This window comes from Arachis hypogaea, chromosome 8, assembly GCF_003086295.3.
Source record: "Arachis hypogaea cultivar Tifrunner chromosome 8, arahy.Tifrunner.gnm2.J5K5, whole genome shotgun sequence".
Lineage (NCBI taxonomy): Eukaryota > Viridiplantae > Streptophyta > Magnoliopsida > Fabales > Fabaceae > Arachis > Arachis hypogaea.
Window position 1 is genome coordinate 39,382,785 of NC_092043.1, and position 72,089 is coordinate 39,454,873.

The following is a 72,089-nucleotide window of genomic DNA, read 5'->3' on the forward strand; positions in this document are numbered from 1 at the left end:
AGTAAAGGTCTAGCAATTAATTTGAGGCGTTTAATAAATGATTCTGCTAACCCATTTTGTATGTGAACATGAGCTACTGGATGTTCAACACTTATTCCATTAGCCATACAATAAGCATCAAAGGCTTGGTAAGTAAATTCACCAGCATTATCAAGACGAATATCTTTGATTGGATTTTTTGAAAATTGTGCTTTTAATCGAATAATTTGAGCCAGTAATCTCGCAAACGCCAGGTTGCGAGAAGACAATAAGTACACATGTGACCATCTCGAAGATGCGTCTATTAGAACCATAAAATATCTAAAAGATCCACATGGTGGATGAATAGGTCCACATATATCACCTTGAATCCTTTCTAGGAATTCAGGGGACTCAAATCCAATCTTTACTGGTGATGGCCTTAAAATTAACTTCCCTTGAGAACATGCAGCACAACAAAATTCACTAGATTTAAGAATCTTCTAGTTCTTTAGTGAATGTCCATGGGAGCTTTCAATAATTTTCCGCATCATGGTTGTTCTCGAATGACCCAATCAGTCGTGCCAAGTTATGAATTCATTTGAGCTAGTAAACTTCTGGTTTACAGTGGCATGTGATTCAATTGCACTAATCTTGGTATAATATAACCCAGATGAAAGTGAGGGCAGCTTTTCTAATATAACATTTTTATTTGAATTATGGGTTGTGATACATAAATATTCATGATTTTCCTCATTCATGGTCTCAATATGATATTCATTTCGGTGAATATCTTTAAAGCTCAACAAGTTTCTTAGAGATTTGGTAGACAATAGTGCATTATTTATTATGAATTTTGTTCATTCGGAAAACAAAATTATAACTCTTCCGGAGCCTTCAATTACATTGCCTGAGCCAATAATAGTATTAACATATTCTTCTTTTTGCACAAGATGGGTAAAATATATATCACTTTTGAGAATGGTGTGCAAACTTGCACTATCCGCAAGACATACATCTTCATTATATATCCTTGTCATTTTCTTCAAAGACAAATAATAATAATAAAATGAGTAGTATGCACAGTTAAATTGAATACTTGATCGGGATTATTTTTCTAAGAAACACTGTACATAAAAATAATGTCATATACTAAAATTTTATTTTAAAATTCGACATTTAATGATTTCAAAATTCATAAACATTAATATTTCATTATTTATATACATTACATTTGAAACTTAAATACATAGAAAATAAAACTTAACAATAAGTTCTTTACATTATTTATTTACATGGATACTTAACAATTCTACATATTAAACTATTCCATCATTGATCAAATGACTAATATTTCCTTCAGGGTCCTCAAAGAAATCAGATACATCATAATGAGTGGTGGAGTTTTCAGCAACATCATTTGAAACAAAATTCGTCTCCTTCCCTTTGTCGTCTTTTTTCAAAGATGCTTGATAAAGATCGACTAGGTGTCTTGGGGTACGACAGGTACGCGATCAATGACTCTTTCCACCACAACGGAAATACTTATCCTCTATTGATTTATTTTGCCCAATAATTCTTTTTTTATCCCACTTCTGGTGAGATCCTCTCTTTTGAATATAATTCCGTTTCCTTCCATAATTTTTCTTGTTATTAAAACCTTGTCATTTACCTCTTCTAGGGTAATTTGCTACATTTACTTCAGGAAATAGGGCGGCGCCAGCTGGGCGTGCTTCGTTATTCTTTAATAGCAACTCATTGTTGCGTTCAACAACAAGAAGGCAAGAAATTAGCTCAGAATCTTTTTTAAATCTTTTTTTTCGATACTGCTGCTGCAGGAGCACATTCGAAGCATGGAAGGTTGAGAAAGTTTTCTCTAACATCATTATCAGATATCTTTTCCCCACATAATTTCATTCGTGAGGTGATTCAAAACATTGTCAAATTATATTCATTTATGAATTTAAAATCCTGTTGACGCAAGTGTGTCCATTCATATTGGGCTTGAGGAAGTATCACCATTTTTTTATGATTGTACCTTTCTTCAAGGTCTTTCCAAAGATTTGCAGGATCTTTTAATGTGAGATATTCATTTTTCAATCCTTCGTCAAGATGACGACGAAGAAAAATAATGGCTTTGGCTTTATCCTTCTAGGATGCATTATTTTCAGCCTTAATGGTATTTCTAAAATCCATTGAATCAAGATGGATTTCAGCATCTAGTATCTATGATAAGTAGTTGTTTCCAAATATATTAAGAACATCAAGAACATTAAATTTAAGATGAGAGTTTCGACATAATAAAAATTTGTTACCTAAGTCTTCCTAAAATTTGATCAGATTCTCGTGCTGATAACGTGTTGTAAAATAAATAAGGAAGAGGTAGTAAATATAAAATAAAGAAGTATAATTAAATAATTCTAGTAGTAATATTCACCACAATTACTATCTCAATATAATATAAATTATTAATTTATTTACTAATATTATATATACTTAAAACCCACAGAGAGATAGAGAAAGAGAGAATTTATTGTAATGTATAGAGAGAGAAGAATGTTTTGTTATTGTTGTGTCTGACGATCTATTTATACAGGTAAGATGCCTTTATTTTTAACTCTTATTAATTTAAATTCATCTTTAAAAAGGTGATTCTTTCAATTAACCCCCAAGTCATAAATGAGCATCTATGTATTTGTTCTTATCATAATTATAATCGTTTTAGACATATCCGTAATTTTGTACACATTTAATCAGTCAACAAGTCTATTCCACTAAACAAAGACTACGATCCAATAGGGTTTTAAATTCTTTAGCTGAACAAAATAAGTCTATATGTGCCATGAAGATTCTTTGTCACGTTGCAGGGTAGAGATGTCAATGGGGGTGGGGCCCAGGTGTCTCTCTCTCTCGCCGTCCTTGAATCCTAAACTCTCATGTTCAATCACCAATCTCCTCTATGGGAGAATATCGTGTCGAGTAAATCCCCAAAATGGTCCCCCAGATTGGGCCCGTGCACCAATGTTGCCCATCAGTTTCTAATTGCTCTAAATGTATCCTTCAATTTGAATTTCGTGCAAAATTCTGGTCCTTCTACCCAATTCTGGCATGACTCAGCAGCCGGAGTGCTGAGCTGGCGGTGCCATCACCACGTAGGACGCCCGAACGACGTCGTTTTGCTTGTATGGAGTGAATGAATTAGAACGGTGTCATATTGTGATGGAGGGGAAGTGAAAGGTTTCTTGGCGAAGGGTTGATCATTCGTTAGTCTTTCTTCTACTTCTCTTCAAACGTTTCTTCTCCCTTTCGCCCGGAGAATGCGGTCACAGTAGGGCATGTCGTCGTTAGCAATTTTTTGAGTTCATTGGCAGCAGAAGGAAGGATGCCAACTGAGGAAGTTGGTGAACCAGAGGGTTTCATCATCGTGAGCATCAACAAGGTTAGCAATATAGTGAGGAGTTGAAGTTTAAATTTTTTTGTTTGGGTTTTCATTGATAGCTCTTCACTTGAGTTGTTGATTGAGGTGATTTCATCTTTGTTTGGTGTCTTATTGAGATTTCTATGTTGTTAGGTTTTTTGTGGTTACGATGTTAGCATGGGGTTTAGATTGCTTTGTTTTTTTATGTATCAAATAGGGGATCTTTTCTCTAATGATATAGTTGTTTAGTTATGATCAGAAGTTAGTGTTGCATGTGTTTAATTTGTTTGTTTATGTATCTTGCAGATGGATGAAGTAATAGACATTATGTTTCATCATGGAGGAACTTTCGAAAAGGGTGTTGATGGAAAGATTGGGTACTATACTAACAATAGAAAATTCTTGGGTGATGTTGAGGTGGATATGCTAGATGTATTTTACCTGAGAAACTATTATAAGGAGCTAAGTTATGACAGAATGAAGGAAGTTTGGTGGCTTGTACCTGGAAAGAGCATAGGGGAGGGATTGAGAAAGTTAAACAGTGATGCAGACCTAAGAGAGATGTGTCAGATGGGTTCACAGAATCAGGGGCTTGTTGATATCTACATTGAACATGAGGTTTCGTCACCTGAACTGATACAAGGGAAGGAGGTTATGGTCTACGTTGATGATCAAGTAAGGGACCTTGGAACGCAAGCAAAGGAAAATGCTGCAGCTATCCCACATGATGGTGCCAGCCCAAATGATGAAAAGAATCCTACTGTTAATGTTACTCGACTTAGGGAGCAAGGGGTTAAAGCCTCAGTTAAGGTGCCCATTGAACCAAAACTAAAAAAGAAGGCCAAGAACACCCCGAAACCAAATCAAACAAAAGTGAACAGGAGGTATTGCCTGAGGTTTGCTACTGGATAGGAGGCACAAAGGGTCAGAAAAGGGGGTAGGGTAGTAAGATGCCAGTAATGTTGCTGTCCTCTGATGAGGACTCCTCTAATTCTGATGAGAGTTCAGAAGATGAGTCCTATAAACCAGTAAGGGAAGACAACTCACCGGATTCATGTGCTGCAGATCTTGTTCCTTCACGTAAGGTGAAAGGTAAGAAGAGAACAACAAATAAGAGGGATTCATAAGATAAGGGTAAGGGCAAGAATAAGGGCAAGAATAAGGGCAAGGAGAAGATTTGTGTTGATGATGACGCTTTTGTGGAGGATGTTTTTGATGTTGAAGTGGATCTTGGATTTGTAGGAGCTGGCAGGAATGATGATTATGATGCATACGATCCTAGGACCGATTCTGATGGTGCCAAATCGTGGCATTCGTTAGAGATGAAGATCCCACCAAATTCTGAAGACGAATTAAAAGAGGAGACTAAATCTGATGAGGTGTTTCCCATTTTTAGGGAGGGGGCTAGGTTCGAGGAGCTTCACTTAGAGGTTGGAATGAAGTTTAATACGAAGTGGGATTTTAAAGAGGCTGTTAGGGAGTTCACCATCTAGGAGGGAAGGCGTATTCGATTCAATAAGAATGATAGGAAGAGGCTAGGGGCAGTTTGCAAGGTGTAGGAATGCAGCTGGATTTTTTTGCTTCCAAGGACCGAGACGATACTTGCTGGCAAGTAAGGACTTTCAGAGATGACCATACATGTGCAAAGGATGATAAGAACAGAGCAGCCAATTGGAACTGGGTTGCTAGTAAGCTGGTCAAGAAAGAGAGAAAGTATACCAACTTTAGACACTGTGATGCAAGCACCTTCTTCAAGACCAAGTATGATCTATCATTGAATAGGAATTCGATCTCAAGGGCACTATCTGATGCTAGAAACCTTGTATATGGTGATGAAAAGGCATAGTATGCAATGGTGAGGGACTATGGGGAGACACTGTTGAAGACCAACCCGGATTCGACTGTTCAAATTTGCACCATTCCGCAGTCAAACGGTGAGGTGATATTTGAGAAGATGTATGTGTGTTTAAGTGGCTGCAAGAATGAATTTAGGGCAGGATGTCATCCACTCATTGGACTTGATGGTGCTTTCCTGAAAACTGTATTTGGAGGCCAGATTCTATCAGCTGTTGCGCAGAATGCAAACCATCACATATACGTCATTGCATGGGCAATTGTGGAAGTTGAAAATACTGCCAACTTGAGATGGTTCCTTGAACTCTTGCATGCAGACTTGGGAGATTACAAGACACATGGTTGGTGTTTTATTTCTAATATGCAAAAGTATGTGATTGTTAATCCCTCTTGATTTCATTTCCTTTTTTCATTGGGTGCACTGTATTATATAATTTGCTACTATAACATGCTATTTAGGCGTGACAAGGACTAGTTTAGTTGCACGATAACAAAAGTTAGGGACTTTTATGGTGCTGGGAGGTCAAATGCAAGGGCTGTTATGGGGAGGAAAACACAAAGCAAGGGGCAATTATGGGTCACAATACTAGTTTAGTGTATTCTAAATTGTTGTCTCTGTCGTAGCTGAATTCATTATTATTTCCATTGACTCTGTGATGCAGGGCCTGATTAATGTTGTACATGAGGTGATGCCCAATGTGCATCACCGTTTTTGTGTATGGCATTTGTGGAGAAATTTTAATAAGCAATGGAAAGATTTGGAGCTAAGAGGCTTGTTGTGGGACTGTGCACGAGCCACTACTTTTGAGGAATTCAGGGAACATAGGGAAAGGCTGAGGCAGCTTAATCCGGATGCATGGGCATACCTCGAAAAATGGCCAACACATTCTTGGGCAAGATCTTAGTTCAGTCACAGGCCAAAGTTAGATTCAATATGTAATAATGCGTGTGAAGTATTCAACGCAAAGATTAAGGAAGCTAGGAGGAAGCCAATAGTCACACTACTGGAAGAGGTTAGGATGTTCGTAATGAGAAGAGGCAGCTACGACCATTCACTTGCAAGTATTGTTTGCAGAAAGGTCATACAAAAATAAGGTGTCAGAAGAAGAGGGTTGTTGATGCTGCAGAAGCTGCTGCTGCTGCCGCCAAAGCTACAGAGGCTGTTGCTAAGGACTCTAAGGCTGCTGCTCAGAATGTCACTGCAACTGCCTCTGCATTTGCTACAACAACTACTTTTAATGCAACTCATGCTGCAAGCGCCTCTGCTACTGCAACAGGATCTGGAATTGCAATAGCGTTTGCTACTGCTACTATATCTGCACCTGATCATACCCCTCTTGTGGAAGTGGATGTCCATCAGGCTGGGATTGATCTATCTCAGCCCTCATACTCTGAAACAGAAGACTCTCAGAAGGTTTCCTACATTAATGCTTCATATTATGTGTTTTTTTTATTTGGCATTCTCTTATTTTCTAGGCTTTATTACTATTTGCACTGCAGGAGCATCATCTTAAGCGGAAGACACCGACAAGACATGGAAAACTACCACTTAAAAGAAGGTCACCTCCTTCAGTTGGCTCTGCATCATTAAATCTAATGCAGGGAGCTAGTGATGCAACTGCAGCACGGGTGGCCAACTTCCTCAAGTTTGTGTCCACTCCAGGATTCAAACCGCCAAGAAAGAAGTGATTATATCCATAGCTTTAGGTTGAAACTCCGAAAGTTTGTGTGTTTTGTGAAACATTTATCTTTGTTTTTTGTTTGGTCAGGGTGATTCATAGACACCTCTGCAGCTTTTGAATGCTAATTAGGTTATTGGAAAATAGCTAAAACAATGCTCAGTGTCTTTTTTATTGTTCTTGTGGTCACTGCATTATTGCAGAAGCTTATGTAAACTAGTGTTATTGTCATTCAGTTATGAATGATGCCTTATGTTAGCTTTCGTTATTGTTGCTTATCCATAACATAATTGGGTGTTTAATTACGTTTACAAAACAAAACCATAGGAACAACCCACCAAAGAGCACAATCATTCAATATATCAAAATCAAACTAATATCAATTACAATGTTTATAAAATGGATTACACTAACATCATGGTTCTGTGCTGCAGTTCTGAGCCTAATCAAACCTTCAATAGTAACATTAACACAAACACAAATAACAGGAATACCCCTAAACCAAGCACTTGGACCATCACTTTTATATTTTTTACATCTGCATCCAATTTACCCACCTTCCATGCAATGTTCATCTTCATCTCACCATGCTCATCTTCATCGGCACCTCATCCTGTACAAAATCTGCCCAGACAAATAACCCACACCAATTCTTTCCACTAGTCTGTAAATATGCATCAACCTTAGCAAACAACTACCTCAAATAACCAATGCTTGAAATTTCAGATAGTTAGTGCACTCAGATTATAATTGGGACATCCGAAGAACAGCTTATTAGGATGCGTCTTCGTCCTTGACCACCGAAGGATAGGCCTGCACCCACAACCGCACCACTCTGAAACTGCTAAACGCTGGCTATGCACATTGTTCTTTTTCCAATTTCTGGTCGCAGAGGAGCGATTCGACCTTCCAGAAGCGTAATTGTCACTCATGGTGGGAGATGAGGAAGAAGAAGAATAACAGGACAAAATCGAACAAGAATCAAAGCAAGAAGAGGGTAGAAGCCAAAGAGCTTTAGCTGGACGACGAAGACATTCATAGAGGAAGAAGGAAGAACTACGTTAGGGTTTATAATTGGTGCCATGGACTAATTTGGGAATTTTTTTATCATATTCCACATCAGCTCTCCATTTCAGGCATCCTACGTGGAGGTGGCACCACCAACTCAGCGCTCCGGTGCTGAGTCATGCCGGAATTGGGTAAAAAGGCCAGGATTTCGCACGGAACTCAAACTAAAAGGTGCATTTAGAGAAATTGAAAACTGAGGGACAACATTGGTGCACTGGCCCAATCTAAATGACCATTTTGAGAATTTACTCTATCGTGTCACATTCTTATTTTCTGCCTCTTATAGTTTTCACGAGAATTCCTATTTAGGTAGAAAAGGTGAAACATAGTTATTTTTATTGATATGACCTTATATAATTAAATACACGTATAAAATTACTTTATATATACAAACTTAAATTATGAATTATAGTTAAGGATAATTTAAATTTTAAATATTTAACATATTTTGGAGAACAGGACAGGAATCTCTACGGGAGGGACAAGTTTGGTGCTGCATTGGCATTACATTTCTTAAATTAAACTCTATTTGACTTGCTTTTCATAATCTCCGTAATTTCATTACATGGTGCATTTTTTAGGAATATTTTAAGCAATGCTAACTTTTGCATTGAATATGTTCTTTTTGTTCCCAAAACATGATACTCTAGCACAATCTCGTTTGTCAAAAATTACAACTTGCTTAAACAGCTACTTGTAACTTGGGCACATACTAACATATACATATACACATACACGGGGAGAACAAAACTAAGGTGATAAAAATGAGCACCTTAGAATGATCCTAAATGTTGAAGCCCTGTTGAGAGTCATCACTGATAAAAATAAACCATGGGCCATATTTCATTGGGATCCTTGTGTAAGCCTTTGCGTCTCATTTTGGTTATTGTTGAGAGTTTCCATGAGAAGGGGTGGAGCATACTGTGCTGTTCCATTCTCTTCTGAATCCTGACAGTAAGAGAGAATGATGGTATCAATTGACATCTCAACGACTCCAAAGAAAAGCGTTGCGACAATGTACCCAATAATCCAGCAAACCTGCATACACAGAATCCAAATGAGGTTCCAATAAACACTGTTGAAAAGTTGAAATACTAATGATCCGTTTCCTTGGACTCGAAAACTATGGTGTTCATAACTGAAAGTTGAATCATCATATCTTATACTTAGTTTTAAATAATAATTCATCTCCGTGCCATACTCATTTTATTATATATCATAGGAAACATACCAGAACAGGCAAGAGTGGGGATGTGATCTTGTTATGTGCAGCTCTATACTTGTGTGTATCCAACATAAGGAATGCAAAAACAGCACTTGAGAGACTAACACATAGTTTTCCAAGGAACAAAATAACATCTCCAATCACATTGACACGTCCGATCCGCAGGATGTTATTCATAATCAATTCTGTTGCAATAGCAGAAGATCTGAAGAAACTTTCACCTGTTATAGCAATCTGCATTTGTCAAGCAAATACTATAGTTAAGTGCAGGGACAGGAAGAGAAAGACCTAAAAATAAAAAAAGGTAAAATAATATACTATGTATCAAGAAGTTCAACAAAGATCAAGATGTGACAGAGCCTCTCCAAACTTGAGGATAAAAAAGAGAGTACTAATGCATGCATAAAGATTTGCTTTATGGAAGAATAACAAGACTTACAATTATGTATGCATTTCGATTCACTGATTTGATGATCCATCCAATACACCTTAGAAAAAATTGAGAAGTACGGTATGCAGCCTTGCCAATCCAGTTATCGGGCTCATAACTGGAGACTTTTAGTTTGCGACGCATGGATTCAAGCAAAAGTCGGATCGACTCTACAAATGATACAGTCAGAGAGCCAAGAGCCACAGAACCCAGATTGTAACGCATAAGCCTCTTCATGGAGGAAATGACTGACAGAAGAGGGATTTCTTGCTGCACAGAGAAAGATGAACTATTTTAAATAACATACAAGATAGAATTTTGTAACTAGTAAGAAAATAAAAGTTGAAGTGTTTAACCAATTATTAATCCAATTCAAATCAGTCCAATAAACAAGTTCAGCATTTGGTAAGTATGATCTAAATTCGTTCTTTAACATTATGAGGCTGCAAAATTGTCTTTACTTGACTCAAGCAGGTTAACATTGTGGTTAGTTCCACTTTCACAGCAGCATTGTGATAGTCAATAAGATAAAAACAACTTATAATCATATACTAACACAGCTTGTTCTGATCAACAAGCATGAGCCAAATACTAAATCGATGCTAAGACTGGAACTACATATTGATGAATCTCATTTAAGTTTAAGTAGATTTGTTTGAACAAATTCTTGCAAGGTACTGTGACAGTGTGACTTACAGAATTTTCACCACGTGCCCAATAATAAGAAGCAACAGATCCAGCAATCACTGTTGATGAGCATGCTATGAAGAATTGTGTGGCCCAGTAACACCCAAATAGATGAAAAAGGATGGCGATTCCTATATGTGGTGTGTAATGAATGCTATATCCGCAACAACGATCACAGTTCACCTTTTTCTCAAGGAGATCATATGCACAGCAATTAGAATTGCAGTTGTTTTGAACAACCTGACCAGAGCTGAACAAATGGAGAGCAGCAGAAATCCAGAACATGTAGAACACTGCAAGAATACAATACGGTATGACCGGAAAAGTGATGAGTGCTCGAACTTCTCCTATCACTTTTGCAGCAACCTGTGAGAACAATTTACATTAAAATCAATTAGATTGATTTTGTAACATGGCATAAACAATGCCACATCATCATTATTCATTTCACAGTTACTAATGACTTTAACATTGCTGTAATCACCACACTGTAACTTAGAAGTGTTGAATGAATTTATGCTTGCCTTAAGAACAGAAGTTCCTATAAGGATGCGTCGGACAATAGCAATTGATGTCAGAATTGCAACAATTGTTATAAATGTCATCATTATAGTGCCAATGCGTAGATGAGTCAGCTCCTGAAAATAAAATCTCTTTATAAGATTTACACGATAGAACCACCAATACAAAGATCATAAAATAACCGGGGAATGACTAGTGAGCCACAACAATACTTACCCTCCCAGATACATGAATGTAAGGATCGTGCTCGCCAATGATGGGGGAAATAGCATTATTTCCTATCCATCCAACTGCAAATAATGGGGTAAAAAAAACCATCAACTCGAGAAATATGGTAAGTTTGGTTAATAAAATAGCTCAACAGACAACAGAGATCCTAACCTTTCAGGTAGTAGAACATTGTGACTGATACCATTAGGAGATTAAAGAAAACCACTGTCACCCAAGGCATTGCAGTGACAAAATACCGAATCATCAGCAGCCAAATCACGGATAGAAACAGAGGTATAATCCCCCCACAAACAATCAGCACAGGCCATGACTTTCCTATGTCAGCCATGTATCTCTGGAAATAAAAGCAATTAGTAAACACAAAAATTCTACCATGATATGAAGCTAAATGACAGGACATACGAAAGGGTACAACTCATAGTTTCACACTTAAGATTTTTGATAACGTGAAAACAGGTAGAGTTTCAAGATTCTAAACAGAATGCATATCAACAGCTACTTCTAATTTATACTCAATTGCATTCTATTCCTGCATTTCATGCTGCCAAGGACACTTTTTGGCATATCAAGCAACTGTCAACTGAACATTTCAACACTATTTCTTTGCCATCCTACCGGTATATCTTTGTAGTGGCATGTTCAAGGGTGCTTGCAAGAAATGGAAGTATTCATGCATTTTAAGGAATATAGATGGTTGAAAGAAGTTAACCTTTAAGACGGCTGACCGAGAGTTGATATACTTGTGAATAGACTTATCAATAACAATGTCTTCATTGATGCTAACTCCACCCATCTGCTGCCAATGGTTTAATGACACATTTGATGCACGAGCAATGAATTGGCAAGTCCAGTAAACTAGACAAAAGTTGTTGATCTAAGAATCAGGTACTTCAAAAACTCGTAATATATATGTTATTGACAATGTCTTCCTTACCATTTACACTAGGAAATATGACAGGATAACAAGGGCCCTGAAGTTGAAGAGAGGAGTTTCTCATTTCCGGTGTAAGGTACTCATAATAATTATAGTTGCTATCAATCCAATCATCCATACTAAGACGAATGTCTCCTTCGGGATAATCACACACCCAATTAAGTGAATCTTCAGAAGGTACAGGGCAGTCCAACAAGCATATGCTGCGAGCGTCGACCAGTTTTAGCTTGCTATCCTTCAATCCACTTTGATATACCTGATTAGGATTTAGCCAGTACAATAGCTCAACTTCGTGAAGCCCTGCATGCTTGTCCCCACACACATTTCCTTTATAATCCAGCCCATAAGTAAGCCTATTAAGTCACAGTAGCAGTTATTACAGACTAGAGACTACAAAACAATGACAATGACAACAATAACAAGCACAACTGGCCTTGGTAGGTGTGTGATCACAAATTACACAACATTAACAACGAAAAAGAGAATGTATAATGACAGATCCAAAGAGCATTTCTATTATGAAAAAAGAAATCGATGATGTAACTAACACTTTTATTTGCTTAAATGAAAAGTTCGTTTATTTGAAGCATACCAATATTCATTTTCTAGAGAAAGGAACACATGCAACATATTTTTTAACAATTATATACCAATTTAATTCTAGAGAAAACTAAAACTAAAATAAGCATAAATTGATAAAATCTATGACCTCATGGAAGAAAACAACTACTCAACAAAATGCATAAATTAGCAACAATTAGTCATCCATTACAAAGGCTTAAATAAGTGAGGAATAAAAAAAAGCGCCAAAAAAGAATCCCATTTACAAAACCTCACACTTCAAAGAAAATGCAATTTTCCAACCACAGAAGCTCCATAAAAGAATTTAAAAGAATTTAAAAAAATGCAGAATAATACGAAGTTGGAAACTTTACCTCAAAGGGTTCCCTTGGTTGAAACCAAAGCTAGAGTTTACAATCATGGAAATCCAGAATGCTATTAAGATAACAAGAACAGCAATGTCGCTGCATTTTCTGTTGTGCCTTATGATCCCACCAACTGGGGTGGTTCCATCACTTGATGAGTATCTTCCTATGACTGCACCCAAAGGACCCCTCATTTTGTTCTTAACCTTTCTTCCAAGTAGCAAGCTTCTTTCTTCAGCTCAACATTCCAGAGAGAGAGAGAACAAAAAAGGTACAAAAGTGGAGTAGAAGCTTAGAGAGTGTGAAAGCTTCTTTGGTGAAGAAAAGGGTTTTAGATTTTTTTATTATTTACTAGTTGGTTTTAGATTTGGAATATTATATCAATTAATACAAATAGTTTATAAAATTTTCACTTAGGCAAAGATCTTCTGTGTTTTACATCATTACACTTCACTTTAGTATTCATTTTATAATTTTTAAAATTTTAATGTAATATGTATATCAATATTTAAACTTTTACTTTATGCTTCGGCTTATTTTAGATTAGATTACATCTCTAATTGACACACTTCTAAAAGTTTAAATGACACTTTTTTAGCGACAAGGACGGAGAATATTTTTTACTATTTTTAAGGGTCTTGTCTTGTTTAGTGGCTTAGTGGCTTCACAAACAAAACTAAGGGGTTCAGCCATCAAAAAAACACTTATAAGGGGTGCCCCTTTAGACTCGTTGTCTTGTGATTTGTGAAGGTAGGGGCGATGGAATAATAGTGTTTTTCCTTCAACCATCCCACTTTTCCAAGTCCTAATCATCTGATGGGTTGAAATATTTCATTAAAAAAATGCTAACAAATTAATATTTTTAGTGAAAGAAACGAACAATTGATTATTATTTATTTAAATGTAAAATAAATAAAAATATTGATATTCTAGTATTTCTTATATTTTATATCTTTGTGCTTATGCTTTAATAGTTTACAACATAATACAATGCCGTGTTAATTGTTATTCACTATTTTGTAAAAAATATTTTAAAAAATGTTTTTTTTAAATAGTTTACAACATAATACCCTGAAACCAGAAAAATAAATGGAAATCAAAAAATAAAAAATAAAATAAAAACTACATACGATACGAGTATGTCGTGAGAGTTGTATTTAATAACTCTTTCAAAAAAAACGAAAAATATTTAAAAATATCAGAATTATTATTTTTTGTTATTAGTTAATTATTAATATTTAAAATATATACTAAAAATATGTCGTTAAATTATTATATTAAAAAATTAAACTGATAACTAAAAATAATAAATTTAGATCTTCTAAATGTTATTTTTATTTGAAAAGATAAAATATAATCTCTCATCATATATTTTATAAATGAAATTAAAAAAATATAAAAAAATATTCAAGGATAATACACTATTTTCTCAAATAAAAAATAAAATTTAAAGAATCTAAATTTAAAAATAATATAAAAAATAATAAATTTAAATAATTTTTAAACATTTCTCTTAAAAAATATCGAATTGAAAAAAAATACTTTTATTTTTAAAGGGATGAAATACAGAAATAAAGAATGGGCATTCGGGCAATAACCGTGCACTATGACATGCTATATGTATATGCCTATATAAGCATTACTTTAAAAAAAGTTAATTAAGTACTGAAATACATATTAAAATTATTATTAGTAAATTTTTTTATTTTTTTAATAAATATATTAAAAATTTATTTAATTATATTTTTTATAAAAAATTTTTGCTAATTTATATCCTAAAAACATAGAGTAGGCATACCATAAAAAATATTTATTTTTATTATTATATTTTTAAAATATATCTTTTAAGACACAAGTTAATCAAATTCTTTATTATAATATGATTGGTGGCGCCGCTATGATGACCAGAACATAGTAATTTAATCAAACCTTAATTGTTATTAATAAAATAAATGTGGTCCCGCTATCGGTGCTGGCAAGCAAGAACTTCTGTTGGAAACATAAATAATTAAATATGGTCTTATCATAGTCAGCTGTGTGGAATGTATGAGGTCCATTTAAGATCGTTGGATGCACATGGGGACCATCACTCTTTCAACAAGACAACAACAATCTACGGTAAAAGAGTAATATTCTCCATCTTCCTCAAAATAATGAAAATATACATATATCTCCATTTCCCTTAAAACAAAATGCCAAAAATTCAGTTTGATATATGGTCGTTCAACTTTAGGGTTTAGGATATAGAAAAATATCTCATTTCTCATACGTTCAACCAAATTATACTTAGATCTACGGTTCAAGACAACATGATTTTTCCACCTTAACTTCATGCTAAAAAGCAGAACCTCTACAAAATTCTAGTATCTAAAATTCTAAATAGCAGTAAGCAAAAATGAGTCACAAACAGTGAGCCTTTAACAAAACTTTCGGAACAAATAAAATCCATCCCCACCTCCCAGGCATATCTCATACCTGATAACCATAACAATTCATAATCTACATTGATGTTTGTCATGAAGGCATGATCGCCATGAAACTGTCACCAAATTCTTTGATCAGAAAGCTCTTTTCTCGATATTTATTCATGGAAGCTATATCCAACTACAAAGCAGCATCAGGATCCAACCTTCTCTGGATAGCAGCAGCAGCCTATAGTGACAAAATTACAAATAAACAAGCAGAACCATTAAAACCAACCAAAGAAGTGTGATTTGGGATTCTCACCTCAAAGTTACCAAGCTTGTATTGGTATGCCATTTCCTCCCTCAGTTGAGCTTGCTCTTTCATTGCCTGTGCCTGTAAATGACAGCCCAGAAAGTGTGAGAAAAAAAGGACCTTGACATCAACAAAGTAATCTAAGAATAGGAGCCACATCAACATAAAAAAGCAATCTGGTAAAAACTAACCATTCCACTTTGCATAGAGTGCTTCAAAGCAATCACTTGCTCTTCCTTATGCTTTTCACGTGCTTGCAACAATTCTTGCCTGCAGTGGCAATGAAAAAATGATCATGCTATAATGAAAATAAAGGAATTTAATGTTAAATCATATAAACTACTATATGCCTGGATGGTGTAGATTTTCTGATTTTGTGCAAATGAAAAACAGTTGACAAAGTCAAACAAACAGATTGAGAAAATCCTATGCATAAAACAATGAGAGTAAAATTTTCCGCTTCATAAATCAAATAAAACCAGGTGCAGTGTAAGTTTAGAGGAAAAGCTTAGACAAATAGAATCAATTTAAAATGCCAATAACAAAATCCACATGTAGGATGACACATACCTGCGCTGTTCTTCATCGTTAAAAACAGTACGTTCTGATGCCCGGACCTTCTTAATACCTTTCTTCATATCCTTTTCCATTTGACGCCTGTAATAAGCATCGAGGTTGTAGTACCTGCCAATAAATATTGAACCAGTTGTCAATCCCAACAAGTATACAGAAAAATTCATTCAAATCCATGTCAACATTGCAGAACGAGGAGTTTAAGAAGATGACAATGTAACTGAAGGACAAAAACATCCCCAAATTTACAATTAGCAGACTCAAGAGCAAAGATTACTTCTTATCTACAAAAGCATGCAGAGGCCTGTTCAAATTTAAATGAGTTAAAAGTATAACTCTGCATGAGCTTACTTTTTGGAAGGGAAGGTAGCTGTGTTGTGATCCTCCATGAATCTGCACACCAGAATTTGAAAAATTGTCTTACATTAAATTAACAAAGAACCGAATGTAAACACTTGAACCAAACAATTCTATAACACAAAGCAAGTTTATGTGCTTTTTCCACTCCCCCCCCCCCTCCTTTTCTCTCTCTCTACCTACCCCCACCCCCTTCCAGAGTAGCAAGTATACGTGCTTACTGTTTGAACATCTGCTTTTCTTCCCAATTCGCCAGATTCTCAAGATTCACCTGTCAAGAAACAGCAAGGATTACAATATAGTGATAGTATGGTCCATATGACCATGCCTATGTGTAAATTAAGACAGCAGCCAAGTCCAATAGGCAGGCAAGAAAGATACGTAGTCTAAATAGTTATGAAAATTTTATCAATGTCACTGCTATAATGGAAACAAGATCAATATCTCATGAAGAAGAATTTGGAAAACATTTCCCAAGAAACCGAATAATTTTTGACATCATGAGAAAAACACAACATGACAACAAGATATCATATATGTTTTTAAGAATTAGGTTGCATAAAATGGAAAGTAGACTGAAATATTTACCTGCTTTACTTCTGCCAACCATGCAGTGAACTCTGGTCGTTTGGTCCTGTAATATTCATAACATCACTCACAGAAGAGAAGACGAGACCCTTTAATTCACAACATATACAAGCTAAATCAGGTGTAGTTATTAAATGCAGATTCAACTGAAAATGCAAGCATGTTACTTCAACAAAATCTACTTAACTTTAATAATCACTCCACAAACCAGAGACCTTCAACAAGTTTTCTCAAGGATGAAACTAACATTAATTCAACATGCTATCAGGCTTAATAGTGCTCCTAAACAATGCTCTCTGTTTCAAAGTAAATGTCTCTTTAAACAAATTGGTATATCCAAAGCAACATTTATTGAAACGAAGGAAGTAAACTACTGCCACATTTTAATCTTTCTTATGATTGCATAGGCAGCTTGCTCACCATGATCACATATGACAAACATATAGTATAGTTCACTGAAATTCTTTGGTGGAATTGTTTACTTTCAGTTCACTCCATAATCTCAGAATATTTTCTAGTCAATAGAACAACTATGAATGCTACTATTAGTTATACCGATTCTCCAATCTCACATTGTTGACAACTTCATATAGAAATTCTAATAGTCCAACTCCAACAATGATCAATGCTCGAATTCATCATTTTTCAATCTTCTACAACCTTATATAATTTCAACCCCAGTAACTACATATTCAATCCTATACATCCTAAGTAATTCATACATATCTTCGAATCAAATTAATCAACAAGGAAATACGAGATAGAAAAGAAAAAAAATGCCAAAAAATTTAATAAATCACTTACCACATATCAGTTTCTCTTATGACACCATATTTTCCCCACAAATTTGTGACTGCACCTTTCTTCCCTCTCTCCTTCTTCTCTTTCTTCTTCATCTTCCGCTTCTCCTTCTTCCTTCTCTCCTCCTCCTTCTCCTTCTTCCTTCTCTTCTTCTCTTTCTCCCTCTTCCTCTTCCTCCTCTCTCGCTCTTCCTCCTTCTCTCTCCTCCTTCGCTTCTCTCTCCTCTTCCTCTCCCTCCTCTCTCCTTCGCTCTCCGACTCCGAATCCGAATACTCCGAACCTGAACTCTCCGACTCTCCCTCCTCCGAATCCGAACCGGAATCGGAGCTCTCGTCGCTGCTGTACCTCCTCCGCGACTTCCTCTTCCTCCTACGCGATTTCTCATCCTCTGAATCCGAACTATCTCGTCGCGATTTCCTCCTCAAACTGCTCTTGTGCTTTCTCTCCGTTTCCGAGTCTGATTCCGAATCTTCCCGCGCTTTCTGGGAATCTCTCTTCGACGATGGTGGAGAATCGTCTTCTTCGCCTCTCTCTAAGCTTGCCAGCTTCTTCGTCGGCAGAGCGCCTCCGTTGGTGTCTCTCGACGACATTGTTTCCGTTTCTGTTCCTCCGAGCTTCTGGCGTCGCGGTGAGTCGAGTCAAGAACGAGTTTAGTGAGTTGATGACTCGGAATTAAAAAAACGGGGATTAGAGAAAAAGGTGCTATCTAGTGGATTCTTATTATATGGGCTTGATCTATGGCCCAATAATAGTTCCGTTCCTTCACTTTTAAGGTGTTTTTGGACGCAGCCGAGGCTTGGAGCTAGTGGTAGAATCTGCTGCCTCACAAGAAGCTGCACAAAGGTTCGAATCCTGACTAAGCCCAGAAGGTTATAGAACCCATAATAGTAGTGGTATGTGTGAGTGTGTATGGGTGTATGGTGTAAAATACCCAAAAAAAAAAGAGGTGTTTTTGGACGGATTTCTTCATTTTTCAGTAAACATTTATGGACTATGCTCCACTTCAGGCCCAAGTAGTGAACTCTTAGGTGAATTCAGTTCAAATATCTTCTCATGAGAATTTTATTATTATATTGAGATAATGCTAACAGAAGTTAATTTTGTAACTTTGTATTTCTCGGTCAAATAGAACTTGTAATCCTGATCCTGTACGCTCTCGGTTAGGCTATGGACCTATTCACTCAAATTTACGTCGTGCAAATCTATAAAATTAGTGGTCAACATGAAGATGGATGTGCGAAAATTACCGAGGAAGAATGATCCCGCTATTTTTTTGCGGTTCGGATACGGTCTGATACCAAATAATATCAGAATCCACAACGGATGCGATGGAAGCGTTCCTATTGTTCCTCGTTCGCTGAGACTTCTGTGCGCGACCTCAAAGTTATGTGTGTATAAATTTTAATACATTTAATGTAAATGTCAATATAAGTATAGATATAATAATATGCTATTAAATTCTATAAAAAGTCTACAAAACTACACAACGTTCAAACAAAAATAAAGTCCTAAAACATAAATGAAGTTAGTAAAAATTAAAAATAATTATTAAAATTAATAAAATTTGTAAAAATAATTATAAAAATTAAATGAAACTAGTTACTCTGAACTAGTTCAATAAACTCTAAATTGTAAATCTACATAATTAACTACTTAACATAAACCTAAAATCCTAATTAACTCTAAATTAACATACTTTACATAAATTTAACTCTAAATTACTTTAACTAATACTCTAAACTAAACCCAGCCTTATTTAATAAAAAAATTATATTAAAGTCGCTTGACTATGATTATGGAATAGATGGACAAGCACGCATTAATGATTTATATTCTAGTTCTTTGTTTTGCAATTTGCATGGAATGATGTGCTCTTATTGTAATTTTTTATAACAGCTGAAGTTAATTGGAGTTGGTACTTAATAAGAAGGAAGCGTGTGTATAAACTTCGTTTAGAGGAATATATATAACTTAATTTGATAAAGATATACCAGGATTTTTTTTAATTTAAAAACGATATAGCTGCGCTTTAAAAGCATATTCGTATCTTCGACTATTGCCACGCTTTAAAAGTATAGTTATATCTTCAGCTATTGGCACGTTTTAAAAGTATAGATGTATTTTTGGTTATTGGCATGCTTCAAAAACGTAGCTATAAGATTACACATATGGCTACGTTTAAAAGTGTGGCAATAAATAAAAGCGTGCCGACCATGATTCTAAAAATCAGATTGGACCGGTTGGTCGAACTAATTTAACCGAAAATCACCGATAAAAGCGATCCGGTCCGCTGTCTATAACCGTGGGTTAAGAGAACTGTTCAAAAACTGTTGAACCGGTCAAGAACAAGCCGGTTGGACTAGACTGGTAACCGGCCGGTTCTAAGTAAACGACCCCAATCATTCGTGCACCCCCCTCTGAAAGTACCAAACCAAAACAGTAAATCCCTAGCCCTAGCCTGACCGCCGCAAGCCACAAGAAGTAAGCCTCCACTGCTATCCGTCGCAATCAGGACCACATGTGAAGCACAGAAGCCTCTCCTCCCAACCCTAGAGCCCCTTCTCTGGTTTCTTTTATCTCCTTCCTTCTCCCCAAACAAAAACGGAAACTCTAGCATCATCGCTGCAAGGAGTGAGCCACCCACACCATCCGTCGTAGTCAAGGGCTCCTCTCTTCGTTCCGTCAGCGTTCTCCAAAAAAGAACCACTGTTAGCTCCTAGTCATTGTTCTCTACCATCGACGTTGTCTACTCCTGCCCTCTGCTCAGACCGCTCAGAACGAAGGCAATGGCTTTATTTTTTTTTAATTTTTTTCTCTTTTCTTCATTCTTTACTCATAACATTTTTTTTCTGGGATTCTGCTAATGCTACTCAGATTGAAAATTGAATCTAGCTATATTATGTTCTGTTTTCTTGTTTTGGATTGAATCATTGAATAATTAGTTGATTTATTTTGCTGGTTAATTTTTATTAAAACTGTGCTGAGTTAGTTGCTTTAGTTCACTGGTTAATCTTGTTAATTTGCTGTTTTTTATTGTGACTCAATTGTGTTTAGATTGTGACTGTCTTAATGACTTAATTATTCTTAGATTAAATGATTTAATTGATTATTGATTAGCTATGGCTGTTTTGCTGTGTTGTTTTGTTGTGTTTTCTTATTTTTTTTTATATATAGTGATATGCTGTTGTGTATGTTTTGTGAGTTAATTGTGCTTAAATTGAATGATTTATTGATTATTGATTAGGATGCGTGTTCTGCTATGTTGCTTGATAGAGAGAAGACCAAGTCAATAATTAAAATTGATCAAGATTTCAATTTAGCCGCTGAATTAGTTAGCATAGAATGCAGTTATATAAGCTAGTCTAGTATTATAGTTTTTCCTCTTGTATAAATACTGATTAAGCTTGTTTTGGAAACGGCTTCGATGATCATTCCTTCAATACAAACGCATACACAGTTTTATGATTCATTAGAAATAGAATTTCAAATCTTTCTTTACTTTTTTCTCATTGCTATTTTGTGTTGTGATTTTTATATAAGATAATTGTTCTGTCTTACTGTTATATTTTACGATGTTTATACTAGGACTAAGAAATACGAATAATGTTCTATAAATATCCTTTTATTTGGGTATCAAGACTGACCTTTGTGTGTAGCTTCACAAATTATGTTATATTATGCATTATGAATATCTTAATTTTCAGATTAATTTATTTGTCTTAGTTTGAGTTTGATATATGAGTTTTTAAATAGTGAATATGGAAAAAAGTTTTGTTTTTGATTTACTATCTTATTTTTTCATATAAATTATAAGTATTATGTTATTATGCAATAATAAAAATTAAACTTAGTCATCAAATGATATACCTAATGCCATTAAAGTTTGAATAATATTTTGATATTTGTATTTTTTTAGATTGTTTATTTATAATTTAAAAATTATTTTATTTTAAAACGATTTTTTCGGTTAAATTACGGTTAGACTAGTTGGACTAATAAATCAGTAAATCAATTACTAAAACGGTTTGATAATCGGTCTGATTTTTAGAATTTTGATACTGACAAAAAAAAGCGTGACAATAAAACAACTGGCACCCTTACAAATGTAACCCTTTCAAAAATGTGCAAGTAACTCAAAAAACATAGTAAAAAATTATCGCTATGCTTTTTTAACTTTTTGCCACTCTTCAAAAGCGTAGCAAAATCCTGATTTTTGCCATGCAATCTAAGATTCCTTTAACAAAATTGACAACGATATTTTGTTTAATTTCATGATCATGATTTATAATTAATAGAAATTTAATTCTAATATACATATATTATAAAATATTTTCTGTAATTATTCTTTTTTATTTTATAACTATATATGCATGCAGTAAATATAAAAAAAAAATTATTTTACTAATGTAATTAGATAACTTCTTTATACCGGCGACGTATGTACGTACTATCAAAATTAAACAGAATTAAATTCTTATAACAAGACTTATTTATTATTATTATTTGACATACATAAGAAGTACATAACTCATATCTGTTATGCACGAAGATCGAGTACATGCTCTTGCATATGTAAAGTAGCTAGCTAGGTGCATGCGTCTAACGCATCGTGGGGATCCAATATAATGCAAGCTAAGCATTTATTATTATTATTATTATTATGATTATTATTATATGGTGGTTTTAGAGGTTTGATGATGATGGAGTAGTCGTTTTAACAGTTTCTGTTGCACCAGCAGCGGAAATCGTCCCTGCAAACTCCGCTGAGCAAGTGCTCTATGTCCCTGCAGTGATGATCGCAGTTCTTTGTACCCAAACACGGTCCCTTGAATTTGTCACTTAGGTTCAAACACACCTTTCCCTCCACGCCATATTCCTCTGCATGCTTATCACAGTAAATACGTTACCATCTTATTAATATATAATTTAAACTTTTTTATGAGTTTAAATTTATATAATTTTATAAAATAAATTATAAATTCTACTATTAAAAGTTCAGAGCCTTTATTTGGTAATTTATTCATAAATAAACAAAATTAGTTTTGTACCATTAAATATATATATATATATATATATTATTCTATCAATTTTTTTAAATAATATCATAGTATGATATTAGAGTTTTTATGATTTAAAAATTTAGAATTATTTAATTTTAATTAATCCCAACAAAATTTCAACAAAGTAACAATAAAAGGAGAAAAAATTATGAAAAAAAAATCATGTAAAATTAAAAAGAGACTCTTAATAAAAATGTGTTAAACGTAAAACTATTCTACTTCTAATAAATTCCTATTTCTCTATATATTTATATGAGATGATCGAATTTTTCAAAATATCATGGAATAATTGCAGAAGAGAAATACTATTTTTACTTATTTTTTTAAAAAATAACAATTAATTAAAAACTAATAATTCATATAAATTACTAAATGGTAAATAGTAAAAAAAAAATCTAACAAGTACTTAACAATTCCGTTATGCAAAAACAATCTTATATTATAGTAGCATAACATTTTTGGAGAATTCTTTCCCAATAAGTATTAGTTTAGCTCATTATCTATAGATAAGTTTGTCAGTTTTCTTAATCTTTATGGATAGGAAAGATAGTTTATTATTTAATTTTTAAAAGAAATAAAAAAATATATTATATTAATTATATTAAATATATATTAAAATTAATTATAAATATAAAATATATGTTAAAAATATAAATATATCTTGGTGGTTAATTTTAATATATAAATAATTTTTTGATATTATATATATAAGGAACGAAATAGAGAGAATAAATAAGGAAGAAAAAGTGATGATGACATACGAGCAAGAAAGAGAACGAGGAAAAAGATGCAGAATCCAGCCATTTTCTTCTCCATTATTATCGTTCGTTTTTGTACTGATTCACTTATATATGCTATATATGTGTAGTGAAGAAACAAACTTACTGGGTGATCAATGAGTGAGATCTATATATATATATATAGTTGAACAAGAGAGAAACGTAAGTAGAATATATGGCTAAGATCACTAACAAACACATGCTCAGCTCCATTAATATATTTAATTTCCACTCCTCAGCATGCAGATATGATCTTATCTTATCAACATAAAATATGCCATGAATGATGTAACATGACAACAGAGTCTTTTTTGGTAGTTACGTACTGAATTAGTCAATCGCTTTTTGATATTCGAAAACCTTGCAGGCTTAGCTTGCAGCAACAAACTCCAATTTGAATTCTGGATTCAATTCGGTGCTAATAATAATTATGAATAGTAAATGTACATATAAGCATACACACACGTATATACATGCATGCACACTCAGGAGTGAATGAAGAGGAAGAAGTCAAGAAGTTAAGCATTATTCTATGGAAACGGCGCAGCAAGTTTGGAATAATATTGTTCAATGAAGCGGTGGTCAATGATCAAGGTAGATAGTCACGTATCTTGATTTGGCAAAATTTGATTTCATTGAATTCGTATGGACATTTCAATGTTTAACTTCACTATCACTCCTTTGACATCGAAAAGTTTTATTATTTTTGGTTGCTTGTAAATTTCTTATCCTTAATTGAGTTTTTGTCTATTATTACAGATTACACCTATTAAAAATAAGGTTTTAGAGAGTTTAAAATTGAAATATCTATCATTTTATAAACTATTTTTTATAATTGAGTTAGATCTATCTAATTTTTATTATAATATAATATCAAAATTTTTATACTATAGAATTTGATTAATATTTGTTGATAAATTCTCTATTCAAATAGAACTTATTACATTTAAAAAAAATGGCTTAAAGCCACGTGAAGAAGAGAGAGAGTCTCTATTTTTTAAGGGGAAAAAAACGAGAGAGTGAGAGAGAACAACGTTGAAGAAAAGAAGAAAAAAAATAATAGTAAAAATAAAAGTAATTTTTTTTGAATATTTTATGCAAAAAGATCTTTTTATTTATCAATTATGTTTGGATATAACAATATAAAAATATTTTTTTGTTTATTTATTACATAAAAAATATCTTTTTTTAAAGAAAAAAAATCTTTTAAAAAAGATGTAAATAACAGTTTTTTAAAAAAGATATTTTTTTTCTAGTGCTTTTACTTTTACTATTAGAAATTTGTTAAATACGCTAAAAAATAAATAAAGATATTTTTTATTGAAAAAATATCTTTCTTCATTAAAATAATGGCATCCAAACAAGCTTAATTAGTTCTAACGTGTTTTTACTTTTTATTGAGTTGATAAATTTATTTTATTTTTTATAAAATTTTAGTATGTTATTTTTAGTGTAAAAATAAATATTAAGATATAATTTATTATTTATATTATTTTTTTAAGTCATATATTTTATAGAAGATTTATGTTGATTATTCTATCAATTTTAATGATATATTTTATTGATTATTAAAATATCCTAATGTTATTAAAAAGATTAATTGTGTACTTATTATTTTAATAGTAAAAGATTTTATTGGATTAGATTTTGTGAATTTTTTATTCTTTTTTAAGGAATCTTTTCATGATAAAAATTCTGATGTCTAATATTTTAATTTTTGCTATTGAAGTTGCTGTTTGAAATATGTTTAGTGTTTCCATTTAATTGCATAGGTAAAAAAAATTATTTTGGTAATTCTATTATTAGACAAGTTTTTGTCAGAACCTCAATTTTTTTCAACAATATTAACTCTAAAGTAAAAAATATCATAAAACTAATAAGAGTAAAGGATCGTTTTTGTCTCCAACGTTTGGGTAAGTCTTATTTGAGTCTCTAACATTTAAATCGTCCTATTTGTATCCCTGACATTTATAAAAGTGATTCAATATTATCCTACTATCAATTATACTAACAAATCAGATTATATTTTTTAATTATTCTCACTTGAATGTATTCATTCTTAATTAGGTCTCACTTGGATGTATTCGATTTTAATATTATACCCACTATTTGTGTTTAGATTCAATTATGTCCCTAGAAAAGTGAATTATGTAAATGTTGTAGGAATTAGTTTCAACTTTTGATAGGACGATTTAAACGTTAGGGATACAAATAGGATTTACCCCAAATATTGGGGACAAAAATGATACTTTACTCAACTAATAAAAAGAGAAAGAAAGTCTATGCAAAAAAATTACACAAATTCAAAAAGAGATTTTTTTACGAGAAAAAAATCTTAAAAATATACTGTTTATGTGTCTCCTTTTATTAGTTTAAACTTTTAGGAGACGTAGTATCATACGATATGGTATCAGAGCTTTTATGATCGAAATGTCTAAAGTTTTATTTTTATTATCACCAAAAAAAAATATTAGCATAAGATAAATAAAAAAAAGAAGACTTATGCAAAAAATTCAAACAAATCCAAAAGAGATTCTTGTTTATAGAAACATATTAGAGATATAATAGGTCTTTCATGACGAAATTTAGTTATAAAATAACGATATTTAAGTATGCATATTACCTGGGTAACTGACTCTCATAGTCTGTTCTTTCAAAAAGAAAAATAAGATCAAAATTTATTTTGCTATTTATTGAAAATAAAGAATTTCTTCTGCTTAATAGGTAAATATTTGCTACTAAGAAATTTTTTTATCTCATCTTAAATTGTAAATTGAAGTGATGAAATTTCTACCAATAAAAAAAATCATAAATTTGATATACAATTAGGGCTGACTCGCCAATCTGGACCAACTTGTTCGAGTAGGATAGGCCAATTGACTTACTACGAGTAGGGTAGAGAGCGGTGCGAATTTGTCTGTGGGTATATACCCTGAACCCGTACTCGCACCCATAATGTATTATATAATATGACCCCTAATATATTATATAATATGTATGTAAAAATTATGTATGTAGTGAAGAAAGTGGGTATTAAACTCACAACCTCTCCCTTATAAAGATTGATTGTGATATATTGTTTTTTTATTTTTATATTCTAGTTTTCGATGAGTCGGGATAAGTTATGCTTTGACACCAAAAGAATATAGATAGTAGATACCTGTAAAAGGTACTCCAACATTCAAGTTAGTATATGGGTCATTAATTATTCGTTTTGTAATGTTCATATCGGTTTCTTACCTTTTTTTATATTTGGGACAAGTATCAACATTCATTTACAAGATTAATTTACCTTAATGAAAAATAAAGACATTTTAGAGTATTTTGATATAAATTTGATATTTGTCATTGATAACCAATCTATAATGTTTATAGCCAAGTTATAACATGTAATCGAGTTATAACGAACATATTATAACTCTCAAGCTTGGCCTGGTGATATTTTGTTAAAGCAGATTGAACTTTAAATAATGAGTTATAATTTTGCGTTTTTTAATTATAGATATGGAGTTCTCAGTTCAATATACTTTGTTAAAATTATCAAAAATATTTTTAAAAAGGCGAAGGGTGTGTTCAAGTGAATGAAAAATAACTACTGTTTCATTTTCCAATGCCATCTGAGCCGTTGGTTTAAGTAAAAAGAGAAACGATGGATGGAATTTCAAAATAAAACTGAACCGGTTCAATTATGTTGGATGGGATATTTATTTAAAATTCTGAAAGGGTGATATCATTAAGACAACTTCTATCATCAAAAGACTTTGGAAATAAGAGAAATAAAAACATGAGTAAAACACGTGAGTATCTTTTTCTATCACTTTGATTACCATGTCTTCTTCTTCTTCTATATTTTCTGAAAGTGATGGCTACGAAAAAATAGAAAGAGTTACAAAAAGAAGATAATGGCTCATATAAGTAGGTTAGTGAGGATGTGAAAATTCGAGAGTCCTTGTTCGTAGATAGTGAAAGTGTTGAGAAAATAGACAAATCAAAAGTAGTGAGAGAGGTCTAGTGTTCGGGTTGAGTTGTTACTATGCAGTAGAGCTGATCAAGCTTTCTATAGAAAAAATGATTTTGAATTTTTTTTACATATATAGTTGTATTTTGGAAGGACTTTAAGTCAAATTATCTTTTACTAAATTTGAGTATGATGTGCTAAATCAGTTAAACTCTGCACTGTCTCAATTCCACCCAAACGGTTGGGCTTTCTTAAGATGTTTTGAGATTTTGATGGAATTTCTGGAAGTGAAATCTTCGTTGGAGTTATTCTTTACCCCTTTTCAGGCTAAAGGGGTTTGGAAGGAGGTCTGTGTTAACTTGAACAGTTTTCCTAATTTTGTAATGTCTAAACTGTATAAATCTTCCTTTAAGGATTTTAAAAAAATATTTTTGAAGGTAAAATCGGTAGACAAATAATTTTTCTTTTATTTGGATGAGCATATTGGTAAGAAATTTTTTCTTTATTGGTTGGATCCAGAAAAAATTAATACAAAAAATGAATGCATAATTGATTATTTAGTGAAATTAGTTGATAAAAAAATTTAATTTCTGTTTTTGAATTGCTCCTATGGGAGGAGAACAAAGTTTCAGTGGTGGAGTATCTTGGTAAAATTTTAAGATGGTCTATAATTATGGTGTATATTGTTATGTTGATATTTTTTCTCTTTTGTTTCTTGTAGGTGAAAAATATTCGGGGGGTGTTTGCAGCGAGTTTAAAAAGCTCGTTTAAAAATAAAAAAATGTTGAAAAAGAAGGTTCATCATCTAACCCAAGTAGAGACAGAGTGGTCGAAATTAGTCAATCAGCCCCGAAGAGAAAAAACATTGTGTTTAAAAAGAAAAAAACTGACTTAATTACCAAAGATATGGGTGACGACTTATATGTGAAAGGTAAAGAGATTTCTTTAGAAGAGCTAAATGCTTTTGAATAAACAAGAGAAATTGTATGGTTTTTCCAATGGAGGGGATGGATCTTCAGTTTGGGATCGGAATTTCCCTTTTATGGTCGTTGCTGATGAGATTTTTCAATCAACATCTGATGTGATGTTAGTCAATGACGTTAGTGATATTGGAGTTGATCAATCTCTTCAGGTATATTTTAATATTTATATAGTAAATAATATTCATGAATGTAGAGTGTAACATATTTTGTTTTGACTAGGTTCTCAGATTTCAATTAGGAAGCATTAGCCAAAGTCAAGAAGAAAAACATAAAAAGATGTTAAAGAAGACTAATGATTTGGAGGGCTTGAAAGAAGATTTGGATTTGAAGAAAAAAGTTATAGATAAATTGAAAAAGAATTTTGCAAAAGAAAAAGAGGAGGAACTAATGGTGATTAAGAGTTCTTATGAGAAAGATACAAAACTGTTGAAGAAAAAAGAAGGTGATCTTTCTAGCATGAAAGATTAATTGATTGAAGTGACTATGAAATGGAAGAATTTTGAAAAAGTAGAGAGACAGAGATTTTGAATGCCTTTGTCAAAGGTTTTGAACGAGCAGTGACACAAGCAAAATTTTTTGTTCCGACCATGATTTTTTCCAAATGGATCCAGGCAAAGTAGTGTGCAATGGAATGCTTATGGATGATGATGATAATGATGAGGAAGGAAACGAAAATTTCACAGAATAATTGTTAGTTCGTGTTTGCATAATACTTTATTTTAATGCTTTTGAATGTTTGATAAGTTGTATTTTGAAGACATTCATTTTGTTTAATGAATGTAAACTTTGGTCATCGATCTTGTGATGATTTGATTTTCGTGATGAGCAAATGGGTTGGTACGTTGGATTGATAAGAATTTGGTTGTATAAATTTATCACTAATGGATAATATTTTGATGATATTGAATGTTTGATATGTTTTGGAAAAAGTTAATTCGGTGAATGAAGGAATCATGGTCACCTAATTTGTGATGGTTGATAATTACTAATGAGTTGGCAAATTGAAGTAGTAAAATTTGGTTGGATTTTATACCAAATTGAAAAGTTTTATCATTAATGGATAAAACTTTGTTGCTTTTGAATATGTCATTGATAGGATATTGATTTTGATAGACATAAAGATGACGTATGCCTTGTAATCTGTTTTGATAAGTATAGGTCGGATATATAGAGATCGTTCTATGAATAATTAGTATATAATTCGGTTTTATAAGATTGTACAAAGTTTGCTAGACCTTTGGTTACAAAGATACAGGTGGATGTCTCATTAAAATTTTTCCAAACAAAATTATTTTTGAAAAAAATATTGTGAATAGGAAAAAGAGTACAAGTATATCCTATCTTTTAACTATAATAAAAATTTAAAGAAAAAATAACGAAAGTATTAGATAAAATTGTACCATCTAAAGATTGAATATGATATGCTCTATTTCCGAGGACTTTAAGAACTCGAAATGGACCTTTCTATTTGACTGCAAGTTTCTCATGAGATAGAGGTCATCTTCTTTGTTCAATTTTTCTGAGCACTAGATCGTTTACTTGAAATGATCAGGGATGGACTTTTTGCTTATATCGTCGAGCTATATTGTGCTGCATTGCTTGGTGCCAAAGAGTAACTATATCTCAAATTTTTCGATAGAATCTAAGTCTATCGAGCTTCTGAGTTTTTATGGTGATTGATGAGTTGAGTGCGCAATGATGATTGAGAAATTTCTAGAGGGATCATGGCCTCAGACGTATAAATTAAACCAAGCGAAAAGTAGTTTTCTTGGTGGTAGAATGTATAGTAGTGTTGTATTCCCAAAGAATTTCTTGGATTTGATTTGGCGCAAAGACCTTTAGCATCATCCAATTTTTTCCTTAAAGCGTACAAGACGACTTTATTTGTTGTTTTAGCTAATCCGTTAGTCTATGGATGTTCAACCGAAAAAAAATGTTGATGGATCTTAAACTTCTGTAAAAAATAGGTGAAATTATGATTGCCATATTGACAATCATTGTCAGTGATAATATGTTGAGGCATACAAAATCTACAAATAATATATTTCTAAACAAATGAAATCATTTTTTGAGATGTGATTTTAGCTAATGGTTGTGTTTCAATTCATTTAGAGAAATAATTAATAGCAACTACAAAAAATTTGATCTGACCTAGTGCAATAAAAAAAAGGACCAAGAATATCAATTCTCCATTAGTAAAAAGGTCAACTTATTTCGGAATTATGTAAAAGCTCGACTGATACATGTATTAATGGACCATGTTTTTGGCAGTTTGTACATTTCTTTATTAATTTTGCAAAATAATCTTTTTGTAAGCCCGACTAATAAAATCTTGCTCGGAGTATTTTGAAAAATAAACTCCGAGTTTTGACGTGTAAATCGCAGATTTTTTCATGAGTTTCTGCTAAAAAAAATCGACTTTCAGCTTATTTAAACATTTTAAACGTAAAGAAAAAAATCTATTGCAAAAAATTTTTCAGATTATCTGTTGATTTTTAATATAAAATATATATTAAAAATAAATTAATTAATATATATTTATATATAAATATATTGATAGTTAATTTTAGTGTATAAATAATATTTTTGAAATTATATATATAAAAAAAGAAATAGAAATAATAAATAACTCATAAAAAGTGATGATGACACATACGAGCAAGAAAGAGAACGAGAAAAAAGATGCGCAGAATCCAGCCATTTTCTTTTCCATTATTACCGTTCGTTTTTGTACTGATTCACTTATATATTAATATGCTATATATGTGTAGTGAAGAAACGAACTTACTGGGTGATCAATGAGTGAGATATATATATATATATATATATATATATATATATATGTATGTAGTTGAACAAGAGAGAAACGTAAGTAGAATATATGGCTAAGATCACTAACAAACACATGCATATGCTCCATTAATATATTTAATTTCCACTCCTCAGTCCTCAGCATGCAGATATGATCTTATCTTATCAACATAAAATATGCCTTGAATGATGTAACATGACAACAGAGTCTTTTTTGGTAGTTACTGAATTAGTCAATCCCTTCTTGATATTCGAAAACCTTGCAGGCTTGCAGCAACAAACTCCAATTTGAATTCTGGATTCAATTCGGTTCTAATAATAATTGTGAATAATATACACATATAAGAATACACACGTAGATAGTAAACGGCGCAGTAAGGAATAGTATTGTTCAATGAAGCGGTGGTCAATAATAGTTAAAGTAGATAGTCACATATTTTGAGTTGGCAAAATTCGATTACATTAGATGACGTACACACATTTTAATGTTTAGTTTTATTATCGCTTTTTCGACATCAAAAAATTCTATTATTCTTATTTGTTTTTAAATATTTTATGTTTAATTAAGTTTTTGTCTATTATTACAGGTCTCGTCCTATTAAAAATAAGATTTTGGCAAGGTTGTAAGAATCAAACCAATCAATAAATCAATAAAATAACTGATTTATTGATTTAATAATTTGACCGGAATTTAATTAGGATTCAATCAATTTAATTAAATATTAAATAAAATTATTTAAAATTTAATATATAATTTTAAATATTTAAATAAATAATTTATAAACTAATAAATTTAAAAAATTTTCAATTTCACATCATAAATTATACATAATTTATCAATAAAAATTTATAAACAATTTTAAACATCAAAATTTATAACTAAAATAAATCAAGACACACCTAAATAACACACATAATATTCTGCCAACAAAAAAAAAATCAACAATCAAATTTTCAACTTAACAAAAGTACTAATAATCAAAACTAAGAAAATCAGCAACAATTTCCATAATTAACGACAACATCATTTCAATACCATAATTAGAAAATTAGCAACAAATCCCGACAACAATTCCATAATTCTGATTTCTAAATCAAAATACACATCAGCAACAAAAATTAAATTAAATCTATAGTTAGTAGCCATTCAAAAAGCACTACAAGATTGATGCATCTTAAAACCAACAAATATTATAATAGCTTCATAGATCCTTGAAGTCATTGGACAAGATCATCAAATTTGGCATAGATACAAAATGTAGAACCTTTACCTCAAATTGAAATGTTGATCATTATCTCCCTCTGATAATTCTAGCTTGTCATAATTATCAACTACTAAAGTATCTAACAGAGAAAAATGTTCAATATCACAACAAACAAAATGGTTCCAAGTCACAGCAAACAAAATTCAAAATGATGGCGAGAGATGGCGAGTGATGGCGAGAGATGAACGACGATGACAGAATGAGCTTACGGTAACAGTGAGAGACGAAACTGCCGGCGAAGACAGAGAGAGATTAAACAAACAAAATGATTCAAAGTCACAGCAAACAAAATTCAAAATTAAGCTAACAAAAACCATGAACAGAATTAAGTAATTAACCAAACTAAATGATTCCTAGTCACAGGAGATATAATATAACATCACAAGGGTGATGAACATTGTAACGAAGACACCAAAAGTAACTAGAATATGAAATCAGAAATCTCAGAACTTGTAATCACAAGAATGAACAACGCAAAATTCAGTCTAGAATACACAAATAAATAAATACTACAAAATGGAGAAAAGGAGAAAACCTACCTGACGGCGGCGAGGGAAGCACGAACAGAGGAGACGGTGACGAAGGCACGGTGAACACAGAGAGCGCGCTCGAATAAAGGAGACGACGTCAAGCTCCTGAGACGGCACCGAGCTTCCACACTCGACGGGGCTTCAGTGGCTGCGGTGCTGCGGTGGGCTGCTCGATTGGTGGTGGTGGTTTCTATGGTTCTCAGAGAAGAGAGGAGAGATGAATGCCTTCTATGGTGAATTGGTAATTTAGGGTTTAGACTTCAGCACTTTAGCCTTTCTTCTTATTCTTTTTTTTTTAATTTTTATAGACAAAACGAAGTCATTTTAAAAGGTGTATTTCCAAATTAAAAATTCTCTAAAAAATCGGACGATTCTATTGATTCATCGGTTAACTATCGATTCAGTCAATTTTTTGTCAGACAATTTATAGATTTTTTGTCTGCCCAATTCAATTTTCAGAATCATAAATTTTGGAGAGTTTAAAATTAAAATATCTCTTATTTCATAGATTAAAAAAAAGAAGTGGCTTAAAGCAATGTGAAAAAGAGAGAGTTTCTATTCTTTTAAGGAAAAAAAAGGAAAAAAAAACGGAGAGTGAGAGCGAAGAACGTGAAAAAAAAAAGAAAAAAAAGGGAAAAGTGATAGTTTTAATGTGTTTTTATTGAGTTAATAAATTTATTCTAATTCTTATAAAATGTTAGTATATTAATTTTGGTATAAAAATAAATATTAAAATATAATTTATTATTTATATTATTTTATTTTATTTTTTGTTAGATTTGAGATACTCATTTTATAGAAGATTTTTGTTGATTTTATAAGTTTTGATGATATATTTTATTGATTATTGAAATATTCTAATACTATTAAAAAAATTAATTATATATCTATTATTTTGATAATGAAAAATTTTACTAAATTAGACTTTATGAATTTTTTATTTTTTTTAATTTTTTTATGATAAAAATTTTGGTGTTTGATATTTTAATTTTTGCTATTGAATTTATTGTTTAAAATATTTTTGGTGTTGCTCATTTAATTGTATAGGCCATGAAAAAATTTATTTTGGTAGTTTAGCTGTTAGACAAATTTTTGTCTGAATCTCGATTTTTTTTCAATAACATTAACTCTAAAATAAAAAATATCATAAAACTAATAAAAGGAAAAAAAAATCTATGTAAAAAATTTACATAAATCCAGAAAGAGATTTTTACAAAAAAAAATCATAAAAAATATAATTATTTATGTGTCTTTTTTTATTAGTTTAAGTTTTTAGGAGAAGTAATATTATATAATATAATATAAGAGCTTTTATGATTGAAATATTTAAAGTTCAATTTTTATTATCACCCAAAAAAAAATATTAGCATAAGATAAATAAAAAAAAGACTTATTTTACAAAAAATTTAAACAAATTTAAAAAAAAATTATTTATAGAAACATATTAAAAATATAAAAATTCATCTGCTTTTTTCTATCCGCTTGAGCTTTTGGCAAAAGTGACTTATATTTATTTGATTACATTGGATAACATACTAACATTTCAATGCTTAGCTTCATTATCACTCCTTTAACATCGAAAAATTCTACTATTCTTAGTTGCTTGTAAACTTTTTATGCTTAATTGAGTTTTTGTCTATTATTACATGTTTCAGTGTCTCATCTATCAAAAATAGGGTTTTGAAGAATTTAAAAATGAAATATTTCTTATTTCGTAGACTGTTTTTTATGATTGAGTTAGATCTGTTCAATTTTAATTATAATATAATATTAAAATTTTTATACTATAGAATTTGATTAATATTTGTTGATAAATCCTCAATTTAAATAGAACTTATATTTAAAAAAAAAGGAGTGGCTTAAGCCACGTGAAGAAGAGAGTGTCTATTTTTTAAGGGAAAAAAAAAAGAAGTAACAAAGAGAGTGAGGGAGAAGAACGTCGAAGAAAAAAAAAGGAGGAAAGTAGTAGTTCTGATGTGTTTTTATTGAATTGATAAATTTATTTTATTTTTTATAAAATTTTAGTATATTATTTTTTGTATAGAGATAAATATTAAGTTATAATTTATTATTGGAAAAACTACCAAAAGTATCCATAAAGTTTACGAATGCTGACAAAAGTACCCATAAACTACAGAAATTAACATTGTACCCATGAAAGATGAATTTCGTATGACAAAAGTATCCAAATCCTAAATTTTTATTGATTTTTTAATAAAATTCCTAAACTACTATATACTATACCTCAACTCACTTTTTCAACCTTTCATAACCCAATTTGTACCAACCCTTGTCATGGAGTCCGAAACTACTCGTACAACAAACTAGACAGAAATCAATGGTAATGGTGGTGGTGGAGGATTGGACCTCAACCGATTCACTCATAAGTTTACAATCCATACTCAAACCAAATCAATAAAACACCAAAAAATACTCAACATATAAAAATTTTCAAATTCATTCATCCAATTTCAATTTACTTTAACAAAACTAGAAGTAGAAACAGCCATCAACCATAAAAAACCAACAAATCATCAGAAGTAGAAGTAGCCATAAACCTGATCTTCTGTAATTCAATTTCAGCCTTCATAAAAAATAGAAGCAGATTTAAAAAAATAGAACAATATCATTTTAGTAGTAACTAAATTAATTTCTGAAAAGAAGAAAAATGAAATAAAAAATATTTAAAAAAAATATACATTTTTTTCGCCGGCTGTAACATCGTCAATGGGAGAACCTCCATCCACAGTGCCACCTCCCTTTCTTCTTTGATTTCTCTTTACCGAACCCTCTTCCTGCATGCAAGAGCACCGCGACCCCTCTCTCTTCTCAGGCGTGCGACGATGGTATTCTCATATGCTGGGTCAGGCGCGCCACGATGATGTTCTCCTCGGCTGCAACAGGTGCGCCACGGTGATATTCTCCTCAGGTTGGGTCACAGGTGCGCGATGAAGGTGTTCTAGTCACCTTAGAGTGAAAGGGAGAAGATTCTGTGAGGGTTTTTGAGAGAGGGGCAAGTGAGGAGAGAGGAAGAAGTGAGAAGAGAGGAAGAAGTGAGAAGAGAGGGAGTGACGGTAGAATGGGGTAACAGTGGGTAGTTTGGGCATTTTATTAAAAAATCAATAAAAATTTAGGATTTAGATACTTTTGTCAAACGAAATTCATCTTTCATGGATACAACGTTAATTTCCTTAGTTTATGGGTACTTTTGTCAGCGTTCGTAAACTTCATGAGTACTTTTGGTAGTTTTTTCTTTATTATTTATATTATTATTTTTGTGCGTGTTAGATTTAAGATATCTACTTTATAAAAAATTATATTGATTCTATCAGTTTTGATGATATCTTAATATTACTAGAAAGATTAATTTGTGTACTTATTATTTTGATAGTAAAAAATTAGGACTAAATTTCGAGAATTTTTTGTTCTTATCTTAGGAGTTTTTTTATAATAAAAATTCTGGTGTCTGATATTTTAATTTTTTTCATTAAATTTGTTATTTGAAGTTTTTGAGAGAAAAAATGTCTTAAAATATAACTATTCATATGCCTTCTTCTATTAGTTTAAACTTTTAGAAGAAGTGCTATCATATGATATGGTATCAGAATTTTTATGATTGAAATGTTTAAAGTTCGATTCTTGTTATCACCCAAAAAAAATTATTAACATAAGACAAATAAAAAAAAGAAAAGAAGTCTTATGCAAAAAATTCAAGCAAATCCAAAAAAGATTATTGTTTATAAAAACATATTAGAGAAATAATAATTCATGTGTTTTCTCCTATCAGTTTGAGCTTTTGGCAAAAGTAGCTCATATTTTATCTTTGTTACTCTTTTTTATTAATAAAAAAAATTAATAATAAAAAATATTTAAAAAAATTGAGTCAACAGTTAAAACTACTATTATCAATTAAAAAAATTAGAATTATTATTCAAGTAAATTCAAATTAATATTGACACACAAATCAAATGTAAATTAATATTTTATTAAACTAAAATTATGACAATCAAATTTTAATTGTTGTCTTGTAAAAAAAAATCTAAAAGAAAGAATCAATTTTTTTTATTAAAACGTGCTTGTTCATTTTGATGACTTTATTATATGAATTCTATTTTATTTTATCGTACAAATCCTTTATTTATTATTTTTTTTGAAATTTATTCTCCGAAAAATTCTTATTTTATGTTATGATTTTATTGACAATCATAAAAAGACAATTTTCTTTTGTTGCACATATTATATAATAAATTATTATATCTATTGTATTATTTTTTTATTTTTACCAATTATTACATTTATTCGATAGATTTACAAACTGCGAAACTTTTTTTTTCCGATCTCTATTCTTAGTAGCCAAAACTAATGCTTTGATTTTCTGTTGGATAATAGTTTGAGTAAATCTTAAATGAGTTCTCTTTCGAACGAAAACTTGATGTAAATACATGAATTTTTGTTCTACGTTTCTAAACGATATATCCTCGTTTAATGTTAGTAATTGAGCACATGATATTTTGATGAATAATAATTCGATTTTTTTACTACAAAAAAATTATGGTCAAATAAATAATCGTAACCATAACTAATAAAAATGATGATCATAGATCTATAATCATAATTTTTGACTTATGATCACAATTTTTTTACCGAACCATAATTTGACCCGCGACTAGTTTGCTGACATGTAGCATACATGATCGTCTAATGGAAGTGTGTAATAGAAACGTAGAGCATAATTAGCGTAAACAACAAAAATGATTTATGAACTGAAATTGTAGTTAAGACCACCCAATTTTATTTAGCACACTAAAGTACATATAATATGATAACTCATATCATATCATCCATATTATTAATTATAAGGGATAGATATGATGACAACATACAGAGTATCATTCATATCATTATTTAATTACTCTAAGTATATTATTACATCAACAGTTGTGAGCACACCAACACGCCATTTTCATGCAGGTTCCACTAACAAAGTGCTCTTTGTTCTTGCAATGATCATCGCAGCTTGCATTGGTAAAGCATGGTCCTCTGTATGTATCTGCCAGGTGGTTGCATAGCTTTGCCTCTGTTTTCACCACTCCCTCCTCTGCATCCATCCATTTTTCAATTTCATTACAACAATATCATAATAATATAATTAACATTATTAATAATAAATAAGAGGTGATCATGACATACGAGCAAGAAAGAGAACGAGGAAGAAGATGCAGAATCCAGCAACTGTTTTCTTCTCCATTATTGCTGTTTCGATTTGTACCGATCGTTGAGGTTTATGTGTGTGATCTATTTATATACACAAAGTTTCGGACTATGAACAAGAGAGATTTAAGTACGTAGGTGACATACTAAGAAATAAACACGTGGCATGAGATTTCAATTCCAGTGTATGATGTGGGTGTCAATTTATTTTGAAAGTGAAGAAAAGTCAGCAATGTACATCTAAGTGTAGTAGACTAGTAGTAGTGTGGACGCATGCAGAGATTGTTATCAACAAAAAGGCTGGGCTGATATATATGTATATGATAAATTTTTCTTTTGGTAGTTCACTGATGTATTAGTCTGATCCGTTGCTTCTTGAGATTCTAACACTGCAGCAAACTTCAAATTGGATTCTATTCTTCTAACTTGCGGTCGAAAATGACATTATATTACGCAACGAAAAATGTTTGAGGGTTAAATTTATTGTTTTTTTATTATTAGTTAATGATTAATATTTAAAAATATAAGATAAAATATTTTATTAAATTATTAGATTAAAAAAGTTAGATTAACTAAATTGAATTGATAATTAAAAGATAATAAAAAATAATTGTTCTTATGAAGATTGATTGTGATATAACTCGTTTTTTGATTATTATATTTTAGTTTTTAGTTGGAATGAGTTATATTTTGATATTAAAAAATATAGATAGTAGACACCTATAAAATATATTTCGACACTCAAATTAGTATATAGGTCATCAATTATTCATTTTGTAATGTCTAGATCAGTTTTTTACCTCCTTTTTTATATTTGGACAAGTATCAACATTTATTTAACCGATTAATTTACCTTAATAGAAAATAAAGACATTTTAGAGTATTTTGATATTTGTCATTATAACCGATCTATAACATTTATAGTCGAGTTATAACATGTAACTGAATTATAATAGACATATCATAACTCTCAATCTTGGCTTGGTGATATTTTGTTAAAGCAGATTGAGCTTTAAAGAATGTTCCAAGATAATTCTATTACCATCTTCAAGAAGGATTCCAGCTCCGCATCCTTGTTGGTTTGAAGTGCCATCAACGTAAAGGATCCATTCACTAAAGTGATCATCGGAGTTAGGAGTACTAAATTTGGTGATGAAGTCTGCTAAATGTTGGGATTGATGGATCCCCGACTTTAATATTGAATGTCAAACTCAAAGAGCTCGACAGAACATTTTATAAGTCGGCCAGCAAACTTTGGTTTAGTAAGCATCTGTCCTAATGATTGCTCAATCCGAACAATAATCACATCACTTTGAAAATAAGGTCGGAGAATAATCGCATCACACCCCCTGTCTCCTATACTTGTCTTTTCCTCTCTTCTCTCCATCGCTTTTTTTCTTTTCACTTTTCTTTTTTCCTTCTTTCAACCATCATCCACCACCACCCACCATTCACCATCATCTCCTTTGGTTAGTTAGTTAATTAGTTAGTTAGTTAGTTTGATAGTTAGTTAGTTAGTTGGTTGGTTTAATTTTTTGTTTAATTTTCTGTTTTGGTGCTAAGTGTTGGATTATTAATCTAATTGTTTATTGCTACTGGTTACTGACATGTTGCTATTTTAGCGTCATTGTTGTGAATATTCATTGATGGATTTTTTTATTGAGGCTATACTTTATTACTTGGTATTGAATTTTGATTGTTGGATATTTGTGTATACCAAGTACTTGTGACATTGCTCTCAAGAATGTTTTTGGTTTTTTAAATTGCATGTTGTAGCTAGCCATCTTGTAATTTGAATTCAGTATCTATTGTTAGGCAATTGTGTATAAACGATGCAATTTTTGTTAGGTGATGCTTGTTCATCATTGATCTTTATTTACGTCACCTAATTCATGCATTGAGATTTTAGAATTGTGAAATTGGATTGTAAGCTCACCTAAGGGATATCTTTTTGAAATTCTCAAGTTATATGGACCATGCTTACTATGTGATTGATTCTCACTTCTATCTCTCTTTTTCTAAGTCACATAGCACCCATGTTTTTCACTTTATGTCAATTAGGTGATGCAAAAAAAATTCAAAGTGTGTCATCGATTGATGCGTGATTTTCATAGTTTCCTTTGTTCATTAAGTTTCCTTGCACATCAATCTATGTCCATTTATCATCCATTTCATAATTACTTGATTATTGCTTGAATACTTTTATACTTCTCTATTATTTGTTTGTTTGTTTTAACTTACAAGTTTTCTTTAAAGTATTTCAAGCACACTAGAATGAGTGAAGTGCATACTTCTTTTTGTGTAATTGTGACTCTAAACCGTATGCAACTTAGAATTTACACATTATTTTTCTTAATGTCACAAACTTATTAACTCCTTTCATTTTAGTGATTACTATCTCATTCTAACAATATATGCTCCCTTATCTTCAAATTCGCTCATCTTACTTTAGTCTGTTTTATATTCCTCAGGATGAGTCACCATAAGCAAGAAGGGAAGCAGAAGAAAGAACATACAGTAGCCGGCCGATCCACCAGCTAAAGGTGGCAATTCGTGAAGTCGTCGTACCCCCTTATCCATCTTTGGATGCACTGAAGACAGTGCAAACTTTTAAGTGTAGGGAGGTCGTCCGACCAATCGGCCGATTTTTGGGTGAAAATTTTTAATCTAAACACTTTCACATTTCAATTTTTCTGTTATTACCATGTCTTTTAGAATTTTTAGTTGCATTTTCTTAGTTTGCATATATATAATAAGCTTAGTCAAAATAATAAAATTTTTTAAGAAATTTATCTATAGGGCACCCCAATTGATTTGAATAAAAATTTTTCATTGAAACTTGCTTGAATTATATATTGTGGAACATGTTTTTGAGCTAAGAACACATACGCTTGTGAGCTTTTAAGCTAATTGTGTGGTTGTATCATTATAACCACTATTTTCCTTCTTGTGTGTTATTCTCCTTCTACGATTGTAATCTGATTTGTTTGATTCTTTATGTCCATTATTTTGTGTATGAATACATTTATATGATTGACGTCTTTATTTCACTTAAGCTCACTTACCCAAATGGTCTTGTCCTTTTATCCACCTTTGTTAACCAATTTTGAACCTATTTTAATCTCCTTTTGTTCTTAATTTTAGCATATTACTACCTCTAAGTGAAAAATAATAAATGTTCTTAGGCTAGTGAGAGTGTGTATCATTTAAATGTGAGAAAATTTGGAAATATTGATTGAGGTAAAAGTGTATTTTAAATTTTCATTGAAAATCTTGGGAATTGGATACATACTCATGCATTAAATGTTTAAACCATATGCATTGATACTTTTGTATATATTTTATTTTGAAAATAAAAAAAAGAAAAGAAAAAAATAAATAAAAAGAAGAAAAAGAAAAAGAAAAAAAAGCAATAAAAAGGGGATAAAATGTCCCAAAGAAGAGTAATAACAACAATACATATGTGTTATGATTAAAAAGAGAATGCATGAGTGTATAAAAAAGTGAATAATGGGTAGTTAGGTTGGTATTAGAATTGTATAGGTTGTTATATGTGTTTGGTGAGAGTTTAGGTTAATCAAAGATGTAAATTTCAAGCTCACTTAGCCATATATATCCTTACCTTGACCATAACCCCATTACAATCCTTGAAAAGTCCTCATGATATTTGTATGCATGCATTGAATAATTATTGATTGTTAGATGAAAAACAAATATTGGAAAGCATGATTAGAGAATAACTGAGTGAATCAACCTTAAACACTTGAGCGATTAGAGCGTCTACACATATTCGGTGAGGGATTTGATTGCTCAATTCTATGTTTCCACCGATTATTATCTCCTTCTTGCAAGTTGTTAAATTCTTTTCAATAACTCAATTCAATTGTGGATTTGATTTGATTGTGATTGCTTTAGCCCTTATGTTCATATATGCTTTGTTGGAAATTGATTTATTTTGACCAAGTAGTTGCATGCATTTAAATATACTGCATATAGTTAGTTTGCTTGCATTGAATAAATGCTGATACCATTTCTTGTATCTTTCTTGGTTTAGCATGAGGACATGCTTGGTTTAAGTGTGGGGAGGTTGATAAACCCCAATTTTAGGGTTTATCTTGTGTTAAATTTAGTGAATTTTATCAACTTATCCCATTTTTTTTCAATAAAATTGCATGATTTTGTGAATTTCTCCTAAATTATGCTTAAGAGTAAAAACATGTTTTTTAGGCCTTTAATTTGCTAAATTTAATTCACTTTGATTTCATTCGATGCCTTGATGTGTTTGTTTAGGGATTTCAAGCTTAGGAGGCAAAGATTGGATTGAATAAAGGAAGAAAAAGTATGTAAAAGTAGAGAATTCATGTAGAAATGAAGTTTGAAGATCTGCCCAGTTCTGCGTACGTGTGACAAACAGCACGTGACCAACTTAAAGAAACGCGCTGAGGGCGATTTCTGAGCTTATTGAGGCCCAAATCCAACTCAATTATGAAGTATTTGAGGACAAATTCAAGAAGGAACAAGGGGGAGCAATTAGGGTAGTGTAGCAACATGTCTTAGGGTAGTTTTCTAGAGAGAAAAGCTCCTTCTTCTCTCTAGAATTAAGGTTCTTAGTTTAAGTTCTCTTTAATTTCACTTTTTAATTCTTGTTTTAGTGTAGTTTCATTTGTATTTTCATGTTCTATTGTCTTTAGTCTCTTAGTTTCCTTTGTTAATTTCTCACTTGTGCTACTTTTTAGTTTTATGAACTCTTGTTAATTTTGATTTTTTTTCATGTAATTTGATTTTTTGATGTTATTGATGTTTATTTGAGTTGTTATTATTATTTTCTTGCTTTTGGTAGCTTTAGATTTTATTATTCTTGCAATTTATTATACTTTTATTTTTATGCACACCAAGTATTTGATAAAATATTTTGTTTGGTTTTAGAGTAGATTTTGAGCATTCTTGGCTTGAAAAGAGAAGTTTGGTAGTCTTGAGTCATTAATACCCAATTTGGATTGGTGATCTAGAGTTGTTAGTTAATCTTGTTTCCATTGACATTACTTATGGATCGGGGTTAACTAGGCTTATTTGACTTTCTTTCGATGCGAAGATAACGAAATAGGCTTAACTCTTGTTAATTATTATGTTATAATTAATGACTAGGATAGAAAATCTTGATTCTCAATCCTTGTCATAAATGCCTCTTTAGTAGTTGTTATTTTTAGTTGTTTACTTTACTTTCTTGTTATTTAGATTATTGTCTTTTTATCATCAATCCACCGCGTGAATCTCATAACGAATAATTGAGCACTCGATTGTAATTCCTAGGGAGAATGATCCGGGAGTAATGCTCTTGGTTATTTTTATTGGGTTGAACTTGTAACAACCAAATTAAACTTTGATGGAGAATCCATTGTTGATCTAGACTATACTTGCAATGAAGAGATTCTTTTTATTAAGAAATTCTAGACAGGCATAAATTCTAATCCATCACTCCCCTTTATATAGCTTGTGGTGGTTATCTCATCTTATCTTAACTTGTTAAGTTAAAGGAGGTATTTAAATTCGAATATTGGTTAAATTCGGGTATCCAGATCGGAGGCCGTTCCGGTGTGGGATCCGAGGGTCGGATCTGTATCAGTTGCCCTCGGAGCAAGAGAACGAGTGTGCTCGGTATCATTGCTGGAAGAACCTGTCATTGTGATCGGGCGAAGGCTTGTGGTCCAGTTCCCTCGGTCAAGATCGGGAGCCTTGAGGGCTTCTGACCGCTCGATGGCCAGGTGAGGGGTGCGCTGATTAGGTGTTGTGGGGGACATCGGAAATCGTCTGAGTGTTCCGGGAGTTCCTTGCACGCCCATTGCCCTTTTTGTAGAAGGCTTTGTTAGTTGCATCTTTCTATATGTCATAATGGCATTTAATTCAAGGGGACATTTGTTTTCTTTTCATTTTTGCCCCTCGCCTTTTCATTTTTCATTCTTTTTAGTTTTGGCTTGTAACCGTTTGTATTTCTTTTTATTTCCCTCGCCTGTGACTTCTTTTTTCTCTTTTGCTCCGCTTCATTTCCTCGCTTTGTTTCGCGCTTCGAGTTTTGGGTCTGTTCGTTCTACTTTCTGGGTTGCTTCATGATTCTTTGCCTCATTTCGGTTTCTATCAGATTGGTGTTCTTCTCTTCTTTTGATTATTTTTGCTTTTTCCTTCTGCTCGATTTGTGTTCTGCATTTGCTTTATGTTGAGATTGTGTCTCAGATAGGGGTAGTGAGTTTATTAAAGGGGATGAGAACCACTGTTCTGGGTGTAATCTTAGTTTGTAGCAGATAGTAGATTTTGGTGTTTTGTGATTTTCTACCGTATGACTTTGGTAGATTGATGGTGGTACTCCTCCTCTCCTTTTTTAGGTATGTCTCGGTGGAGGAGTGAGGGTGTTGGTGCTCTTGTAATCCCAACCGGTGGCGTTCCCTCGATGTATTACTAGGTGACTTCTAAAGTCTGGGTGACACCGTCTCGGATGACGGAGGTGGACCTCCAGAAACTCCATGACCAAAGAGTGATTTGTGGGGGTGACGACGCCGAGCGTCAGTATTAGCTCACGCTCTCGGGGTTGACTAGAGGGTTTGTTATATAAACCCCGACTCACCCCACCGTTCCGAATTGGATGTGGTATACGAGTCAATGTTTACGCAGCTTGGGGTGTGGCTCCCTTTATTCAATTTCATTCAGGCACTGTTGAATCCTCATGATGTTATGGGAGATTCGGCGATGTGCTGTACTCATATTGGTGTGTAAATTTTCCTTTGTTTTTCTCCATTTTTCCCGGGTTTGTGACTTACATTTTTCCTTTTGGTTTTTTCAGTTCAAATGGCCGGTGGTTTGACTCATTTGGTGAGATTGAAGGCCGCTATTGATCAGGAGGCAGGCTCGGATGCTTCTCCCTCTACTCCTCAATCTCGTCCTCAAGCAAACTCCCGGATATGTATATGATGAATCTGGGGGTGGAGGTCCATCACAAAATGCCGGAAAAATTTTGTTACTATTATCAAAATCATTCATCAAAGAATACTAAGTAATAGTAATCACATAATTATTAATAACAATAAATATTTACAAAATAATTCAAATGAAACTCAGATACAATTCCTATCCTTCTGTATAAAATAAAATCTAAAATAACAAAGGCGAGAGAATTCTATGAAAACAACTCAACTTATAAACTTTACTCAAATAAGACTAATAATCACCCGCAGCTTCAAACTAAGTCTTAGGACCTGTGTCACTAGAAGGGTGAAAGATTTTGAGGTGAGAACAAACCACACATTCTCAGTAGGGAATGAGAATGCCGTAAAAGTAATGAAATATTGCAAATAATTAACGTACTCAATAAAACTATTTTGTTAAACCTTTGGAAATATTTTTTACTTTTACTTTATATAATTAATTACATGCTTTAAATTTCCGAACTTAAAACGAATCTCAATCACAACCTCAGTTCTCAGTCACCTCAATACACAAACTAATAGCACAAGAAACAAATCAACACACAAACAAATAGTAATAAGACAAACAGTACAATCACAGAGAAACAAGATAAGCAAACACAATCAAATACAAATGCGTAAACAAGGATGATGCATGTCTAGTCCTATCGCAGGTAATGAGCTCATTTATCGGTTTCGACCCGCACCCGACGCAATCCGACTCGCAAGTTAGATAAGACATTCCAACAGCATAACCTCTGCAAGTTTTTACTTCTTGCAGGCGCTGATTCTTCAGTTGAAGTATGCCGAACATGACCTTTGCAAGTACTTGTAGGCGCTAATTCTCTAGCTAATGCATGTGCTCATTTCTTCTGGAAGCCATTCCATACACACGTGCATCCCCGCACAATCATTCACACATAAAATCCACGGCTTAACATTTTCACATCAGCACCTTAACTATTTTCTTTCTGTCACCCTCTCGTGACCTCTTAGTCATTCCATAACGTGCCGTGTTCTCTTATCCCTTTCTTTCTTATTGTTAACAAATTGAACTCAAATCATAACTTGAAACAAAATCTATTCTCAAAAAACTGAATGTGAAACTTTATACTTTCTTAATAAATCAAGCTAAAAACAAGACTTTCTTTAATAAATCGAAATCAAATAATTTTCAGTAATTAAAACGTTTTCTTTGAAGTTAAGCCACTTTCTATTTTAATAAAATTTAGACCTTTCAAATCTTGTATTATTGAGTCAAACCAATTATTATTAATAAATCAAATCAATAATTTCTCAAAATAAGATTATAAATTAGATTTTTAAAATGAAATTACTTTTCGTGTATTTTTACAAAAAAAAAAAAAAATTGGACAGCATCTCCCCTTAAAATTGGACTTCACCACCTATGCGGGCTCCCTCAAATTCATAATTTCCCAAACCAAACTCAAATCCAATTTCATTCAACAATTATCAATACGATAATTTCTTCAATAATTAACACATCATATTTCAATTTAACAAGTAACACTAATTTAATCACCTTTCACAGCCACAACTCAACCAATTCATCATAATCACACAAAATCAAGATTTCAACAACTCCATCAAAATCAGAAAACCAATATCAATCACAGCCTCGAACCAAAATTAATCTTATCAATTAATGACTCATAACAACAAAACCAATCACATTCCCAACCATGACCTAAACTCAATAAACTAATTATAACACCAAAACTTCATCTCAATATCAAACAAATCACAATTTTACAATCTCAAACCAAGTTTATTCCTATTAATTAGTCACCTAAAATATTATTAAATTATTTGCAATTACTCATTAAATTTCATTGGTATTTATAGATTAAAACAATTAATTTTAAAATAAATCCCCTATCTCGATTAGCCAAAATTCGATAACCAAATGCAACAGAGCCTTCTTTTATTTTAATTCGCAACGGCAACAACAATCTTGAACCGAACAAACAGCAGCGGCATGAACTAATCGATTTAGAACCATAATAGTATCCTGACAAGCACCAACGACCTTCTCGGTGGCAGCTGTGGCGGTGCAGAGTAACTCACAGTGACAATTTTGTTCAATACAAACAGTCTCAACGATAGGCTTCACAATAGAAACAAATTGGGCGACAAGGAAGAATAAAAAATAGGGTAAATCTTACCAAAACAGTAGTGGTTATAACGGTGGTTTCTGACGGCGATGGCGGCGTGTAGCTCGATGGCGGACCACACTCGGGGCAGAAATGACAGTCACAGTGGCTCCTCTATCTCGCGGTTCCCTCTAATGCCTCTCTCTCTCCTCTGTTCTCCAGCAGCAATCTCAAATGGCACCAGCGACGGACTCCACGCACGGTGATGGCGACTGTTCGGACAGCAGCGACGGCAGTGACGAGTCAGCGATTCTCCTTGGACGACGACGCGCGCGACGGATTTAGGGGCGGTGGAAACAGCCAAGGCGACAGCGACGCGGGCTTCACAGAAGTCACGGTGGTTGGACTGCGCGGCGTTGCAACTCGCGAGGATGACAACAACGATGACAATGAAGAACCCCCAGCAACGGCTTTGGCGACTAAACGGCAGCTGCGTGGCGACGGTGTCTCCCTCCTCTCCTTTCCTAGATCACAATCTGATTTCCTTTCTCTCTTTGTCTAATTTATTTCCGTTTCTGTGTTAGGTTTAGGAAGAAAGGGGAAGCGGTGTGGCGATGAAGAAGGCTAAGCATGGCTTATTGCAGAATGAATAGGTGGTGGGAGGGTATACGTGTGTGTGTGTGTGTTTTTTTTTTTTTTAGAAATTAGGGTTAGGATTAGTGTATTAGGAATTAGGGTTTAGAATTGGAAATTAGGATTTTGTGTATGAAATTGAGAATTTTGGGTAATTTAATAATTTTAATAAAATTAAGGGTAATAGAGTAATTGAAAATCGATTTTAATCTAATAATAATATCTATAAAAATACTATTTAATTATTAATTTATAAATTTATTTTTAAATAACTATTCTAATTTTATAACTAGAGATAATTAAATTAATTTTTTTTAATTATAAAATAAAATTTAAAATATAATTAATCAAATTAAAGCAGATAAAACTCTCATCATTTTTTTCAATCATTAAAATTTTAAATCAATAATAAGAAAGTATTCAATTAATATAAAAATTTCTGAAAATATGCTCTCAAATAAATCATAAATAATTTATTATTTAATTTTTAAATTTTGGGGTCTTATATTTTGGCCAATTTTTCGATAAATCCGGAACACCTCAAGCGTTCTCCCACACCACAAGCTATCAACCACATGCAGCCCTTCACCAATGATCTTAACTTTTAAAATTGATCTCAAGCTTTCATTTCCTCAAATTGGCTGTAATTCTCAATCAATTTTAATCTAACAATACAGTTATCATCACAATTAATGTAAAACTCACTAACTCAATATTTCAAAAGAGTTTGGGGTGCTTACCTGACCCACGGCTCCAATGAGCTAAATCCGACAATATCCGCAAGTTAATTCGAATCTAAACACCGAAATCAAATAAAATTTAACATAATTACACATTAAATTTCGAAATTTGGGGAGGAGAGTTATGAAACTGATAATTGGATTCTTTACATAATCAAGGATTGGGTTTTTTAGAGTTCAACGCTGCGATCGCATGGCCACAAACGATACGGTAATCGGAGTCTGGATTAAAAGTTATAATGAATTGAAAATTGAAAAGGGGTTAGATTTTGGTTGCTTCTTCAATCTCTCTTCTCAGCACTGTAAAGGGAACAATGAATGAAAAATTGACTGAAGTGAATTGTTATATATGTTGAGTCTTGGGTCTGGTTCAATTGATTTGGTCCGTTCGGTTTAATTTTAAACTAAATTTTTTAAAATTAATGTTAAAATTTTTATTTTAATTAGTTCTATTTCTTTAAACTGTAAATTTTTTATTTTTTTATTAATAATTAATTTATTAATTAATTATTTATTTATTTTACAAATTTTACAAATTACATCAAACAAATATTGTTTAACTTTGTCCAACATTTAATTAAACATTATCCAAATTTTTAATTAATCAAAACATTATCTAAGTTATAACTTAAATAAATAAACAAATATTCTAATACAAACTTGTGAATCATAAATTTGTGGATAAAGCTAGAAATAGGTGAAGAGACGGATAAAAGTGAATTGTGTTTATGAATAGAATTATTTATACTAGGTTAGATAGTTGAGTTTATGAGTTTAGATAAATTTTATTTAGGTCTTAAAAAAATAAAATAGCAGACCCATCGGACTATCCATTTTATCCTATCAAAACCCGCTAATTAAATTTTGTGAATTAGACGGTGCGGATCAGATGAGTATTTTTATTTAGACAAACTCAAAACTCTAGTCTAATAATAACCTACCATTTTTGACAAGTTAAGTGAGTCCATTTGACAGACTTCGCGGTTTGCCATGACTACTCTTCAACTACTATCTTTGTAAACATTTGTCACCCTAATCTTTTGACAACACGAACATTCTTTTCCCTTCTACATACACCATAGAGTTTGCCGTTCAATAAATGCGACGGTGATGATAGGTATTCCTTGAATGTTAAGACTTAACCACACCCCGCAACAATAATGACATTATGACAATGTATATATTAATGTACGTACGTAGGATTAGGAACAAGTGGAGAAAGAGCATGGAGACATATATATTAATTTCATTGATTAAAGAATCCTTGGTCAGTATCCTATTTAAGTCTATACAACCCTCCATAGGCCACCTGGAGTAGCTTAGCTTGCTAGTATTTTCTAGGTTTTAAAATAATTGTCGTTTAAATCTTTTGATATATTAAAAAATAATATTTTTAAAATAATTTTAAACTTAAATATATTAAGTTTTTAATTATTAAAGAGCCAAATTAATTATTTTATAACTACGTCATCATATCCACACACTCTTCTAAGAATAATTAATTTGTTGATAAAATTTTGTATTGGTACAAATCTAATATAAGCCTTCATATTGCAGTAAATATATTTATAAAATAATATATATAAAATAATAATGAGATCACTTTTTCTTTGAAATAGACTATTCTATCGTCTTTAATTTGTATAGTGTAGAGAATTAAATGTTGTGTTTATCTAAAATACTTTCTGGTATACTGTGTCGGTCATAGATGATGATATCCTTTTGGTGTGTTATAAATTTCTAATTACTTCACTCACGCTCGTCTTTATTTAGATATTTTGGTTTTTTAAAATTTTTATGTTTTAAAAGTAATTTATAAATATTAATTTAAAAAAATTTTAAAAAATAATTTTTAATAAGTATAAATAATAAATATATTTGATAAAATAATTTTAAAATTTAAAAATATTATAGTAAATATAAAAATTAATTAATGTCCATATATATTAAGTATTTTTAAAAATATTTTTATTTTTTAAAAATTATAACAATAAATCTAAATTTTTTTTAAGACAAGTTACACAATTAAATCAGTTAAAGTTTAAATTTATGCAAATACAACTTTTAAAAACAGATTACATTCATGTCCTAAACATATTTTATATAATCTATTATACCACAGTTTATAAATTACATCTAATCTACTACAGAATTCGTAGATTATAATCAAACACACTAAGTCATAATCCGCTACACCCTATTGTGGATTATGAACAAAAATAATAATGCTGCTGCGGTTTATGAACAAACAATGATAAAGACACAATTTTAAATGCCTTATTAGGATTTCTTTGTGCTCTGCTAGGGTGTCAAAAAACATCGCCCATAGAGTTTTACCAACACAATTGATAATTGACAATCACAATACACTAAACGTTTCCTCGTCATTCTTTATTCTATCAGCATGGATGCATGAGGAGGTAATCAACAATATACAAGGGAGGGAAGACAAGGAGAATATAGAGGAGGTGGTGGTGCTTGAGGAGGAAGACATCTTTGAAGGTTTGCACGCATGCATAAGGAGTTTGAATGGGAGAATATTTGCTGATCGAGGTTCTCCTTGGCTATATCATCAGTTCTTCTTTGATAAGGACATGGACGTTGCATGAGTTGAATGAGGTTCCCCTTGGCTATTTAATAACTTTATCTTCCATATTGTGAGATGGAAAGAAGATCCGATGGAAGGAAAAAATGCTATATCTACTTTTTCAATTTGGATCCAAATATGGGACTTGCCAGTTTAAAACAATTGAAGTTGGACGTAAACTTGGTATGAAGATTGGAAGTGTTGTTAATGTTGGATTATATGAGGTGCGAGGGAAAGAAACTCGAATCATTAAAGCTAAAGTGGAGATGGAAGGGGATAGGAGGTTGAGGGATTTGATGAAGATCACTGGACCAAATCAAAAATTGATCGAAGTTGGTCTCCGATATGAAAGGCTGGGAACATTCTGCACCTACTGTGCGCTTTTAGGACATGATTCCAAGCATTGTCAATAGCTGCTGGATGACTCTGCAAGTGACAGTGTTAGAGAAGAAGCTATTGGAGAATAGGTGAAGGCAGATCAAGTAGCAAGGAGAATTGAGAATAAATCGAATTCAGACTCGTCTTATGCCAGAGTTTCTGGTTCTTCCACCCCTAAACCAAGGAAGAAACCAGCTCCCTCTTGGCTATTGGAGAATTTTGCTGAATTAAATATAAAAGGGGACAAGGAGCAGGCAAGAAAGACCACCAATCCTAATTTAATGAATGAAGAGGAAGAAGATGGCATCTTAGTCGACTCTTTGTAGGCTCTAGCGGGTACCGTTACAAGTGATGTTCTGCAGGAAAGACCCATCCGAATGAATACTGAAGAGAATATAATTACTATGGGCGAGGCTAAGGAAGACAGAGGAAGAAAGCAAAGTATCAAACAGCTTACTAGGCAAACGGGGAGCCATGGAGAGACCTACACTGGCTATAAAAGAGGGTATATTGGTAAGGAAAATAATGGCAGCTCAAAGAAGTCGTATTTGGAGGAAGTCTCAAGTGGTAATAAGGAGGTGGATGGTGCCAACCATCAATTGGCACCCAAAACCTCATGAAGATCTTAAGTTAGAACTGTCAGAGTTCGGAGAGACCTATGACAGTCTAAAACTTTAAAGGGATCTGTCGATCCCACTCCCCCGAGGTAGTATTCATTTGTGAAACTAATAATCAACCTCGAATGGTGGAAAGGACGCTACAAGCATGCAGGTTTGAGTCTTGGAGAATTGTGAGCCTGATTGGGGTAGCGGGAGGTTTAGTCTTGGCTTGGAAGGAAAGGGTGGAGGTGCAGATCCTCTCGAAGAAAGAGTACTACATTACTGCCACGGTCAAAGACTTGTCTAACGGATTGAGTTGGGACTTAATTGGTGTCTACCTTAACACAAACGAACAACTTAGAGCTGGTCAACTCCAGGAGCTGTCAGCTATTATACAACAAATGCAAAATGAAATGATTGTGATGAGAGATTTTAATGCCATAGTTAGTCAGGAAGAGAAAAAAGGTGGAGGGTTGAAATCTTGATCCTCTATTTCAGATTTTAATGATTTTATTGATGAAAGTAGCTTGATGGATCTTGATATAGTGGGTAGGAATTTCACTTGGTCCAATAAAAGGAGAGGAGAAGAGCAGATTTTAGAAAGATTAGACCGTGTTTTGGTAAGCAACAGCTGGCTGCACATGTTTCCTACTAATACAGTGATTAGGATGCAGAAAAATGGATCTGATCATGCCCTTTTATTATTGGATACCAGTCTTCAAATTGAGAGATCTAAACGCATTTTTAAGTTCCAACAAAGATGGTGTAGGGTCGAGGCGGTTAGAGGGGTTATTACTGAGGCCTGAAACTCCTACTTTCAAGGTTCTGCGATGTTTGTTCTAGCTCAAAAACTGTAACTCTACAGAAATCGTCTTGTGCAATGGCAGCAAAAATCCAAATCTAACTCTAAAGTTGAAATAGAAGAGATTCTTAGAAAAATAGAAGAGCTTAGACAGAAAGGGATTAATGGATGAATTAAGGTTGAGGAGTTGGAAAACATGCTAGAGGACGCTTATGGTAGGGAGGCGAACTACTGGAAAGAGAAGTCTCGGATAAAATCGCTGAAGGAAGGGGATAACAGCACTAAATTCTTCCACCAATCCTTTCAATCTCAGGTTTGGCGTAATAAAATTTGAAAATTGGAACAGAATGATGGGAGCCTTCCTACCTCTCGAGCTGATATAGTATTAGTTTAAAAAGACTATTTTAGAGATATTTTTTTCTTCTACCAACTCAACTGATCCGGAAGTGGAATTTAAAGACTTTCTTCCCAAAGTTTCTCCAGCCATGAATAAGAGACTACTATGGCCAATTTTCCTAGAAGAAGTTAAATGGGCTGTGTTTAGTGTGCACTCTGAAAGTGCACCGGGTGATGATGGACTCACAGCAAAGTTCTTCCATTATTACTGGGACATTGTAGCTGGGGATGTGTTTTGAGCGGTGAGAAGCTTCTTTATTAGAGGTAGAATACTCAGGAATTTTAACTACACACAAATTTGTTTAATCCCAAAGATTTCGAATGCTATAAACATGACACAGGTCAAGCCGATTAGTTTATCTTCTGTGGTTTATAAATTTATTTCTAAAGTGATTGTTCATAGACTACAGAGTATCATGAATAAACTAATTAGTCCTAATCAAAGTGCTTTCTTAAAAGGAAGACTAATTAGTGATAATATAATTATAGCTCATAAATGTATGCATTACTTGAAAACCAAGAAGACTGGCTTGAATACTGCAATGGCCGTAAAGCTTGATATGAGTAAGGCTTACGATACAATGGAATGGTATTTTTTATGGTTCATGCTTCGAAGGTTCGGATTTGATCCTAGATGGATAGGTTGGATTCAGGAGGTGGTGACTATAGTTTCTTATTCTGTTATTGTTGAAGATCAACCCATTGATTTTTTTTAGCCAAATAGAGAAATTCGACAAGAAGACCCTCTATCACTGTATCTTTTTCTATTTTGTGCAGAAGATTTATCCTTCTATTTAAATCTCCATACTAAATCGAATATATTAAAGCCGGTTTACAATGATACGTAGTGTTTAAAATAAATCAAAGCTAATAGTATCGATTACTTAAAGCCACGCATGCTAATAAATCGAACCTAATAGTATCATTTATCCTAAACACTACATATCATTGTAAATCGACTTCAATAGATTCGATTTAGTATGATGATTTAATTCGAAACCATTAACTTCGATTTACACCTGATTTCAATTTGCATGTAATTCAAATCCAATAAATTCGATTTACTACGTATTTGGGTAAATTAAATTTAATCAATTCAATTTATATAAAAATACCTTTTAGGACATTTAGATAGCCTTTTAGAATTTGAAAATTTTGTGTAATTTTGAATGGGAGTTTATTTATTAAAGTAAATTACCCATTTTTTTTTATATTTTTAGAGTATATTATACAACTATTAAATTTTTAAGTATAAAAGGAATATTTTTATAAATATTTAGAGTCGTCTTCTAATTATAAGTAAGAAAATTTGGAGTATACCTCCTAAAAATCCTCATAAAATATGTGTTAACCTACTTTAATTAGTATAAGATTTAATGTACTCTACAAAAATAAAAAATGATATAAAAATAATAATTTAATTACATAAATAATTATATTTAAAATAAATGACAAAATTATTTTTTAAGAATGGTCGTAATATTTTTTTAAAAAGATAAAATATCAAATATGTATATGAATTTTCACTTAAATATATTTACAACAAGTGATCTAAATAAGATTTATAGCTAATTTAACATGATTTATATATATTTTAATAGTTAGTACATATTATACATTTATATATTATTATTATTATTATTATTATTATTATTATTATTATTATTATTATTATTCATAATCCGCAATAAGATGTAATAGATTATGACTCTGTCGGTATAGGATTTGATAGTCCCAAAACATTTGTTCGTAATAAAATATATTTTTATGTTTTTTAATAATTACTAATTAATAGTGCTTATTTAATTTTAATTATAAATTAATCTTTTATATATTATTTAATTATAAAATTTATTTTTTATTTTATAAATTATTATTTTTTCATTCATCTATCATGTTTATTAATAATCAAGAATAATAACAATAACAAATTAGATCTTCCATTAATCATAATAAATAGTTTGGCAATTCTAGTCCATTAGAATATAATTTTATCCTTGATCCGTTACATCCGTAAATGCAGGTGAAATCGTGTTTCTTGAAAATTCGTCTTTGATGGCTTTATTCGATTGTGTTGTATGTCCAATCGATTGAATTTTCAAGAAACACGATTTCACCAGCAGTTACGGATGTAACGGATTAAGGATAAAATTTTAATTGATTAAGATTGTCAAAATATTTATTACGATTAATAGAGATCTAATTCGTTATTGTTTTTGTTTTTGATTATTAATAAACATGATAGATGAATAATAAAATAATAATTGACAAAATAAAAAATAAATTTTATAATTAAATAATATATAAAGACTTAATTTATAATTAAAATTAAATAAGAACTATTTAGTAATTATTCAAAAATTTAAAAAATATATTTTATTACGAGACCATTTAATGATATAAATGTTATGAGACCATTAAATTTGGTGCCAACGAACTTAGAGTGCAATGCAAAATTTGTGATAAATTCATAAATTACATAAAATATGTTTAGAATATGAATATAACCTATTTTCAAAAATTATATTTACGTAAATTTAAATTTTAAATAATTTTTTATGTAACTTACTCTCTTTTTTATATCAACATATATTTGATATAAACAAAAATAAAAATTAATATTTTTGCTTATATTTACTTTACATTTTAACTAATACTATTCGACTCTTATTTTTTAGTTAATAGTATTGACCCTATAATATTATTACCCTAGACAATGTTTGAACAAAGACTAACTTTCTTACTCTCATTAACTCTTGTATTTATTATCGAAGGTCACGTAAACATCTGAAGTGAAATTATTACTGAATGATCTCAGAATTTATAACTTAGTTTCGATGTAAACGAGTTGATGAGTCTTGCAAAACTAATCAAAGAATGACATATTTTCTCACTTTGGAGATAATGTAAACCTCCTTCACAAGCTTGACACGGATAAGAATGAAATCTAATCCGTCTCTTATAATTCGGCTTATTTAGATGTATAAATCAATTTAAAAGTAAATAAAATAAACGTACTTTATTGAGTATTGACTATATGCAGACCTAGAAGATGAACGTGGATCGAATCGAATACAAACAAAATTTCAATCTGATTTGTATTAAAATCATGGGATCGAAATATATATTCACAGAACATATAAATATTTTAAAAAATTTATTTTTATTAAAAAGTATCAATAATATACTATTAAATTCTGATTACTGCTATTTCCCTATAGTTCTATATTATATGTGTCATCAAATTGTATATCAAACATAAAACTAAAATTGATAATCATATATGTATGAAGAAAATTCAGAAAGACAATTACATATAAGTTGAAATTTTATTTAGCACGTACGTACATAACTCGTCCGTTATGTACTACGCAATAGTGCAATACAATACACCCATACAAAAATATATAGTAACATATATAAATGCAGTGCTAGCTTAGAAGTATTATTTATGTATATATATGCTCCTAGCTAGCTAGCTCAGATCCAGCATCATGGATCGATCTGCGTACGTAGCTCATGATGCGTAATTTAACAGTTTCTGGTGCACCAACAGCGGAAATCGTCGCGGCAGCGGCCGCTGAGCAGGTGCTCCTTGTTCTTGCAGTGGTCGTCGCAGCTTCCGGTGGTGAAGCATGGTCCCCTGTAGGTATCCGCCAGGTTCTCACACGTTGCTGCCTCACTTTGCACCACCATTTCCTCTACACGCACCAACATTAATTAGGTATCAACAATTTTTTTAATATATAATATACATATATATAATTATTTATAGGTCTCTATCTACAATAATTCAAATATAAATAAAATTTTTTATAACTAATTAAATGGCTCGATATAAATTTTATTTTTTTTTGTTGCCTTTATAACTATTAGATATATAATCATTTATAATAATATAATAATAGTATACATTATAATTATGTTATATATAATCATGACTTAGGAATACGTGCGTATATGAAGTAATTAATGACTTACGAGCAACAACGAGGAGGAGGAGGATGAAGCAAAACCCGGTTAGAGATTTCCCCGCCATGGCTTATGATTAAAGTAAACAGCTATATAGATATATTGATATATGTACTGAGTGAGTAAAGCATACAATATACATCTATATATATATACCTGTGCAGGGACAATTTAGTAATTAGCTATGTGTTTGATAGAGTTTTTGTGTGGTGTGTGGAAGTTGAGTCCTTGAATTTTCTAGATAAACCTAATTTCAAGGTTAGTTGTTGTGCCTCGGCAAGAAAGAAAAAAAATTAATAAAGGAGTGTTTTTTTTAGCCATTGTAATAATAAAAGTAAAATAATATAATATATATAATATTTTTTATATATTTATTTATTTTTTAGGAATTCACAAATATATGAAGATCTACCTGAAATTCGCAATCTAATCTTATTAATTTATGTATCTGATCGATATTTACAATTTTTAAAATAGTGCGAATAAATATAGTAGATATGTAGTGAATTCAAAAAATACATTTATATATCTAATAAATCAATATATATATATATATATATATATTAAAATTAAACTTAAAATAATAGATTAAATATATATAAGATATGTGTATTAATAATTATATATATAGAGTTATAAAAATCGAACTGATCACTCAAAAAATCGGAGAATCAAACCCTTATCCAATTCGGTTTGATATCCTCATTGTTTAAAGTAAAAAACCGGTCAAATTCATTTAAACCGGTTAAAACCAATCAAACTGCAGCAATGAATTGCTGCAGCAAGGTGTCAAATCTTGGACCATAGCAATGGATGGACATGACTCCCCCACTAGACCAACTATCTTCTTACTATATAGTGTGTTTATAATTTTATATATTCAATACCTAATATATATTTGTTCATATAATATATATTATATAAAAATTCATATTATATTATAATTTATATATAATTTAATTAAGTCAAATTTAAGTTATATCAAATATTAATTTTATCTTTTAATAATAATATAGTATTTTTTATTTTTATTATTAATATTTTTGTTTTATTATAATTTTATATATTTATTTTATTAGAATTTTACAATTATTAAAACAAATATTAAATATATTTTAAATATTTATATATTAAAATATTAATAAATATATGTATTTTAAATTTTTTATTTTTTATTTTTTATTTATGTAAGATCAATTTTTTCGATTTAACCAGTAATTTATCGGTTGAACCAATAAATCAATAAACCAGTAATTTGATCAGTTCGATCACGGATTTGATTCTGACAACTATGATATATATAATTGAGCCAACTCACAAGCTAATGAGCTGAGTTTATCCAAACTCAAGCTCGGCTCACCAACTCAAAAATTCAGCTTATCGAATTATTAATGAGTCGAGGTCAAATTGGCTCATGAGTTAACTAGACTCACTTCCAGCCCTCGTCTTAACTAAACTGCCTAAATATTTTCGTATATTATTCAAAATGATAAATGTGTTATTATTTTTTATTAAATTAAAGTAATATTATCTTATACAATAATTCATGGTAGATTCTCAACTTCTTCGTAGATAGGGGTGAAAATAGATCAAATCGAGTCGAACTTTACCTTTGACGAGTATGACCTACATTATAAATAGATGGCTCAAACTTAGACTTATTATTTTTCATAGGTTTTTTTTTTCAGGCTTGAGTCCAGTCTATTTAAAGCCCAACAAGCTCACGAGCGCATTTGAAAAGTATATTTCGTGAATTAGAACTCAAAACAATAAATTTAAAAAATCTAAATTATCCTTAAATATATTTTAAAATTTATAATTCATAATTTATAAATTATAATTTATTATATATCAATCGTTAGTCAATAGTCATATATTATAGCCGTATTTATAATATATAAACTTTTTCTTTAAACAAAAAAATTATAATCTTAACTAGTCTTAACTATTGAGTATTGATTCCTTTTAGTTTCATTATGTGTTTAATACAAGTAAATGATTAAAGATCTAATTTGAGAATTAATTTATTTTTACAAAAAAATATCTTGACGAGTCGACTCAATGAGTTTCATAAGCTTCTTTTTAAAGCTTATGTTCTTACCCTTTTAACTAATAGGTTAAAATCTAAGTCTGGCTTGTTTAATAAAATGAGTTGAATCACAAGCTTCGTCACATAGAATTTATACATTATAAAAAAATCTTAAATATTTTAAATATTTATATATTAAAATATTAATAAATATATATTTTAAATTTTAATTTTATATTTTTTATTATTTTATATTTTTATTTATGTGAGACCGATTTTATCGGTTTAATCAGTAATTTATCGGTTAAATTAATAAACCAATGAACCAGTAATTTGATTGGTTCGATCACGGGTTCGATTATGACAATTATGATATATATAATCGAGCCAATTCAAAAGCTAATGAGCTGAGTTTATCCAAACTCATGCTCGGCTCACCAACTCATAAATTCAGCTTATCGAACTATTAATGAGTCGAGGTCAAATTGACTCATGAGTTAACTAGACTCACTTCCAGCCCTAGTCTTAACTAAACTGCCTAAAGATTTTCCTATATTATTCAAAATGATAAATGTGTTATTATTTTTTGTTAAATTAAAGTAATATTATCTTATATATTAATTCATAGTATATTCTCAACTTCTTCGTGGTTAGGGGTGAAAATAGATCAAATCGAGTCGAACTTTACCTTTTGACGAGTATGACCTATATTATAAATAGATGGCTCAAACTTAGACCTATTACTTTTCACAGTTTTTTTTCAGGCTCGAGTCTAGTTTATTTAAAGCCCAACAAGCTCACGAGCGCATTTGAAAAGTATATTTCGTGAATTAAAACTCAAAAAAATAAACTTAAAAAATCTAAATTGTCCTTAAATATATTTTAAAATTTATAATTCATAATTTGTAAAGTATAATTTATTATATATCAATCGTTAGTCAAACATCATGATAAGAAATAACAAAAGGATAGATAAATGAGATTTTTCCTATTAGACCTCTAAGATACCTGTGCTTAACAACCTAGGTCACCGGAAAGGATTCCCTACTAGATCTTCAAAGAACTTGTCCTTCACAACCTAGATCAGAGGGACGAAAACTGAAAGAACCACCACGCAGATCACCTTAGTATTGGATCCTTCAATCTTCCTCATGCAACAAGGGAAGCAAATCACTCACCTCACTTCTCACACAATAAAACGTGCATAAAGCACTAAAGAAATTTTATTCATCAAAGTTGTGTAAATTGTCTCACTAAAGGTGTTTAAATAGACCCTAACAAACTAACTAAAAGATAAGATAAGATAACTTAATTTAAATTAGATTTGATCTTATTGGATTAGATCAGATTTGATTTAAATTTAAAATTATAAAGATATGATAACTAATTTAAATCAGATTTGATCTTATTAGATTAGATCAGATTTGATTTAAATTTTAAAATTCCTAAAAATACTACTAAGCAAATCAAAAGTAAATCAAATCTTCCAACAAACTCTAACAACAACAAAAACTTAAAATAAAGGCCTAAAAATTCAAAAATCAATAATAAATTATGCCTTCCACTGAATTTGAAAAGTATTATTGGGCTTCTTGCTGTCCTGACTTAGCCTATTGGGCCTTATGAGTTGTCGTTCTTTCAGCACAACTATTTTTGAGACGGACTCTTGGTCTTCTTGATGTCTAAGACTGGCATGGTACAATTCTTCTAGTATTCAAATCCTTGAATATGACAAGATTACCATTCTGCCACTTAGCTCCAAAATGATGAAAATGCCCTCTTGAGCATGTATCACATCATAACCATATTTATAATACATAAATTTTTTCTTTAAACAAAAAAAAATTTTAATTTTAACTAGTCTTGACTATTGAGTATTGATTCCTTTTAGTTTCATTTTGTGTTTAATACAAATAAATAATTAAAAATCTAAATTGATAATTAATTTATTTTTACAAAAAAATATCTTGACGAGTCGACTCAATGAGTTTCATAAGCTTTTCTTTAAAGTTTATGTTCTTACCCTTTTATCTAATAGGTTAAAATCTAAGTCAGACTTATTTAATAAAATGAGTTAAATCACAAACTTCGTCAGATAGTCCAGTCCACTTCTATCCCTACTTATGCTAGATATTTTCATAAAAAACCAATAAATCACGAACACGTGCGTGGAATTAAAGCATCAATTCACTAGTTGATTTTTTATGAAATAAAATAAATATTTTAATTACTGAAATAGATGTTTTGAATAATTTTTTACCAATTTTTATATATGATTATTTATCTTTTTTATAGTGTAAACAAAATAAGTATAATCGTATCTCATTTTTTTAAAATTCAAAAAGCCATTACCAAAATAGTCCTTACTCTTATAGTAGTTTATCATAATCTCAAACATTTTTTTATTTAAATTAAATAAATATAATAATTACAAAAAATTATTTAATAAAATAAAATTATAAAAATACTCAAAGTGCCATATCCGAATACAGAGGGTAAAAGCGCAATAAATGCGCATCCGGGTTATGCAATACCCGATAGCCCGATAACCCGATATATGTAATTGCACATTGTTTTCATATCACAGTTGTATCCGGGTACACTACATCCGGAATACGTGGATTACATGATTCTGGGCTGTTATATGTATCATGATACTACACAGAGCTTTATACTTAGAATGTAAAACAGCAGTAACGAAACGCTACAACCTCTATATATATATATATATATCTATATCTATATATATATATATATATATATATATATTATATAACAAGGATAATATATCTAGGAGGCTTGAAAAAAAAGGGGTACGACGAAAATAAAATTGAAGGTACAACGCTCACGAGAAACAGAAAGATAAAAAGCTTATACAGAAAATTAAAAGATAGATATATAAAAGTAGAGTTCCAAATGATAGTTATATAATCAAGATCTAGCGAGACCTCTGAATAAAAGGTTGGTTTGGAGAGTCAAAATCTTTATAAATCTTTATAAACCAACAAATAAATATAAATCTTGTTTGTCCAAGTCAACCTCTAAGAGAGTCAAAATCTTTATATATACAAGATGGAGAATCTATACACATATATAAACATAAACCAAATACAAATACCAAGTCCCAAGATAGTTTTTCGCTCCCAAGAGTCTCTAGAATGCTCAATAAGGTGCTTCGCGTCCTGCATCTGAAAACAACAATATATGTATGGAATGAGAACCGGAGGTTCTCAACATGGCAAAGTTGCCCACATAGTTAATATAAAAATCAATCATCATCATATCTCATTTATTCATCAATCATACCTCATCAATCATCATCATTCCTCCCATTCCGTTCATCAATAATTCATACTCAAAACACAATTTATTCTTTTCTAAATAAAGAAAACTCAAAACATAATATTTTTTTTATAATTCAAAATCAAATTATAAAATTCTTAAAAATCCAAATATTTCTAAATAACCACTTCAAACGAAGTCTCCTATTTTCATAAAAATTTCGGCAGCATCTCCTCTAAAACTTGGACTTTTGTCACCCCTCAAAGTTCCCAACCACTAAACCAAACACCTCTCAATCATTCATATCATTTATAGTATCAAATTATTTCAGAATCAAACCATTCCAATATTAAACATTTACAAAATCAAACTACACATTTCTCAACCAATCTGTTCAATTCAATTTCACAAACCCTCCATCAACCCTCAATACATCAACAATATGATTATTTTATACTCTTCAAAGTCATAATTCAATACATACAAATTCATTCATCCTTTATACACAATCTATCAATAATTCATTCAGTTCATTTCTATCTTAAGGTTTTTTAGCCTAAGTTTTCACGTGACATTAAATATTAATTGCGAGAAACCAAAACCATACCCTAGCTGATTCCTCCATAAGCTCGAAACACCTCAATTATACACTGTTGCTCAATCTCCAAAGCTCTAACTCATTACCAATTGAATTTTCAGCTCTCAGGATTCAATTCTAAGCTTCCAATATCCACCAATTTAACTCCAATTCAACAAGATACACAATCTAATTCATACATATCACAATAATCAATATTGAGCTCACTAAATCACCAATTCACAAGGATTAGAGTTTTCTTACCATTACCCACGAGTCAAATAGAAAAAATCCAATGATTATCCACCACTAGAGTACCCATAAACCATCAAAATCACAAAATCTCTCAATACTAAAACCCAAAATTACGAATTGAAGAGGGGAGAACTGAGTGAAAAAACGTGACTCTCTTACTAAATTGTTCGATAGATTTTGTAGAAAATTTCGAGACAAACGTGTGGCCGCTAATGGCTCGTCAATCGAAACTCCGGATTGAAAATTATTGACGATTGAATTTTTTGAGGAATAAGGGATTCGGTATCATTCTTAATCTTCTCCTCTCTTTTTTATGCATAAATGGCTTCGTTGAATGGAAAGGGAGGCCGAAGCAAAGCTCATATGGGTTGGCCTTGGATTCGGTTTAATTAGTTCGGTTTGTTGGTTTAATTTTGGACCAAAATTTTTAAAATTAATGTCAAAACTCATATTTTAATTATTTTTACTTTATTAAATTATAAAATTTAATTTTTTAATTTTTTAAATAATAATTAATTTATTAATTAATTATTTACTAATTACCTGAAATTTAAAGTACCCAAAATACGTTTGACGCTTATATAATGGGGTGCAACCGAGATGTGGATGATCATTTGAAGTTTTTTTTTTTAGTTTAAAAAGCATAAATGGCACAACGAGGAGGTTATATATGATCAGAGATTATTAACAGAATAAACACGATATGGTATATGATTGGAGCACTAGATTTTGAGATTAGTTCGTGGAATTTTTATTTTAAATATTTAATTAGTTGATCATTTATGATATTTATAATTTACCTAGTTTTAATTAATTATTTATTGTGCTTATATTGTTGAATTAAATAATTAGTTGATCTGATAGATTACTTACACAACATATGCCGAAATAGTATAACATAATGAGTTGATTAATTGTATATGAAATAAATGTTAAATGTAAAATTTTAAGTTGTTAGATTTTTGTTAAATAGTTGAATTATTTTTATGGTTAGTTTTAAGTCAATAATAGATCTTGTTAAGTATAATGAATAATGAGAATCTGCACTACTTGATATAAGTAGTTATGATTAGATTAAGTTAAGTTGTATTTTGAAGTAATCTATTACAAATAATTTAATAAGTTATGTGGAATACGCAATAAGTTTGACACGACTAATGAACGGTATCCATACAGGCACTTAGGCTTCTCTTGCCATGTCGGGTGACGCTCGGTATCTCACCGCCGGCGTGCTATTACTATATATCCGGGAGGTAGAATTCGGACATGCAGTCGAATTGAGGGATTTCATCTTTAACAATGTCCTACTCTCTGTATTTGTGGAGTGGTAGAGACCGGAAACCCATATTTTTTACTTTCCGTGGGACGATGTCACTATCACACTTCAGGACGGACGGTAACCCAATAAGCGGATGCACTAAAGATTTTCAGCAGATCCACGTGCATGCTACCTCGCAGTGGATTGAGGATTTGTTGGGTGATAGGTCTCCAACTCAGCCAAAGGACAAGTAGTAGGTTTTTGGGCTCAGGATGACTTGGCTCAAGAAAAGGGTGACCCACATTCCGCCGGGTGCAGACGCAGATACCCTCTGTCAGTACGCGCGGTGTTACGTGCTTATGTTGATTGGTGTTTTTTTTTTTTTTCACGGACAAGTCGATCAATCTCGTCCCCCTTAAATGGTTGTCCTTACTGGAGGACTTTGATGCTTGCGGGCGGCTGTCTTGGGACTCTGCATTGCTATCTCACACATATTATTCGCTATGCAGCGCTACCCGACGTGATATTACAGACATTGTCGGTTGCGTACCGTTAGTGATGTCATGGATATACCACAGCGAAGTGAATTAGCATTGCCAATACTGGGACTGCTTCAGGTATTGAAGAAGATGACCCAGAACCACCTCCTACTCCATAACATATTGCGGCATTAGTCTAGTATGTACATCAAACACTATACTAATGTGTTTATTGGCTTCAAGACAAAATAGAGTTAACGAAACCTCCCCCAGTCAATGTCGATAGGAATCTATATGCGACTCTACCAACTTCTTTTGATCCAATTGTCTCTATGTTACTCAATATGATAATTTTAAGCACATCTAGAGAATCAACGCGATAAAATCACAGCATCACAAGTGAATTATACTCAAATATTACTCTCTTTTCACTGTTTCTAATAATTCCATTGGGATGAACTAACACAATAAAAAAATTGAATACTGGCCTTTTTTTTTTTTTTGAAAAATAAGAAGATGAAGGTACATAGAATTGTAATGGTTTCAGTGTGGTGAATAGTTGAGCCAACAAAATACTTATATAGACTTTTTTTTTTAATATACTTGTCTAAAATACAGATAACCCTATACACTTAAACATGTATCTCGGGTACAGTGCGCTAAATTACTCTATGTCTATATCCCATGTACAATGCACTCGATTTTATATACAACTGCATTGTTGTGTCATATCTTAGGTACATCCGATTTTTTTTTTATCCTAGGTGCAGAGTTTTCGACTTGTGCATTTATAATGCTTTTACCTTTGTATCTGGGATATAACATTTTATGTATTTTTGTAATTTTATTTTATTAAATATTTTTTTTAATTATTATATTTATTTAATTTGAATAAAAAATTCTTATCTCTATGGTTTTTTTCAAAAACTTTTTTGTCATGATTTTTTTTTCGAAAATCTAATGATTTTCAAAAATAATTTTGGTATGAATTTTTTTTAATTCTAACTGGGCCTAAGCCCAGAAAAAAGAGATTAGAGAGTCGTTACATAGCAATACTATTTGGGGCATGGAAATCCATTAACATCATTAATAATCAAATAATACTATTTGCGAGATATTATTAAAAACCAAAAAATTTACCAAAAAAAAAAACAAAAAGAATATAAAAATAAAAATCATTAATAATCAAAGCAAAAACCTGTATGGTTGCCGTGTCCAAGGAAAAAAAGGAATGTAGTTTTCTAGGAAGATAATAACTCCACTCTAATTTTTTATAATATCACTCCACATATTTTTTTTTACATTGAATATTTACTATATTTGAATGAATTTGTAGAAAGAAAGGTGTGACATCAAATTAGAAGTAACAATATCCATTTCTGTTTTATTATTATTATTATTATTATTATTATTATTATTATTATTATTATTATTATTTATATTTCATGTAAAATGCTACTTAAATGTATCAGAGAATATGTACCGAGCTACATTTCAAATTCATGGAATTGAACCAAAAAATTGAGGGGGGAAAAATAATGGATGGAATGAAAGGCAATGCCTAAATGGAATCAGGAAGTGCTATAATTGGACGCCAAATTCACGCATCATATTGATTACTATAACATTATCTAAAAAGATCATAGAATGTGGTTGCAATCCAACAGCTATACAGTACCATATCCATAAATGATTATTTAAGAAAACAAATCACCATCCAAAGTTGAGACATTGGAAGCTAATTGGAAAAATAGCTTCACTTCCAGCTGAAGCCGCCTCTCTTACAAGAATTTCTCTATGCTTGTCATCAATGTTGTCTTCGGCACAGCACCAATCACTGCATCTTTCTTCTCACCATTCTTGAAGATGATGACGGTTGGGATGCTACGGATTCCATACCGGGTAGCCGTGGAAGGGCTCTCATCAGTGTTGAGCTTGTAACACTTGAGCTTCCCAGCATATTCCTTGGCTAGCTCATCGATTATTGGGTGGATCATACGGCAGGGACCGCACCATGGTGCCCAGAATTCGACCAAAACAGGAGTATCGGATTCGAGCACAAGCGATTGCCAATTTGCGTCAGTAATGGGATCCACTGCAATATCCAACAAAACAAAAATACTTTAACTTCAATTACTATTTCTCTCAAACATGCATTGACGAGTGTCTCCAAAAACTTTCAGCAAAAGATTGGTCATGCATCTGCCATTCAGTTCCTCTATTTATGAGGTTATGCTTGGTTGGAAGGTAAAATGGGGTGGAAATTTTGATGGAGCAAAACCAGGAGTAAAAGTAAACTAACACACACATATAGTTCATCTACAAACTTGTCAGTTGTCACCCGTTTTTTGCATACCCTAGGAGTTAAAACCTAGAATACAAACATAGCTTCTTTGCACTCTCTCCCCCTTTGAGGGTAGCATCATCCTTGATATAACAGTTCTATTTCATCAATTTTGGCATGAATTCCATACGACCAAGCAAACACTTCACAAACCTTTTATAACACTATAAAGTATGTCAATTTTCTAAAGAACTTATCATATGACTTAACTATACACCTCACTTCTCCAAAGAGACATTTTCACTATCCATACTGCATACAACGACCTTGAGCTTGATGTTCAACAATCTAATAACCACAAATGAACAAACCCAAACAACCAGTTCCATCCAAGTAAACACTATAACGGGACACACTTAATGATTTTGATGCAAAAGATCCACTTTTAAATACAAGTTCTAGGCAATAAGGATTACATACAACCACACATTCACTATTTAACACTCATGAAAATACATGCATAACCCTGAATTTTGCTTCCATGATACAAAAAGGAGAGTAACCAAAACCCAAAGAAATTATTTTTTCTTTTGATTAATTGGTGTAAATTTCCTCAAAGTCACAGGATATGCTAATACTGTTAAATTACCAAATTAGGCTTCTTGCTAATAGAGAACTACAACAAGGTCATAGATAACAAAATATGAAAATTTATTCAAACTAATTCATCTGTACCTTTCTTTCCCTATAGAAACAAATATCTATTCGAGAAATGTGCCTACTCACAAACAATTACACATACACAAGAAAGGGGAACAAAATTACAAAACAAATTTTCAACCACATAATGGATTCATTCTTGGACCAAAAAACAAAAACAATTAAAACTGTTTTCTAGGCTTTAGTCATTCTATTACATTTGATATTAAACTCACGCGGTAGCAATTGCAAATTAACTTGTACAACTAATTAGAACAATTTTAGCAACCAAAAAACGAAGAATAACAACTTGGCAGAAATAACAAACAAGACATCCACAAAATTCACATACAGTCATACACGAAAGTTCAAGTGTTTAATTCGATAAGCCAACACGAGCTTAAGGTTACTTTTTCCCCCAAATTATTTTCATCAATTCAACAATTTTCCAATTTCCAAAGCAGAAAATAAAAATCTCAAGTATACAACTTCGAAACCGAAACCTAACCTTGGACGGCGGCGGTGTCCTGAGCCTCGCACACGACGCGTCCACCAGCACGTGAGGCGGAAATTCTCGACACGGCGCGACTCGATGAGCCGGAAAAGCGAGTCGAGGTGGCGAGTCTAAGTCCGGCGTGGCGCGGCAGCTTGATGGAACTCCGGCGACCGGAGATGGAGGACACGGTGGTCGGAGCGGAGAGGGCGGAGGAGCGAGAGAGGGTGAGGGACTGAAGTTGTACGGTAGCCATGGATGCAGAGGATCGCAGCTCCCGAGAGAGACAGAGAGAGAGAGTGGGAAGTGAAGTGAAAAGACTGTGTTGTGATGAATGAACGAGAAAATTGAGGGGAAAAAATTTCTTGTCTATTTTTTTTTAATTCTTATTGTTATTGTTGTTTATGTTTTTATTACAACTTTATTTATTTATTTATTAATATAAGTTTTGGATATTATGTTGTGAAATGTGTTTGTGTGGATGAGAAACAAGAAGTGAGAGATGGTGGTGGAAACGAACATCTCGTGCTTTTATCGAGTTGTTTTGATTGGGGGTCCATTGAAATTGAAATCCCTGATAGAGTGATAGTTTTTGGTTCCTTCCGGGACATTGAAATGTTTATCAAATAAATTATTAAAATGTTATTTTTTTAATTTAATTTTTGTTTTTTTTATTTTATTAATCAAATTAGCGTTTTAGATTTTTTTAATCTTTATAATTTGATCAAAATTTAATTACGATTTTATATTTTAATTTTTATATTCAAAATTAATAGATAAAAAGTAAAAGAATAAGCAAGTGTGAAATTCAAAGTTTGATCTTATTTTTTTCTGTAGAATTTTTTTTTCACATTATGGTATTAGATGAAATTTTGCTCTTAGATTTTTTTTTTTAATAAACTTTCCACAGAAAATTTAACTTTTTTTAAAAAAGTCTTTTCATCATTTTCTCTCATTTTTTCTGCTTCTTTTTTCTAATTCTCTCTATTTTTTCACGATTCATCTTTAGAATCGCTCTTCAATTCAGCTCCTAAGTTATCATGTCAACCACTCCAGAAGACACGCGTTCTTTGAAATCATCTCCTACTCACATGCATCCTCTACAACTTTCACCGATTCTTAATGTTTACTCGTTTTAATTCGATGACCACCCAAGACTAGGGGGAGTTTCACAATCACTTCAAGAATATAACCACGCTTCTTGGTATCATTTCATGCGTCTTGCGCTAAGTGAAAAGCGCAAATTAAGGTTCATCGATGGTTCTCCGCCCAAACCAAATCTAACTTTGAATCTCACACTTTCTGAATCTTGGCAATGCGCGAATGATATTGTGTCCATCTCAAAGGACATTGTTGCGAGCGTCATCTATACTAGCTCAATTGCTCTCCTCTAGCAACATTTGGAAACTCTCTCAAAGCAACACGCCGCGGATTTTCGAGCCGAAGAAATCGCTCATAACACTACAATAAGGTTCTTTAACAATTTCTCAATACTTCATCAAATTGAAGTTTCTTTGGGAAGAATTGAACACTTTTAGACCTCTAGTCACTTGCTCTTGTGGCAGTTTCAAGCCAATTCAAGCATTTCTCGATCAAGAGTATGTGATGCTATTTCTGATAGGTCTTAACTAGAGGTGGCAAGCGGGAAAGTCTGTTCCGTCCCGACAGAACCCGTCCCGTCCCGCCTAGTGAGGCGGTCCTAGAATCATACCCCGTCCCGCCTAATTGCGGACTGGCGGGCTAAACCCGCCAAAGCTCCTCTTTTTTCCTTTTTTACTATTAACTACTAAATAATATATATAATTTCACAACCATATTAATAAATTTATAATTTCTAAAGGTATAAAAAAATATATTTTTTATATTCACAAACATTAAAGTCTTTGTAATTATAAATATCTAATAAACATAATTATAAACCAAATATTCATCCAAAGCATAATTATAAATATTCTCTCTTAAGTAAAATAAACATAATCCAAAACATAATTATAAATATTGTCTCCAAAATAACATAAACATAATCCAAAATACTCAATTTTCATCTTCATACTCTTGTTAGTTGGGTTGGGGAAAGTTGGATTTTGGCAAAAAAAATTATAAAAATACCCCCTTACAAAAAAAACTAAGCCCGGCAGGAAAGCCTGCCCCGCCCTGCCAAAGCCCGCGGTTTAAGCGGTACGGGTTAAGCGGGTTTTGTTCTCTGGCGGTCCCAATTTTCCATTCCAACTCGCTTTTTTGGCTGGTTACGTGGGTCAGCCCGGCGGGTTTAGGCCCGTTTGCCATCCCTAGTCTTAACAATAACTTGATAAATGTGAGAAGTCAAATTTTGCTCTCAGATCCTCTTCCTCCAATTGGTAAGGTGTTCTCCCTAGTTCTGCAAGAAGAAAAACAACCCACACTCACCAGTGCTCAACTAAATCAACACATGGCCTTTGCAGGAAAATAGTCACCAAAGTCCATGCCCACTCCTAATCTCAAGCAAAAGAAAAAAAATATCGCCCCTTATGTGCTCATTGCGATTTCTGAGGTCACACTGAAGATAAATGTTATAAGCTACATAGTTACTCCTCTGGCTATCTTCAAAACAAGAGCAGTGGCACTAAGAATCATCTGAATCATGTTACTCAGCTCTCAATTCTTATAAAGAAACTCAACAAAATGCTAATTTTTCTCTTATTGCTACACAATACAACCGGTTTATAGCATTAGTTCAAATACAACAAGCACTGCAAGCAAAGGAGCCAGAAAAATGTGAGGGTAAAATCTTTTCCTCATCATATTTGAATCAAAAAGCAAATTTTACTTCTTGAATCATAGATTCAGGAGCTACTATACACATAACTAATTCTTATTTCTTACTTTTGAATCCCAAGCCCTTGAAAAAATCATTATGTAGCCTTACCAAATCACACAAGAATCCGTACCTTATCCATAAGAAACATAGTCATCAACCATTATCTGACCATTCATAATGTCATTTTTATCCCTTC

The 72,089-nt window shown here is 31.8% G+C and overlaps 5 protein-coding genes and 1 long non-coding RNA gene across 6 annotated transcripts; 1 reads left to right on the forward strand and 5 right to left on the reverse strand.

Moving 5' to 3' along the window:
- Positions 1–8,486: 8,486 nt before the first annotated feature.
- LOC112707397 (choline transporter protein 1) lies at positions 8,487–13,259 on the reverse strand. Its single transcript, XM_025759119.3, has 10 exons — positions 12,942–13,259; positions 12,007–12,359; positions 11,782–11,927; positions 11,223–11,406; positions 11,058–11,131; positions 10,844–10,957; positions 10,329–10,685; positions 9,642–9,902; positions 9,209–9,436; positions 8,487–9,015 (listed from the first exon to the last, which is right to left on the reverse strand). The coding sequence occupies exons 1-10, from the start codon at positions 13,124–13,126 to the stop codon at positions 8,821–8,823; spliced, it is 2,097 nt and encodes a 698-aa protein (XP_025614904.1). The 5' UTR covers positions 13,127–13,259; the 3' UTR covers positions 8,487–8,820.
- Positions 13,260–15,174: 1,915 nt separating this feature from the next.
- On the reverse strand, positions 15,175–19,136 carry LOC112707398 (uncharacterized). Its single transcript, XM_025759120.3, has 8 exons — positions 17,973–19,136; positions 17,169–17,214; positions 16,802–16,851; positions 16,575–16,616; positions 16,221–16,334; positions 15,842–15,920; positions 15,660–15,731; positions 15,175–15,584 (listed from the first exon to the last, which is right to left on the reverse strand). Exons 1-8 carry the CDS (start codon positions 18,557–18,559, stop codon positions 15,537–15,539), a joined length of 1,038 nt encoding a protein of 345 aa, XP_025614905.1. The 5' UTR covers positions 18,560–19,136; the 3' UTR covers positions 15,175–15,536.
- A 9,314-nt stretch (positions 19,137–28,450) lies between these two features.
- Positions 28,451–29,649, forward strand: LOC112708437 (uncharacterized). The gene is made up of 2 exons (XR_011865038.1): positions 28,451–28,898; positions 28,969–29,649. It is a non-coding gene; the product is annotated as an uncharacterized lncRNA (long non-coding RNA).
- An 8,475-nt stretch (positions 29,650–38,124) lies between these two features.
- Positions 38,125–38,873, reverse strand: LOC112707400 (defensin 1). Its single transcript, XM_029288544.2, has 2 exons — positions 38,546–38,873; positions 38,125–38,453 (listed from the first exon to the last, which is right to left on the reverse strand). The coding sequence occupies exons 1-2, from the start codon at positions 38,601–38,603 to the stop codon at positions 38,287–38,289; spliced, it is 225 nt and encodes a 74-aa protein (XP_029144377.1). The 5' UTR covers positions 38,604–38,873; the 3' UTR covers positions 38,125–38,286.
- Positions 38,874–57,078: 18,205 nt separating this feature from the next.
- Positions 57,079–57,847, reverse strand: LOC112707402 (defensin-like protein). Its single transcript, XM_025759121.2, has 2 exons — positions 57,750–57,847; positions 57,079–57,469 (listed from the first exon to the last, which is right to left on the reverse strand). The coding sequence occupies exons 1-2, from the start codon at positions 57,805–57,807 to the stop codon at positions 57,300–57,302; spliced, it is 228 nt and encodes a 75-aa protein (XP_025614906.1). The 5' UTR covers positions 57,808–57,847; the 3' UTR covers positions 57,079–57,299.
- A 9,360-nt stretch (positions 57,848–67,207) lies between these two features.
- Positions 67,208–69,663, reverse strand: LOC112707403 (uncharacterized). Its single transcript, XM_025759122.2, has 2 exons — positions 69,112–69,663; positions 67,208–67,715 (listed from the first exon to the last, which is right to left on the reverse strand). The coding sequence occupies exons 1-2, from the start codon at positions 69,350–69,352 to the stop codon at positions 67,402–67,404; spliced, it is 555 nt and encodes a 184-aa protein (XP_025614907.1). The 5' UTR covers positions 69,353–69,663; the 3' UTR covers positions 67,208–67,401.
- Positions 69,664–72,089: the final 2,426 nt, after the last annotated feature.

Excerpts from the sequence above, each read along its gene's own strand:
- LOC112707397 (XM_025759119.3), bottom strand. The coding sequence starts at position 13,126 with ATGAGGGGTCCTTTGGGTGCAGTCATAGGAAGATACTCATCAAGTGAT. Across the intron at positions 12,360-12,941 it reads AACCAAGGGAACCCTTTGAG|GCTTACTTATGGGCTGGATT; the intron begins GTAAAGTTTCCA and ends GTGACTTAATAG. Across the intron at positions 11,928-12,006 it reads CATATTTCCTAGTGTAAATG|TTTACTGGACTTGCCAATTC; the intron begins GTAAGGAAGACA and ends ACTTTTGTCTAG.
- LOC112707398 (XM_025759120.3), bottom strand. The coding sequence starts at position 18,559 with ATGTCGTCGAGAGACACCAACGGAGGCGCTCTGCCGACGAAGAAGCTG. Across the intron at positions 15,732-15,841 it reads ACTCTATGCAAAGTGGAATG|GCACAGGCAATGAAAGAGCA; the intron begins GTTAGTTTTTAC and ends TGTCATTTACAG. Across the intron at positions 15,585-15,659 it reads ACAAGCTTGGTAACTTTGAG|GCTGCTGCTGCTATCCAGAG; the intron begins GTGAGAATCCCA and ends TTGTCACTATAG.
- LOC112707400 (XM_029288544.2), bottom strand. The coding sequence starts at position 38,603 with ATGGAGAAGAAAACAGTTGCTGGATTCTGCATCTTCTTCCTCGTTCTC. Across the intron at positions 38,454-38,545 it reads CCTCGTTCTCTTTCTTGCTC|AGGAGGGAGTGGTGAAAACA; the intron begins GTATGTCATGAT and ends GGATGGATGCAG.
- LOC112707402 (XM_025759121.2), bottom strand. The coding sequence starts at position 57,807 with ATGGCGGGGAAATCTCTAACCGGGTTTTGCTTCATCCTCCTCCTCCTC. Across the intron at positions 57,470-57,749 it reads CCTCCTCCTCGTTGTTGCTC|AGGAAATGGTGGTGCAAAGT; the intron begins GTAAGTCATTAA and ends TGGTGCGTGTAG.
- LOC112707403 (XM_025759122.2), bottom strand. The coding sequence starts at position 69,352 with ATGGCTACCGTACAACTTCAGTCCCTCACCCTCTCTCGCTCCTCCGCC. Across the intron at positions 67,716-69,111 it reads GGACACCGCCGCCGTCCAAG|TGGATCCCATTACTGACGCA; the intron begins GTTAGGTTTCGG and ends TGGATATTGCAG.